Genomic DNA, 60,948 nt, shown 5'->3' with positions numbered 1-60,948 from the left:
AGTGAGGAGTAACATGCAATTGTGCATGTTTAACAAAGTTTAAACAAATGACGCACGCTAAGCACAAATATGCCTATATATGGGAGTAAAAAGAGACTAAACTGTTCACTGGCGCAAGTGCGCTAGAGGACAACTTATTTCCTTTTTACTCCTTTATGTTCACACTGCGTGAACAAGGTCCACATTTAAGCATTCTTCAATTCGTGAAATTTTTTGGCTAAAGCGCGCTATGCAGTTTACACGTCATATATGGCTAAGGATAAGGGCTAATAGAATATTAAGTGGACAATGGATGATTAACATTAACTATTTATTGCCAACGTATGAAAATTCACAAACGCAAATTTCTGTGAAACCGCTAAGATAGTGAGTAGTGTGTTTCTCGCTTCCGCACTCCTAAACTGTAAACACGAAAGGAGTTAAAAGAGAGTAAGTGTGTTCTAGTGCACTTACTTTTATAAAATGACTAGAAGTCAGCGTACTCCCTTTTTACTCCCATATAGCCGTGTTTAGAGTGCAAGTAATATCACGTCATAGCCCCCAAGAGTCGACTGAAGGTGACTAGCAGCTCTTTTCAGAGGGCAGAAGAAATTTCGTGGCAAAGTCCTGACGCCTGTCGCGCCACTGGTCGTGGACAGCACAGTAAACACACTCGCTCCAGGACAGAGACACCCGGCCTCGCGGACGGCAGTAGTTCTCGAAGAAGAGCCTCAGTTCGTAGCTGTCCGTCTCCAGGCGACGCAGCGACGGCAGGACCTCCAACACATCGTGCAGGTCCTCCGGCTGGAGACCTAACTGACGCACCGTCCATTCCGTGGCCAGGATCAGCTCTTCGAGAAGCGGGAAACAGACTCGTCCACGCTCGCGGCAGAGGTGCAGGAAGTTCTGGCAGTTGACGTCATCGCCAAAACGCAGGCTGCGGAGCCTTCCGCAGATGGCCTGGAAGAAGGCTTCGTAGGCGGGCTTAAGGAGAGCCGTAGTTAAATCGACGCGTTCGATGTTCGGGAACGCGTCGGCGTGGACTGAAATGTCGTGCTTTGACGCCTGGCAATATATCAGGCGCAGACACTTGATCTGTGGACAGAGCCTCGCCAGAGCGGAGAGCCGCAAACCGCCGCAGAATCTCAATGAAAGAGACTCTAGCCGTGGCCACGCTTTCAGTAGCAGCCGTAGTTCCGAGTCCGCGTTGGCGAAAATGGCGGGGGGAGTGAGCGTGAGGGAGAGAGTGCGGAGATTGCGGAAGGATGAGACGGCGGCCATGGAACCGAGGGACGTGACAGCCACCTGCAAAAGATCACGTGTGCCATTCAGCTTTTGTAACTGGATTCTCCTATCCATGAAACGCGGAAGCAGACTGTCATGACGTATTCTACAATAGAGGAACAAACTCGATGCAACTAGCCGACCACTTAGGGAAGCCAGGCGTTAAAAAACAACTGCAAAGGTTTTAGAAATCGACGAGCTCAAGTGGTCGAATATGTGGAACTTGGCGGTACAGCATGCGAAGTCCTTTTTAATATAGCATTTCAAATTGTGACGTAAAAGACGATTAAATTCGCGGTGGTCTTCAAGCTTCTTCTCAGCGCACTGCACCATGTAGGGGGGGGGGGAGAGCATGATGATGTCATTGACGATAGCGGTACATATGCAATGCATAAACGTTAGCATTGAAGAAACAAAACCAACGCGACTGAAGGCAAAACCCGTCGAGCGCTTTCTGGCAGCATCCTAGCGTGGCACGGCGGACTGTGTTTGACGGCAGCAGAAATTTTAAATCTCACCTTCCGTGACGTCACACCAAGCTTCTCCGCACTCCGGTGCTTTGAAGAGAAGCCTAAAATTTAATCGTCGATTACACCACCATTTTATACGCTAGCGCAAAAACACTTGGCATGCTTTACCTACAGCTTATATAAATTTCAATCCTTGAATGCCCTGGAATTCTCAAAAAGTGGTGCAGTTGCCCTTTAAAAACAAAACAAAACAAAAAAAGATTGGCGGACATAAGCCTAGCGGCTCAACAGCGCAGCAGCGTTTATTCCCCGTCGACAGGGCGCTTTGCTTATTCATTCATCAAGGTTACAACGGATATGAAACAACAGACTACGAACAGCTAATGGCAAAGCCTCGTGGATTGGTGTTGTAAATGAAAATCATTTAAATGCGTGACCCTTTAAGTGTTACACGCTTAACAGGGGTCCCCCGTGCAGCCGCCTCGCTCAGACTGAATGACACGGGAAATTTTTGCGAAATAAATCTTTCTGCCGCTTTTCGGCGTTTAGCTTTAATCAACCTGGACAGTATTCCGAAGGTAATCGTGAACAATTCTCGGATCGCTTCCCCGCAAGAAGCCCTTGTAACTGTATAGGAACAGATTACTGCAACAAAGTTCAGGAAGGTGGCTGAAAGGAATATAGAAGAGGCAAACGTCACAAGAGAATATGCATACAACGCTCAAAACTTCTACTCGTTTAATAACATGCGGCCACATTTCATCAGTGAGCACGATGGTTTCCTGAATAGGTAGGATAGCAAGTGATCACACCCAAGAAGTTAACGATTGAGGGATGACATGTACGAGAAAAGTAGGAATGCGTACAGTACTAAAACTGATCGCTTAGAAAACAGACAGCGAAATTTCGTTTTAGAACCACTTTAGGCAATCACCTTACTCGAGGTCGTTTTAAAACCATGCCAAGCGACGACAGCCGAGATCCCTACCATTTAACGTTGATTACTAAAAACAAAGTTTTCGGTCATATTTTTTCAGATCCGAAGCCGTCGCTAGACGACAACTACAGGTATAACCTTTGAAAAAAAAAAAAGATATTATTTTTCAGCCTGTCACGGGGCGCTGCGGATAGCGGGCATGGATAGAGGACAAAACGCTAGAGACTTTTGGAATAGGGTCACCCTATCGGTTAGGGGCATAGGGGACTAACCGGGCGCCAGTGCGCAGGATATGAGCGGCGCTATTGTCCTGCGCCTGCGCACTGACATTTCGCTATCCCCCTATATGCCCCTAACCGATAGGGTGACCCTATTCCAAAAGTATTTAATGACGCTGTCCAGTGTGCCTATATGCGCCTAGATTGCAAGACAGAATTAGAAAACTGCACATCTCGGCAGATGTTAAGTGGTCATATCCGCAGTGAAGTTTCCATGTTGACATCATAAGTCGAGTAAGCTGTAGGCCACCCAGTTGAAATATTCAGGGCACTTCGTTGACCTAAAGTGCGGTGAGGCGAAAGCCATAAGCGCGGTGTTGCTGCTTATGTCACTGATGTGTGGCTAAGATGTTAAGCTTCGCCTCCAAGAGTGGAACGCGACAGCGTCTTGCAACGCTGCCAGGGAGTCCACAGAACGCCATCACCCGTTCGGCTCAACGCCTTGCTCGTCGGTAAATTGGTTTTTGAGGAAAAGAAATGTGCCTGTTTCGCATATCTCGGTGGACACCTGAACCTCGCCGTAAGGGAAGGGAGGATGATGGAAGTGAACGAAGACACCGTGTTCAGTAGACGCGCCTTTGTTCATTCCAAACCATCGAGCTTGCATGGGATTGGAGCTGCCTCACCTGCTCGAGTGTAGAGAATAATTTGTGTGTGTGGGGGGGGGTATTGCAGCTGTTGCTGCCTATAGTGGATCGAATATTCGTTATAGGTAACCAGGCATTCTCGTGCACTGTCACCCCTGTCAAGCAGGCAAGTTAAGTGCACTTAAGGAGAGTGTACTTCGCTGTAAGTACACTCGTCTATAGCATGCTCGTCTCGCTCTCCGGAGGCCCTGGTTCCATTCCCCAAATCGACCAATTTCCGACTCGGTTTTATTTATCTTTCTGGTCTGACTAGAAAGGTTAATTAGGCTACTTGACTATTAATTAACTAACTAAACTCAGTCCCACTTACTTCGAGCATCACTTTACCATCCCGTTAATTGGTTGCATGGTTACTATCCAAAGTACAATCGGCCCTGTGACGTCACGACCATTTTGACCTATTGAAAAGCGTGACATTTCTGTCGACAACTCCTGCTTACAACGATGAGGCATTAAAGGCTTCCGCCTTAAAAGCACAAGGAACTCACCACCAAGTGTTCGACGCGCGGAAACATCCCCGCTGCAAGAGTGACGTCATGTGCGCCCGCCACGCTTTCCAATCCATCGGCGCAGGTCTTCAGCGAAGTGAGCAGCGTGACGTGGGTGAAGTCGGTCGTCCTTGCGCACACTGTGGGCGTCGCTAGTTGGTGCTCCTCCACGAAGGGCTCCAGGACGATGCGTGCGTCGATGCGTTGCAACTGGGAATGGAGGAATAAATCAGAGGTGACAGTGACAGAAGATAGTAAGGCCTGAAACTTATAAAAAAACTAATGGCTGGCCTAAGAAGTGTGCACTCGTTCATCCCTTGGAATCGGCAGTAAAGAGAGCGGACACAGTTCCTAGGTAATAAGGGAGCAATTACTCAACGGCATCCACCCAAGCACAGCCAATCGGCTAAAAAGAAAAGCTTTATGCTTTATGGGGAGTCTAAGGCCCTCCTCCTTACACTTCATAATAAAATCTGGCCTATGTCTTCATTATTTGACTCAGTATTCTAGACCGCACAGCATGGATAATTGATATTACCTGCCAGCGATCCACAACGCAGTTAACATGTTAATCGCTGACATCGCACAGCACATTGGTGTTCGTGCATTTCGCCTGCATTGGATGTATTTGGATGAAAGAGGTGCCCCTCCGCGGTGGCTCAGTGGTTACGGCGCTCGGCTGCTGACCCGGAAGACGCGGGTTCGATCCCGGCCGCGGCGGCTGAATTTCGATGAAGGCGAAATTCAAGAGGGTGTGCTGTGCGATGTCAGCGCAGGTTAAAGAACACCAGGTGGTTGAAATTTCGGGAGCCCTTCACTACGGAGTCTCTCATAGCCTGAGTTGCTTTGGGACGTTAAACCCCAATAAATCAAACCAAACCGGATGTTGAAAGAAACAGCAGCGAAAGCGCTGAACTTCAGGAATAATTTTTTGTTCTCTCTCTCCCCGCACTTCAGGACTTTGAACTTCCCTTCTCCATGGGGACTACAGAAACCTCTCCAGAAAAACTCCGCATTAGACATGGTTATTTCATTTCATTTATTGTTCCCTTAAAGGCCCGAAGGCATTACATAAGGGGGGGAGGCATATTGGTTTACAATGGCGATGATGGGAACATGCATAACAATAAAAAGAACAAACATACAAACAAACATAAAAGGGGTTGTAGTCATATCAGGGTTTCCCAGCAGGTGATACATCAACCAAAGAGCCATTATATTAGAGCCATTTGTGCTAAATTAGTTGTTTTTGAGGAAAGGAAATGGCGCAGTAACTGTCTCACTTCTCGGTGGACACTTCAACCGCGAAGTGAGGGAAGGAGGTGGAGTGAGAGAAGGAGAGAAGGGTGCCGTAGTGGAAGGCCCTCCTGAATAATTTCAACCACCATGGGAACCTTTAACGGGCACTGACCTCGCACAGCGCATGGGCGCCTTTTGCTTTCGCCTCTCCCAAAACGCGCCCCTCCGCGGCTCGGTTAGAATCCCGGTATTCCGGCTTGGTAGCCAAGCGCCATAACCACCGTCACCGCGGCGGGTGTCGTGCTAAAGCAAACGCTCCTTTAGGATCTGTCACTGATGGCTAAACAATTTCCCGCGTCCAGGAATCGGGTAGTGCTTAAGAACGGGGCACCTTTCAAATAATTAGAGGCTACTGCACGCTGCACATAGGGGTGTCAGGTTTCCGATGGTGCGGCAGTCAGAGACTGAAGCATGTTCTTGGCTTGTTTTGTGCGAAATCACCTCCAGCCGCGATCCCGGAATTCAGCGGCGTGTATCTGTGCAGGAGTATGAAGCATCCTGGAGTAGCAACTGTAACGGCTCACTGGGTCAGTGGACACCTCACCGCGCTTTGAGCAGGCGGTGTGGTCTATCTACAAATTGAGGCAGTTATATGCGCCTTTTCTTTTCCGAACACCAGCGGCAGGTTTTTTTAAGGCGGAAGCCTTTAATGCCTCATCGCTGTAAGCAGGAGTTGTCGACAGAAATGTCGCGCTTTTCAATTGGCCGAAATGGTCGTGACGTCACAATGCGCGAATTTCAAACGGGGCCAATTGTACTTAGTCTAGTAACCATGCAACCAGTTAAAGGGATGATATATTGATGCTCCAAGTACGTGAGACTGAGTTTTAACCAATTCGACTAATTAACCCTTCTTCTCAGACCAAATAAATAAATTAAACCGAGTAGGAAATTGGTAGAGTTGGGGTATCGAACCAGGGTCTCCGGAGTGCGAGACAAGCACGCTAACCACTCCGCCATACGAGCTCGACGGTTTGGAACGAACAAAGGCGCGTCTAGTGAATACAGTGCCTTCGTTCACTCCCATCTTCCTCCCTTCCCGTTACGAAGAAGTTCAGGTGCCCACCGGGATATGCGAGGCAGATACATTTCCTTTCCTCAAAAACCAATTTACCGACGAGTAAGGCGTAGAGCCGAATGGGCGATGGCGTTCTGTAGACTCCCTGGGAGTGTTGCAAGACGCTGTGACGTTCCACTCTTAGAAGCGAAGCATATCTTAACCACACATCAGTGACGCAAGCAGCTTTCGCCTCACCGCACTTTAGGCCAACAAAGTGCCCCCCTGAACTTTTTAGAGCGCAGCTCTTTGGCGTCCGTTCCTGGGTTTCGCGTCGTCGTCGGCGTCGGCGTTGTCATCGGCCTCGTAACCAGCTCCGCCCCCTTTTCATCCCCCCAGCGCTATCGGCGTCAGCGGCATCAGTCAGTCGCTGCTATCTCTTCCCTCCTCCCTTTATCGTGTTGTCCGCTTGCTGCGCGCGCTTCTGCCCCCATCGTTTGCCGCTGGGTGTACACGCCGCCCCCCTCCCCCCTCTTCCTGCGAGTCTCCGGTTGTCAAAGCGCCGGCTCGAACTTAATTCCTTTCTTCGCTCCTCCTCCAATGCAACCCCTGTGCGGTGGCAATCAGAGAGCCAGATCGGTGGCGGCGGATCTGTATATGTGCACCGCCCGAGCCGAAATTGCGAATACGTGTGAAAAATAAAAAAAAAAAGTCTGTGATAGCGTATACATGTGTTGCTCGATTTCTTTGCCTCAATCTATCGAAAAGGTGAAACAGCTTATTTGCTGCGCTCAAATTTTTTCTTTGGTTTATGGTTTCTGAGGAAAGAAAATGGCGCAGTAACTGTCACATCTCGGTGGACGCCCGACCCTCGCCGTAAGGAAACTGAGGAAGTGGCACTGAAAGAAGAGAGAGAGAGAGAAAGAGATGCCGTAGTGGAGGGTCTGCAATAATTTCTACCGCATGGGGATCTTTAACGGGCACTGACATCGCACAGCACGCGGGCGCCTTCTGCATTCGGGAACTCCGGCTCAGTAGACAAGCGCTCTAACCACTGTGCCACCGCGGAGCGTGTGGACACGAGGAAAGAAAAGGCGCATAACTGGCTCCCTATGTCATGGACACCTCAATCGCGCTTTGAGTTACGTGGCGGTGGTGTACAGGGGCAAAAAAAAATTCTTTCGCACAATATTTCATGCAATGCTAAACCACCCGCCTTTTTTTTCCACATGTATTTAAACGCACAGAATAAATGCATTCCACTGATAAATTGGTTGGTTGGTATTGGTTGGTATTGGGGTGTAACGTCCCAAAGCAACTCAGGCTATGAGGGAAGACGTAGTGATGGGCTCCGGAAATTTCGACCACCTGGGGTTCTTAACATGCACTGACATCGCAAACTACACGGGCCTCTAGAATTTCGCCTTGATCGAAATTCAGCCGGCGCGGCCGGGATGGAACCAGCGTCTTTCGGGCCAGCAGCCTGCGCCGTAACCACTGAGCGATCGCGGCAGGGCCGAAATTTCTGGAGCCCTTCACTACGGCGTTGCTCATAGCCTGAGTCGTTTTGGAACGCCAAACCCCATAAACCTTAAACCAAACATGTACAACCCAAGGGGCTTGCTTCAAAAACCTGTAGTGGGGCTCTCTGGGGCTCTTCGGAAGATGAAGAAGGGTGAGTTTGAGTTTGAGTTAATTAACATTTTGGTTCTCAGTACAGAAAACTCCTTTCTCAGCGTCGAGAGCTTTGGAACTTGAACCTCGCTATGAGGAAAGGTTTATAACGAAATAATGGATACAACAAAGGAATGACGACTTCACTTCGAAGCACGGTCAGCACAGGCTATAATGAAGTATTCGCCGGGCTCCTTCGACTTCGTTACAACGAGGTTAAATTGCGTAACAAAAAAATTGGTGGGGGCTTAGCTTTGGTTAAGCCTAGTAGGTTGCGAAAGCAAAAGCACAGCGCCTCCAACCGAAGGAACGCAGAGCGCCGCGTCTACAGGTCACGCGTGGCTACCGGCCGCCGCTGCGCGACGACTCAAAACGTCTTCGGCAATTTTTTTATACTTTGTTTTTGATGTTGTTGCGACTCAGAGAAAGAAAACATAATCTACAGCTGGTATGACGTCACAGCGGCAGTAGCGCCACAGGTGCGCAGCGCAGCAAACCCGCACCGTAACTGCTGCCGGGCTCCCTGAAGGAGCGAGTTGGTCGCCCATAATCTACAGCTGGTATGGCTTAACAGCGGCAGTAGCGCTAAAGGTACGCGGCGCGGCGTAACTGCAGCTGGGCTATCTTAAGGAGCGAGTTGGTCGCCCATATTCACTGCGCTAAAGGTCAAATGTAACTGCGTCCGGGTCACGCGAAAGCTTGAAAGTGCGAGTAGTATTGCTTTCGCAATAAATAATTCGCTGTGGCTTAGCTTGGTTAAGCCCGGTAATTGCGAAAGCAATATCCGTACCTACGCCATGGTTCAGCTGGTAATGTAGCTGGTGGTGGTGCTTGTGGTTAGACTTGTGGTGATGCATCGGTTATACAATCCAATGCAATGTAATGTAATCCAATGTAATCCAATCCAATGTAATGTAATCGAATCCAATCCAATGTAATCCAATCTAATCCAATCCAATACAATCCAATGTAATTCAATGTAATCCAATCCAATGCAATCCAATTCAATGTAATCCAATCCAATCCAATGTAATCCAATTCAATGTAATCCAATCTAATCCAATCCAATGCAATGTAATGCAATGTAACGCAATGTAATGCAATGTAATGCAACGTAATGTAATCTAATGCAATGTAATGTAATATAATGTAATCTAGCAGAGAGCGCAGGAGTTAGGCGCCGGTGGCAGCACTGCCGCGGCTTGCAACGGTGCGGGTCGGTCGCCCTTCCCTTCGGCGTGATGTCACAGATGACTTTCCACAGAGGTCAACTAAAGGTCAATGGCGAACCACCGCGCCCCGGCAAAGGCTGAAAGTGCAAGTAGTAAAGTTTTCGCTCGCCATGGTTCAGCTTGTAGTGTAGCTGGTGGTGGTGCTGGTGGTTAGACTTGTGGTGATGCATCGGTTATACAATCCAATGTAATGTAATGTAATCCAATCCAATCGAATGTAATCCAATCCAATGTAATCTAATCCAATCCAATATAACCCAATCCAATGCAATGTAATCCAATGGAATCCAATCCAATCAAATGTATTCCAATCCAATGTAATCCAATCTAATACAATATAATCTAATCTAATCCAATCTAATCCAATCTAATGCAATGTAATGCAATGTAATGTAATGCAATGTAACGCAATGTAATGTAATATAATGTAATCTAGCGGAGAGCGCAGGAGTTAGGCGCCGGTGGTGGCACCGCCCCGGCTTGCGACGGCGCGAGTCGGTCGCCCTTCTCTTCGGCGTGATGTCACACATGACGTCACACAGAGGTCAAACGAAGGTCAATGGTGGCACCGCCGCGCCACGGCAAAGGCTGAAAGTGCAGGTAGTAAAGCTTTCGCTTTAAAAAAATCTCTGCCTCTCCCGTAACCGAGAGTAGAGTAAGCATGAAATGTTTACGGGCCTAATGTCATCTCGGTGGACACCCGAACCGCACCGTACAGGAAGGGAGGAACGCCACCAACCGTTCAGCGCGATGCCTTGCCATTTGAACGCAAGGTTTTTTGAGGAAAGGAAATGGCGCAGTAATTCTCTGCCATCTCGGTGGACACCCAAACCGCACCGTAATGGAAGGGAGGAACGCTACCACCCGTTCGGCGCGATGCCTTGCCCTTTGAACGCAGCGCTTCTCCCCCGGGCCCCTGTGCGCCTGCGCGGCTTTGCTTCGATGCGCGAAGCCCCTAAGAGATCACGTATGACAACGAAGTGTATCGTGGCATTTATGTGCTTTTTGCACGCGTTATTAGAAATCGGAAATTATAATTCCGTGCATTATCAAACGCACAGCGACTGATATCTTGATAAACATTGAGAAGGCACTGGCAGCAGTTATTTTTTGTGACTCCTTTGGAAACCAACCGGCGCTTGCATGCCGGTCGCGTAGGAGGGCTTACAGAGTCTCGTTAAATCTCGTTAAGTCTCGTACGGTGCCGGGATGTTCTCGTTTCAGAGCCCGGATGACTGGATTTCAGTGCCCGGATGACTGGAATTCAGTGCCCGGATGAGTAGATTTCAATGCCCGGATGAGTGGATTTCAGTGCCCGGATGATGGCTCTCGGTCTCGGCGTGACGTCACCACACTGCCGACAACGGGGGCTAAAAGCATTTCATGCTTAAAAGAGCCACAACGGGTGGGCTTGAAGTGCTGCCTACGGGCTGTGCTTTTTTTACAAAGGCTGTAACATTGGTCACAAAAGTTTACGGGGGACGGATGTGTCGGAAGCAATGTATTGTGAAGCATTCACACAAGTCAGTTGCTTTAAATATGTGAAGGTGTGTGAGAATGAGTAAGCTCGATGAGCAGGCAATTTTACCAGCGGCTGTATTGCGAGACAGCGCAACAATTTTTAATGCGAGAGCAATATATGGCTATGTCGCGTCAGCAAAAAGTTTTCGCAAATTTTGTCGTCACGATTACGTCGTTCTCTGAAGAAAAGTGTGTGGAAGTGTCACTGTGATATATTATATAGTGTGTGATAAAATTTTGCCGTGCGAAAAATTTCGTTCATGAGGTGTAATTAGTTAATTAAATGCGAAAAATAGACGTCAAAATAGTCAGGGACGTCGATATAGCACATGGACGTCAGAACAGCCACGGATGTCGATATAGAATGTGGGTGTTTCGCTTTCGCATTGCTCCAATGCGGGTTGCCGCAGTGATCTTAGTTTTTTTCCCCCGAGAACACGGATCCTGTGCACTTTTGTGGCCAATAGGGCATTCACGCAAACCTTGTGTGCCCCAGTGTGCCCTAATAACTTAAGCACCACCGTGCTGAACGCAAAGGCCAAACAACCAAAGGTAACAACAGCGGTACATACCAGGGGACAAGTCCGCAAGATGGCGCTCACCGTCTCCCTCGTGAAGAGGAGGCAGCCGTCACTCTGACCCTCCACGTTTCCCACGAGCTGTCTCAGCCGGGAGTACTGCACCAGAGGCGCGAAGCGGTTCCTGAACGGCTCGTCCACCTCCAGGGCGTGCGAGCCGAGGTCGTGCAGCAGGGCGAGCACCCTGGCGTTGGGGAACATGCGCATCAGCCGGTAGACCGTGTCCCTGTTGTGCACGATGACTACCTCCTCGGCCTCCGCCAGCACCTGCCTCGCAGCGACCTCGAAGAAGTCGGACGAGTCGAAGGCCGCGCACCCGGCGAACAGGGCCGCCGAGATCTTGTTCTTCATAAGTGCGCCCTTAGCCGCAACCAGCGACTCTTTCGTGGTGACCAGGGCATGGCCGTCGTCGCTAGCATACGAGAATCCTCCCGGAAGAGGTCTCTCCCGGGGCCAGGGCGGTGACGCCAGTTTGAGGAGGATGTGGTTCTCCGCAGTTAGCAGGGCGTCTGGATCACCATATTTTTTCATTACTTCCATCTCGACGCAGCGGCTGGAACCTGGAAGCCAGACATACAAAGAAATGGTGTAAGGTTTACAGGGGCTTAACCTGCCAAGGCAACTCAGGCTATGAAGGACGCCGTAGGGAAGCGCTTAATTTCTATCAGCTCCGGTTTATCCTCGCGTAATACGCGGGTTTATAGCATTTCGCCTCCATCGAAATGCAACCGCCGCGGCCTGGTAAATAAATTGTTAAATGGGTTTTTGAGGGAAGGAAACGACGCAGTAACTGTTTCACATATCTCAGTGGACACCCGAACCGCGCCGTAACGGAAGGGAGGAAGGTGGGAGTGAAAGAAGAAAGAAAGAAAGAGGTGCCGTTGCGGAGGTCTCCGGAATAATTTCGACCACCTGAGGATCTTTAACGTGCACTGACATCACACAGCACACGGGCGCCTTTTGTTGCGTGAGCTACATTGCCCACAGTCTCGCCGTTTCGTGCGCTCTCTTGCATGACCATACTGCGCATGCGCGAGGAGCAAGTGACGCCACTACGCACAGGTGGTGTGCCTCGCCGCGCGAGCTCCCCTTCCTTTCCTTAAAATGATCGGAGTGTAAAACGTTAAAGCCAACGCCAATGAACAAAATGAACGACGACAGCCTATGGCTTCAGCGCCGCGTTTCTGGCACAACGTTGTCAATGCCAACGCAAGCAGCGCACACCTGTCACTACCGGCACTTAGCTTAAAGCACGCTTGAGGTGTCCACTATTCTGAGAGGGCAGTTATGCGCCTTCCCTCTGGTTCAGGTGTCCACCGAGATGTGGACACCTCGCCCTCACCTCACGCTACGTATATCCTGGCATAGCAGAGCTAAGCCACTGCCAATTTTTTGCGTTTCGCCTCCATGGAAACACGGCCGCCGCGGTCGGGTTCGAGCCCGGAAACTCTGGCTCGGTAGACGAGCGCCCCAACCACTGAGCTACCGCGCCGGGATCGAACCCGCGTTTTTCGAGTCAGCAGCCGCGTACCATAGCTACTGAGCCAAGAAATGGGGGGAGGGGATGCAATGTTGCTTGAACCTAGTTATACGAGCAAGAGCTCTCTTAAGCATGGTCTCCACTGTCTCAAATCAAACGTCAAGGCCAAGAACCCAATGGTCATAGTCTTGGTTTGGTTTATTGAGGTTTAACGTCCCAAAGCAACTCAGGCTATAAGGGACGCCGTAGTGAAGGGCTCCGAAAATTTCGACCACCTGGGGTTCCTTCTCACTGGTTATTTTGTCGGCGCATCCAACGTGGTCACGATGTCAAATAAACATGATTATGATTCTGAAAACAGTGGTATAAACCAGCCCAGGAGGAAGCGCTCAGAGGAGTCACGAAGGAAATGTAGCAATGTACTATATGAGAACACAGCACTGCGCTTTCAGTACAGCGGCGACATGCATGCCAATAACCAAGTTCCCTTAGCACAAAGTTCGTCTTAGGGAGAGAATGCCACAGCGCTTCAAAAAAAAAAAAAATGCAGGATTGTACTTGTCTGCTTAAGAGCGGAAATGCGAAATCCTTACCCTGTCCTCTCTTTCTCCGTCTATTTTTTTCTTTCTTGGTCATTATATTTATTACTTGTTATTTTGATTTTTTCCTTTTTCAGTTTCTTTTCATTTCTATAATTTTGTTTGCATAAAATTTGGTTTTTACTTTCTTATTCTTTTTTGCTGGTATTATTTTTATCATTTCTATTTAAATTTTGTTTTTATTTCAGTTTTTTTGCCAGGAAAAGGACCGCTCAGCCAGTTTAGCCAACGTACGGACTGTTATGTGCCTAGTGTTGGATTGGCTATGGATCTGTCTTGTCGGAAGAAACGCCACTGATGAGCTAAGAAATGCTTTCGCATTAAAAGAACAACGAGTGGTAATCGTATCACAACGTGATGTTTGGTTTGGTTTGGTTTATGGGGTTTAACGTCCCAAAGCGACTAAGGCTATGAGAGACGCCGTAGTGGAGGGCTCCGGAAATTTCGACCACCTGGGGTTCTTTAACGTGCACTGACATCGCACAGTACACGGGCCTCTAGAATTTCTCCTCCAAAGAAATGCAACTGCCGCGGCCGGGATCGAACCCGCGTCTTTCGGGTCAGCAGCCGAGCACCATACCCACTGAGCCAACGCGGCGGCACAACGTGATGGGGTGACGGGACTGCGGGAGACGGAGCCACTCACGTTGTGCACCGCTACAGCCTCTTTCGATGCTGGCTGCCAGTGGACCATTGGTTTCGGCCGGGTAGGACACCATTCAACCTAGGCACAAGCCACTCAGCGGGACAGTGAGACCACGCTGCAACAGCGCTCGCGGCTAAAAAATTCAGGGGGCACTTTGACCATGTAAAGTGCGCGAAAAGCCTTTCCACGCAACTTAGGCTGCACGGCCGCCGTAGGCACACACAAGGAGGCTATGGGGCGACTTGGACAGGCTAGTCATGACTAATTAGTCATGACCCATGACTATTTAGTTGATGGCTAACTAGTCACGACTGGTTAATGTATAACTAGTCGTTATTGGTTAATGACTAACTACTCATGAATAATTAGTTGATGACTGGATGATTGGTTAAGGACTAACTAGTCATGTATAACCACTCATCACTAGTCATGACTAACATATCGTAACAAACCAGTCATAACTAGTCCTGAATAATTAGTTGATGACTGGTTAATGACTAGTCATGGCCAATGAGTGGATCCCTAACTAGTCACAATTGGTTAATGACTAAGTAGTCATGACTTTTTAATGACTCCTTGAGTATAAGCCATTAAAGCTTTGCGGCTTAATATTCCGGATGGCGCGCTTACGCCTTGCTTATCTAGCAACGCCGCCGCGAACTTATGCTCGCGCATGGCTCTCGGGGGAAAAAACCTGCCGGTCATGCGTAATAGAATGGCATCTGGGAGCACGCGCTCGCCGCCGGATCTGAGCTACCACAGGGGCTGTGAGGCCACACTACTGAGTCGCTCGGCGGGCTGTCACGCGTTCCAGTCGGGGCGTGTCAGGCGGACAGAATGAACATGGACGCCGGGGTTGGCGCGAGCACTAACATTTAATTTACACGAGGACAGATGCGCCTGCCTCCCTTACGCGCATATAAGATGATTTATTGGGGTTTAACGTCCCAAAGTGACTCGGGCTATGAGGGACGCCGTAGTGAAGAGCTCCGGAGATTTCGACCACCTGGGGTTCTTTAACGTGGCGCATACAAGAGCAAACGCAGACACCTTAAAGCTTCGTCGACGACGCGAGTACGAGTACGAGCATTCGAGGCTACGAACGTCTTATGGAACTCCATACACAAAGCATTGAAAGAAACAGTCCCAAGCGTTCTAGCAGCATAAATGCACTTTTAGGGGCAAAGCTCTCCAGGACGCATGGCCGGGAACAAAAGCCGATAGCTCCATTATTAGGCAGTTGATAGAAGCCGAACCTGCTGACGTGGCAGACAGACTCACATGCTCCAATGTGGTGCAGTAAAAGCAGTTGTTCTTTAGCAGGCGTTACACCTATGGTCCTAGATCGCTTTTTCCTCGTCCTGGAGAGTTTTGAGTTGAGTTGAGATGCGGTAAGCAACAGGTGGAGTTTTGTCCTCGATAGTACAACTGCACTTTCATTCCAAATACACCAAGTTAAGCATTCGCTTTCGCTGCTAATTGCGTGACCTACCGTCGGAGCGTTCGGTGAACAGGAGGGATCTCGAGGACACGAGGAGGTGCCGCAAGTGCAGAAGAAGGACGCAGGAACGGTGGAAGGCCGGCCCTGCTGCCTCCCAGTGGTGTGGTGTTCTCTCAGCACAGGGCACGAGCTGTAGCGTCGACTTCCACGTGCCGTTCGAACACCTCCCACTCGACCGCTGCTGCTGATATTGAAAGAAGAAAAGGAAAGTGCACGGGCCTGTCGACTGGCTCCATCTGGGAAAATTCAGCGCAACAAGGGGACGAGTTGCAAATGAAGAAGAGACAGATGAGCGGTGACTTCGACCATTATTCGCTGTTGTTCTCTTCCTTTGTACTCGTCCCCGTATTGCGCTCAATTTTCCACGATGCATCCGCTCCAACTCGGCCACCTCAGCATAATCGTCCATCTGGGCCACAATCAGTGCTGCGTGAACACAGAGGAGAGCTGAAAGAGAAGAGGAAGGAAAGAAGGGAAGAAGCGCGACGCAGCATCTGCGTCCGCTGAAGCGACGACGACGGTTGGTTCAGGAACAGATACCCCCAATTTCTACAACATAATTCCCAGAGCGGCAGTTACTGGGCCTTTACATTACTCTCATTATGATCTATCACCTTGCCAAAGTGGTCTAGAAAGTGTGCGTATGCCTTCCACTCTGTTGATTTTACGGAGGTCGAGGGCTCCTCAAGCTGCTGGTATGAAGGTTAACCTCGCCTTCGTCGATCCGTGAGAATTGCAAATAATTAATGAATGAATGAACGAACGAACGAATGAATGAATGATAATGAGTTAGCACTATGACAGGCACGCGTCTCTGAGTATTAAAATGTTTATTAGGGTTTAACGTCCCAAAGCGACTCAGGCTATGAGGGACGCCGTAGTGGAGGGCTCCGGAAACTTCGACCACGTGGGGTTTTTTAACGTGCAATGATATCACAGTACACGGGCCTCTAGAATTTTGCCTCCATCGAAATTAGAACGCCATGGCCGGGATCTAACCCGCGTCTTTAGGGTCAGCAGCCAGGAGCTGAGCCACCGCGTCTGCCCCTATTTAAAATGCGGTCCCGCATTTGTTGAGGACAAAGGGGTTGTTAGCGACACTTATATAACCGTGCTCTTGAAGCTAGGTTTATTTATGTGGTCTGACTAGAAATTAGGCTAATTGCTTAACCGATATTATCCGAATGCAATCGATGCACTGCGCGACAATGCTGCTAACGCCGGCTTCGAAGGGCAGAAGTTGCGGACCTCCTAGTGGGGCCATCTGTCGTAGAAAGAGCAAACTGCTCGGCGCCGCTGCAGCGCGGCGCACCGACGGCGCTGCCATCTGGCGGAGCGCGGCTGAAGCAATGCCGTTCAAGTTCATCCGTGCCTACCGACCCGGGCTACGTGACGAGGCGAAAGCTACAGTAGTATTGCTAACGCAATAAAACTCAGACTACACTTAAGACTGCTCGCGCTCTGTGAAGGCGAAAGCATAAGCGTGTGATCGTGAGCGTTCGACGTCGACGCAGGTTGCGCCCTGAGAAATGAAAGTTGGACGCGTATGCGGACGTTGATTCCACAGACGCCAAATCCAGAAAGTTTGGTTGGTTTGGTTTATGGGGTTTAACGTCCCAAAGCGACTGAGGTATGAGAGCCGCCGTAGGAAAGGGCTCCGAAAATTTCGATCACCTGGGGTTTCCGAGTGAAATCCTGGGACACTCAGTTCGAATTCGTCTCACGAGACAGCTTCCAACCTAAGAAACGTGTGCAATATGGAACGAGAAACTAACGTGTGTTCTAATAGGAAGATTGGTTTTTGAGGAAAGGAAATGGAGCGGTAACTGTCTCACATCTTGGTGGACACCTCAGCGGCGCCGTAAGGGAAGGGAGGGAGGTGGGAGTGAAAGAAAGAGAGAGAGGTGCCGTAGTGGAGGGCTCCCAAATAATTTCGATAATTGAAATAGTTGGTTGATTGGTTTATTGGAGTTTAACGTCCCAAAGCGACTCGGGCTATGAGGGACGCCGTAGTGAAGGGCTCCGGAAATTTCGACCACCTAGAGCTTTTAACGTGCAATGACATCTCAGAGCACGCGGGCCTCTAAAATTTCACCTCCATCGAAATTCGCCGCCGAGGTCAAAAGATTGGAATAAATTACCACCTATCGTTTCTGAATCGAACGACTTAGTAACAGAACTGGAATGTCTTTTTTGAAGCAAAGGCTCCTGGAGTTGCGTTGTGTTCTCAATATATATCTCTTTTCTAGCGCGGCCGCATTTCGATGAGGCGAAAGGCTGAGGCCCGTGTACTGTGCGATGTGAGTACACGTTGAAGAACCCTAGGTGGTCGAAATTTTCGGACCCCTCCATTATGGCGTCCGTCATAGCCTGAGTTGATTTAGGACGTTAAACCCCATAAAACGATTTTCTTGCTATGGTACCCAGAGTTGATTTTGTGGTCTCTTTGTCCTTTTCTTGTATAGCTTCTTTACCTTTGTCTTTTTTGTTGCAATGTCTTTGTCTGCGTATCGTTAAATAAATAAATAAATAAATTTGACTTGCAACGCACTGGCACTCACCTTATCCTGGTTCATGCTGGGCACCAAACTAATGCTCCATAGTGCAGAACACCGGGATCACGGGCACATTACAGTAAAGCTATGCACCCTCTTTGGAAAAATAAGCCAGCAACGGGGTTTGCTTCTCAGCCATATTGTGGAGTCTTTACGGCACTGCCATGTCTTTACGGCAGCCATGTTTGGAGACAAAGGGCTCGTTTCCTGTGGTTCCCCTCCTGCGTTCCTGCCTGGTACATCGCGTGTTATGAAGCACAGGTGTCGAAAGAAGTGTCGACCACCGTCTGGCCATGGATCAACATGTGCTGACCTAACGCAGCCAGCTCTACTTCAACGGCATCCTCCCCTCCCTCAGGCTCAACAGGTGATAGCGACATGTACATAAGTGCGGGGGTGGGAGATCATGCGCAAAAGTGAACGCTTCAGGCCACTCCCGCCTTGCCGAGGCCGTTCGCTACCTAGTGACTTTAGGGAATGAGAGCCCTGTAAGACTGGTAAAGAGTGTGGCCTAGCCTATCCCGTTTGCTGTTGCAGTTGCATAATATGTAAATAAATCCAATCGTCTTCTCACGCTCATCGCCCAACTCCTTCACTCGACGACACTCCTGTCCTGGTGGAACGGGCGTCGATTTGACCAACGTTCCGTCGAGTCGCGACCCAGAAGAACACATCCAACACCGCGATTCCATGGAGGCGAAATGCAAGACACCTGCGTGCTGGGTCAGTGCATGTGAAGGAACCCCAGGCAGTCGAAAATAATTCGGAGATCGCCACTGAGGCGCCTCTTTCTCTCTTCCCTTTTTCTCTTCATCCTTCAGCAAGACCATACGATTTCCTCCCCTTTCTTCAAAACCAAATTTTATACGAGTACAATCTGCGTCTCTGGCAAGCGCAGCGGTGGTACAATATAACGATTCTCCAAATGATTGCACGCCATTCTTGAATTTCCTGCCTTCCACCATTGGCGCCGCGCCCTGCATTCGCTCTTGGTTATTACGGTTACTGGATGAATCCTGCGGCGTGGACTCACTTCTGTCAGTGCTGAATGGCGGGCATTTAAAAAAAACAGAATAAATTCTGGAAAGAACTGTTATATTATATTGACTCTGGTTAACTACTGGATTCGGTGACGTCAAATTAATTGGGACAAGTGCTCCTCGACGTCCCTCTCAGCGGTGTAAATTATGAGCTTCTCCTCGGACAACATTCAAAATCATAATAAATTATGTTCCTATGAACGCCTGCGACTGAAACTTGCTAGAAGGCATCTCCTTACGTTTATGAAACAAATCTTATCGTTTGTTTGCGTTGGAAATTTTGAGTCTGTAGCCCTTTATTTATAAATTAGAAATTTTATACCACGTAAAAAAAAAATTAGCCACGTACTCAGGCGTACAATTCCACTTCCGTTAAACTTCGTAGAAAGTGGACGTAGTGGACGCTCCGGTCATAATCCGGCTGCGAGAGTTATGTTGATGCCAGGCACCAAGCGGCGCTGTTGTACCAAAACTGCAACCAAGCGGTGAAACGCTTTAAGATAGCTGCAACGGCTTGGGGCGAGGTTTATGCTAGACTTTTGACTTGAGACGCATGACCGAAGTTCCGAGTGGGCTGAGCACACGTACTTGACAATTGTCAAGGTTTTGATGGTGACTAAATCAAAGGGGTAGTACTTACTTTTGTGCGCCAGATGTGCTCCTCTCGTTTTCCTAACGTCGATAACGTAAGCCAGCTGATTCGAGTCGCCTTGAAGCCAGCTTTCAGTAAACTAGAAAGTAGAACAGAAGTGCGACAGACGGCACTGAATTCGTCTGCTGCCGGGCACTTCCCGCGTTGTTTGCGCACATGTTTGCCAGACTGCCTCCGCATTTGGTTGAAAAACTTGAGAACAGATTTCTGTCTGTAAATTACTGAACAAATCAGGCGCAATCGTCACAGACCAAGTAGTCCGAACTTTCCTGGATTTTCTGGAATTAACGGGAAGCAGCTGTCGATGGCGAATACATTTTGAGGAGACGCGAGCCCTCCAGACATGCAGCGCCACCTGTTGCGTGTAGAAGGAACTGACGGCTCAGTTGGATGAATTGGCATCTTGCGCGGGTGTTTTGAAGACTACGTTGTTTATTCAAAAGGGCCTCTCGTTCCATGGCTCAGAGACATTCGCGGCATGTATACTGTCTGGAAGGTTGGTGATTCTGGCTTGAAATATTTCTTAGTCGAAATATTTCTGAATCGTAACGGACAATTTACTGTGCGAACGGTAATTTTGGCTCCCTTCAGAACCCTGCCACACGGTACACACAATGTGTAGTGGGTGCTGTGATAAGGGACCGAATTCTAGGCATCTTGTCGGAGTGGGTGTTCCTCGTTGAAAATGAGAAGGTCAGAGCGCTGTTCCCATCGCTTTAGAAGTGCACTGCGTTTGTGGACGTTCGCGTTATCAGCTTTGACGAAATAGAGGTGCCGATTATTGCCTGTTGCTCGCGGGAACCGTCACCAATAGTTCAGCGCTTTGAGCCTTCGCTGTAAACTATGAAGGACGCCAACGTGATGAGACGGTTCGCCATCCGCGGTATCTTTTTGGACGAACTTTACGCCTAGTATGTTTGAAAACCACCTATTCGGGCTCGTTCTCAAACGAATTCACTTAGCACCTGTCGACAGTTCAGCGCCCGTCCTTCTTTTGTGTTCCTTCTTTTCTTCCTTCTTTTGGCGCTGTAGATTTCGTCAGTTAGCTATGCACCAACTAGCCCAGACAAAAGTACTTATTCTATTAGAAAACAGTCACAATTCTCTTTCACGGGTGTGTTTCGAGCCCAGTGTACTCACTGGACCAAGGGCCTAAAGATTGCCACATTGTCTTGCGCCTAAGTGCTGCGTACGGGGACTGCAACATAAGCAAAGATCAGACTACTAAACGTTGGACGCTTGGGTGCATGGACTGCCAGAAGAAAGTTGTGTTTCCGGAATATTTTCGTCGGTAAAGAAATAGCATATCATTACAACTTGTTTTTGGGCGAGTTCGTGCGCAGTTATTTAATCGTTGTCTGTGTTTGCGTTATGACTTTTTACTAAAAGAAATGGCGCACCTATTCTGAACAAACAACGTACGGTGTTCATTAAGTGGTAAAATACTTCTTGTACTGAACAAGGGAGGGGAAAACCTCAGTTTGCTAGAGCCAACGTTTCGACAAGGGGACTTGTCTTCGTCTGGGCAAGACGAAGACAAGTCCCGCCCAGACGAAGACAAGTCCCCTTGTCGAAACGTTGGCTCTAGCAAACTGAGGTTTTCCCCTCCCTTGTTCATTTTGTGATCGCCAAGGACCATCTACCGCACCCTCTCTCTACCATGGACTTCTTGTAATGAAAGAAATAACTAAATTAACTTCCGACTCCTCATGTCCTTGTGCGAGATCGGATGACGCAACAGCGTATACGCCTAATAACGATGTTGGTAAACCGCGTTGAAAGTATACTAACAGCGACAACCTGTAGCTTTGACATGTTTACTGAGAAGCTTAAAGCTGGGATCCACTACGTTTCAAGGCTGACTGGTTGGTCCATCATTGCTTCTGTTCACACTTAACATGGAAACAGGTGATACCAGCTGCATTACAGTTTAAGAAAAACTTATCTTGTCGTAGCATTTGAGTGGTGCCACCGTGAATGATATGCTCTCTACTTGGCACACTTAACTATAGAAAGACGCACTCTGTTAGTCCTCAGCCGCGACGGACGACCTCGGAAGAATACCAGGTAGTGTTTTACTGTGTGCTGGAGTGCCGTAAGATGGTGTTCTATATAGACACTGCCGTGCGGCATTCCGTGAATTCATATATAAAGGGACGTTCATTGGAAAACAAAGGAGTGTGGCGTGCAGACAGAGCACAGAAAAGGGCTTTGCGAACATTTCATTGCGGCCAGGAGGATTGTCCCGCACCTGACAAAACTTGTCGATCCTCGCATTTACACTCTGGCTGTCATCTAAATGGGTGTGTTACGTAAATATGTTGAATTGGAAGTGATTCTAATTAGGCCGTTGCATGCAGGGCAGCAATACGGTGAAGCTGTAGGAGCAGATGAGGACGAATTGAGCATGATAGCATCTTGCGATGGACACCTGACTTCTGAAATTAATTGGGGCGAAATTAACTTCGATCTTACATTTCGGAACGACCCCTTTGTGGCTTTAAAATGAAGTGTCTGCACAGTCTGCACGTATTTGGAAATCCTGGATGTTGCTGTGAGAACTCGCTGCGCTGGCTAAACGTCCGTGATATACTTAGCGGCACTTTGTCACTATAGGCTGCACTGTGGCTTTGTCAACGCATCCTGCTCGTCGGAAAGAATTTCTCGGTTGAATGCTGAGGACAGGTTGTACTAACACTGTTCCTTACCCGTTACTCCGGTATTAGTTAATAGAGCATGTTAATGCTCTAGAGCCTCATGACTAACAGAAGAAATTTGCCGGTCAAGGAAACGCTGTTTCGACGAAGCAAGAAAGCTGCTTTCTCAAAGCAGAGATTTCTTTAAGTGGTACCAGAAGCGTGATTGTTAAGATGCTTAGCAAGCAACATGCAATTGTGCGCTTCCAGTCTACGTCCTGCAACGTCGTCAGTCGATAGTAGTGCGTTAATATTCAAAACCGTCTACTGTGTGCGCGTACTTAGAAGGGGGTCACGAACACAGAGTGAGGAGTAACATGCAATTGTGCATGTTTAACAAAGTTTAAACAAATGACGCACGCTAAGCACAAATATGCCTATATATGGGAGTAAAAAGAGACTAAACTGTGCACTGGCGCAAGTGCGCTAGAGGACAACTTATTTCCTTTTTACTCCTTTATGTTCACACTGCGTGAACAAGGTCCACATTTAAGCATTGTTCAAGTGATGAAATTTTTTGGCTAAAGCGCGCTATGCAGTTTGCACGTCATATATGGCTAAGGATAAGGGCTAATAGATTTCTAAGTGGACAATGGACGGTTAACATTAACTATTTATTGCGAAGGTATGAAAATTCACAAACGCTAATTTCTGTGAAACCGCTAAGATAGTGCGTAGTGTGTTGCTCGCTTCCACACTCCTAAACTGTAAACACGAAAGGAGTAAAAAGGGAGTAAATGTCCTCTAGCGCACTCCCTTTTATTAAAGGACTAGAGGGCACCTTTGCTCTCTTTTTACTCCCATATAGCCGTGTTTAGAGTGTAAGTAATATTACGTCATAGCCCTCAAGAGTCGACTGAAGGTGACTAGCAGCTCTTTTCAGAGGGCAGAATAAATTTCGTGGCAAAGTCCTGACGCCTGTCGCGCCACTGGTCGTGGACAGCACAGTAAACACACTCGCTCCAGGACAGAGACACCCGGCCTCGCGGACGGCAGTAGTTCTCGAAGAAGAGCCTCAGTTCGTAGCTGTCCGTCTCCAGGCGACGCAGCGACGGCAGGGCTTCCAACACGTCGTGCAGGTCCTCCGGCTGGAGTCCTAACTGACGCACCGTCCACTCCGTGGCCAGGATCAGCTCTTCGAGAAGCGGGAAAGAGACTCGTCCACGCTCGCGGCAGAGGTGCAGGAAGTTCTTGCAGTTGACGTCATCGCCAAAACGCAGGCTGCGGAGCCTTCCGCAGGTGGCCTGGAAGAAGGCTTCGTAGGCGGGCTTAACGAGAGCCGTAGTTAAATCGACGCGTTCGATGTTCGGGAACGCGTCGACGTGGACTGAAATGTCATGCTTTGACGCCTGGCAATATATCAGGCGCAGACACTTGATCTGTGGACAGAGCCTCGCCAGAACGGAGAGCCGCAAACCGCCGCAAAATCTCAATGAAAGAGACTCTAGCCGTGGCCATGCTTTCAGTAGTAGCTGTAGTTCCGAGTCCGCGTTGGCGAAAATGGCGGGGGGAGTGAGCGTGAGGGAGAGAGTGCGGAGATTGCGGAAGGATGAGACGGCGTCCATGGAACCGAGGGACGTGACAGCCACCTGCAAAAGATCACGTGTGCCATTCAGCTTTTGTAACTGGATTCTCCTATCCATTTAACGCGGAAGCAGACTGTCATGGCGTATTCCACAATAGAGGAACAAACTCGATGCAACTAGCCGACCACTCAGGGAAGCCAGGCGTTAAAGGGCAATTGCATAGGTTTTAGAAATCGACGAGCTCAAGGGGTTGGATGTGTACTAGCACTCAGTCCCTTGCACTGAAAGACAAAGAATTTGGTTATCTTGGACAATTTTATCGTTTTTAAAGACAGCTGCTTTTAACTTTTTACCTTATTTCTGCTGTGGCCTTTCACATCCACTGTTTCTTGTCTTTTATTTTTGTGATTCTTGGTTGTATGATTTTCACTTTTGATGCTTTTTATTGTGTTATCCTATAGTCGGATACAACTTAAGTCTGCAGTGAAGCTCCGCCCACATTCAGCCTCCGCGCACAGAATTCCACCACGACTAAAAAGTAGTCCACTAATTAAACGTATTTTGTTACCTAAGCAAGAATCTTGGCACAATAAAAAAAAATTATGAGCTTTAGAATTTCGATACGTGGATTGTTTGATATAGCCAAACATTAAAATGCTGATTTCGTTTATTGTCGCGATTGGCCAGCGGAGTAACACATGATGCCGCGGACCGTGGCCCAGTGTTAGCAACTGCTGTTTTTTTAAGCTGTATCCTACTATCGTGACGTGACTACTTCTGCTCACCTGCCTTTGAGCACTACACCTTCCCCTCTGGAATTCTCAATTCTCTCGTGGAATTCTCAAAAAGTGGTGCAGTTTCCCTTAAAAAAAAATATTGGCAGAGCTAAGCCTCCTAGCGGCTCAACAGTGCAGCAGCGTTTATTCTCCGTCGACAGGGCTCATTCCTTATTCGTTCATCAAGGATACAAAGGATATGAAACAAGAGACTACGAACAGCTATCGGGAAAGCCTCGTGGATTGGTGTTGTAAATGTTAAACATGTAAATGCACGATCCTTTGGGCGCCTCGCTCAGACTGCATGACAAGGGAAATTTTCGCGAAATAAATCTCTGTCACCTTTCGGCATTTCGCGCTAATCAATCCCGACAATATTCCGAAGGTAGTCGCGAAATATTGTAAGATCGCTTCCCCGCAAGAAGGCATTATAACTCGAGGAACAGATTACTGCAACGAAATTCAGGAACGTGTCTGGAAGGAATATAGAAGAGGCACACGTCACAAGAGAATTACGCACCGCTGAATGTTTCTGCTCGTTTAATAACATGCTGCCTCGTTTCGTCAGTGAGCAGGATCGTTTGCTGATTAGGCAGAATAGCAAGCAATCCCACCCAAGAAGATAACAATGACTGAAGGTCGACTCGCGCTACAAAACTATGAATGCGTACAGTACTAAAACTGATCGCTCAGAAAACAGACAGATAAATTTCGTTGTAGAACCGCTTTACGCAATCACCTTACTCGAGGTAATTTAAAACCATGCCAAGCAACAACGCCCGAGATCCGTATTTTACGACGACTACTCAAAAACTGAGTTTTAGGTTACATTTTTTGAGATCCGAAACTGCCGCTATATTAAAACTGCAGGTACAACCTTTTAAAAATAAAAAAACCCCCTTATTTTTCAGCCTGTCATGAGGAGCAGAACTCATGACAGCACTGCGGATAGCGGACATGGGTAGACGACAAAGTACTAGAGACTATTAGGATAGGATGATCCTATCGGTTCGGGGCATAGGGGAATAACGGGGCACCAGTGCGCAGGATAATAACAGCAGCGGCGCTATTGTTCTGCGCCTCCGCACTGGTGTTTCGCTATCGCCCTATGCCCCTAACCGACAGGGTCACCCTATTCCAAAAGTCTTTAATGTCGCCCTCCAGTGTGCCTCTATGCGCCTAGATTGCAAGATAAGACAGAATCAGAAAACTGGACATCTCGGCAGATGTTAATTGGTCATATCCGCAGCGAACTTTCTATGTTGTCGTCATAAGTTGGGTAAGCTGTAGGCCATCCAGTTTAAAAGCAGAATTAGGAACTCACCACCAAGTGTTCGACGCGCGGAAACATCCCCGCAGCAAGAGTGACGTCACGTGTGCCCGCCACGCTTTCCAACCCACCGGCGCAGGTCTTCAGCGAGGTGAGCAGCGTGACGTGGGTGAAGTCGGTCGTCCTTGCGCACACCGTGGGCGTCGCCAGTTGGTGGTCCTCCACGAAAGGCTCCAGGACGATGCGCGCGTCGATGCGTTGCAGCTGGAAGTAGAGGAAGAAATCAGAGGTGACAATTACAAGAGGAGATGGTAACGTCTGACATTTATAAAAAAAACAACTTCAGAGAATGTTTCATCATCATCATCATCAGCCTGACTGCGCCCAGTGCAGGGCAAAGGCCTCTCCCATGTCTTTCAAGTTAACCCTGTCCTTCGTCAGTTGCGGCCACCGTATTCCCGCAAATTTCTTAATCTCATCTGCCCACCTAACTTCCTGCCGCCCCCTGCTACGCTTGCCTTCTCTTGGAATCCACTCCGTTACCCTTAAGGACCAGCAGTTATCTTGCCTTCGCATTACATGCCCTTCCCAAGCCTACTTCTTCCTCTTGATTTCAACTGGGATATCATTAACCCGCGTTTTTTCTCTCACCCACTCCGCCCACTTCCGGTCTCTTAACGGTAAGCAGGCAGTGCCGCGGGACGGAGCAGATGTAAGTTGACGAAGACGACGCTCTCCAATGCACAGCACGAGAATGTGCATCATCTCTCTGTGTGTACATCTCTCTGTCGTATCACTCTATCCTCATCCCGCAAGTTGATTCAACAAAATATTTGGGTATAATATATGACCCGCATTTAGATTGGCGGCCACACATTAGAAGCATTGCGCTTAAGGGTGAGCGTGCCCTCGGCCGGTTGGTGAGGATCAGCAACAAAAAATTCGGTATGCGACGAGACACTCTACTACTTCTTTATAAGACCTACGTACGGCCAATCCTTGAATTCGGCTCCGTTCTATTTTCTGGGTGCCCAAAGTACAAGCGTGAACCCCTGTTTGTTATGGAGCGACGCGCTCTGCGCCTTTGCTTAGGTCTGCCTAAATCAGTAGCTAATGCTGTGTTGTACTTGGAGGCGCGAATACCTGATCTCAATTCCCGGTTTGAGCTTATCACTGTGCGGATATTTTTAAGTACTTTGGAGCCTGTTCCTGGATTGGCTAACCCTATATTTACAACGAACCCAACTCTCTTCTTTGGTACTCCCTGGCCTCGGTATAAGCTCCCTCAGGTGGTGTTCACCAACTCCCTGCTGTCAAATATTTCTGTATCAATGAGATCTTTAGTACATGTCAACCACAGGCGGGCTGACACGGCAGTCTTCTTTTACAACACCCTCCCAAGGAATGCTAAGAACCTGCCCGCCAATATGTTAAATGGGCTCATAGCGGAGTACCTAGACAATTTTCCTAACCATATTGCCGTCTATACAGATGCCTCCCAGCAAAATGAAAAGGCCGCTATTGGTATTTACTCAAGGGCTCTTGACTGGAGCTACTCATTTCGGGCCCCTGAATATACCCCTATTTTTGTAGCTGAGTTTCTGGCCATTGAGTTGGCCTTAATAAGGATTCCCTGCAGTATCACTCGGGTTATTATACTCTCAGACAACCGTTCTGTTTTGGCAGCGCTCGAAACCTCGAGTGATACTCCTATGAGCCGTTCCCTTCAATTTTTTATTCCTCCACATGTTACAGAAGTACGCTTTCACTTGGTCCCTGGGCACTGTGGCATTGTTTCTAATGAGAGGGCTGATTTTTTAGCAAAGTCTGCCCTTGATGGTCCTATTGTCCCTTTCGTCCCAAATACTGTTTACTTGACTCTAGCACGCTTTCAGCGATTCCAGCGTTTTCACACCTTGAGCCATGAGCCTCTCCTCGCTGCAGCGGATTTTCAACACCTGGCATTTCCTTGGAGTGTGTGGATATGCAGTTCGAGGCAATGTGAGGTGTCCATGACCCTCTTGCGCTGCAGGACACCGCGGCTTAATCTTTATTTATGCCGATCGGGGCTTTCGATATCCAACCTTTGTGAGTCTTGTGGCGAAATTGAGCCTATAGAACATTTTTTCCTCTCTGCCGGCGGCTCGCCGCTCTCCGTAGAATTTACTTGGAGATCCCCCTCGCTCGGCTTGGACTTCCTCTATCTATTCCGATTCTCTTATCCTTCGGGGCAAGCGCCAAGGGATATGCCCTGAAACCAGTGTTCGATTCTATTCACGATTGTATAATTTCATCTGGTAGATTCCTCTGCTAGAATGTGAATTCACAACGTTTCTTTCTCCGTATTTTTTGTTTTGTACAAATTCTATCTCTGCGTCCCAAAATTTTAAATTTAAATATACTCCATTCCCTGTACATGAGTGCGTTTGTATCCGCTATGCACCCTGGCCAATCCCCCGCCGTGGGTATGTGCCATTCAGCCTGAGGACATCATCATCATCACGAGAATGTGGTGCAGTTTAACACGAGGCATGTTGGCGGCCTTGGGGTCTCGCTGAGCGGCCCTTAAAGGAGATCTGTTGGAGCAGCCGCGGGTTCGACTCCCAGTGATGGATATCGATTCAATTTCTTTTTCTCTTTTTCGTGGTTTCACCTCTAAATCAGCTGAAGGTCAAAACTAAGCACCCGGCGATCGGTGCACGAAGTCCCGTAGTCAAGCTTTCGTTTCAACTAATGGTTGGCCTAAGCAGGGTGCAGTCGTTCACCCCTTGGAATCGGCAGAAACGAGAGCAGACACAGTTCAGAGGTAGCAAGGGAGCTATTCATTGGCATGTTTTTATGGTGGTGGAAACTACCGTCACGTTATAGTGCAGTATATTTCTAGGCACTATAGCCACGTACTTCAATGCGTGACTGAGGTGTACACTAACCTATACTCCGTTTCATACATCATGTGCAACGCGGTGAAGGCTACGGAAGTAGTCCGCAGAAAAAAATAAAGAGAGGTGTATCCCTCCGCGCTGTTTTGTGGCCGTGCGGTCTAACGCGTCGCTCCATCTTCCTCCCTTCCCGTTACGGCGAGGTTTAGGTGTCCACCGAGATATGACAGATATATTTCCTTTCCTCAAAAACCAATTTACCGACGAGCAAGGCGTATTTGTCCGCGTTTCAGATTGGTCCAAATTGTCGTCACGCCGCTGAGCTGGACGCCATTTTCTCAAAAGTAAAAGGGAGGCGGACAGAAAGAGTAAACACGGCGGCCAGCGGGGACAGCGAAAACGTGAAATGGAAAAAGACGACACACGCAAAATACAAAATCAGAGATCTCGACCGATTCATTCGCAATATCATCGTTTTTTGTCACGCTGATGACAAATGTATTACCCACGAAGCCTGTCGGCAATGCATTTGTTATTTTTCGCTCACCACAAGCAACGCACTATTTTCTGTCACGGATGCAGGCTGCGCAAAAAAGAGCGCTAGCTTTGACAGCGTTGCACCTGATGTATGAAACAGAGTATAGGAAGCCAGTTATGCGCCTTTCCTTCCCTCAAAATAAAGGTCTGCCCGCCGCGGTGCCTCATTGGTTACGGCGCTCTTCTACCGAGCCGGAGTAACCGGGTTCGAAACTGACCGCGTCTTATGGAGGCTAAACACAAAAGGCACCCGTGTGCTGTGCGATGTCGAAATTATTCCGGAGACCTCCACTACGGCATATCTTGCTTTCTTCTTTCACTCCCACCTTCCTTCTTTCCCTTACGGCGCGGTTCAGGTGTCCGCCGAGATATGTGAGACAAATACTGCGCCATTTTACTTTCCTCAAAAACCAATTTACCAATTTTATCATGGACACCTGAATCGCGCTTTGAGGCACGTGGCGGTGGTGTCCACTTGCAAAAAAAAAGTGCTTTCGCACAATATTTCGTGCAATACTAAACCGCCCGCCATTTTTTTCTACAGGTATTTAAACGCGCTTACAGAATAAACACATCCCGTTGATAAAGGGCACTCGTGTATGGATCATGTTCGCCGCTTTGTACCGTGTTTTGCACTACTTTTGTTTGAGAATTTTCACACGGCAGAATACAGGATTGGTCAAGCGCGGTGGCTCACTGGCTATGGCACTTTGCTGCTGACCCGAACTACACGGGTTCGATCGGCAGTCGAATTTCGATGGAGGCGACATTATAGAGGCCCGTGTCTGAGCGATGTCAGGGAATGTAAAAGAACCCCAGGTGGTCGAAATTTCCGGAGCCCTTCACTACGGCGTTGATCATAGCCTGAGTCGCTTTGGAACGTTAATCCCCCATAAACCATTAACCAAAAATGTACAACCCAAGAGGTTTGCTTCTAAAACTTGTAGTGGGGCTGTCTGGGACTCTTCGGAAGATGAAGAAGGGTGTTTTCTCAGCGTCGTGAGCTTTGGAACTTTAACCTCGCTATGACGGAATGGTTTATAACGAAATAATGGATATAACGAAGTAATGACGCTGTCCCTTCCAAGATCGGTCAACACGGGCTATACTGAAATATTCGCCGGGCTCCTTCAACTTCGCTATAACGAGGTTAAATTGTGTATAAAATGAGCCACAACGGCTGGACTAGAATCGAAACCGATGGGTTGTGTTTTGTAGCGTGAGCTACACTGGCCGAAGTTGAACAGTTTCGCGTGGCTCCTGGAGAGTCGTCCTGCGCATGCGCGAGGAGCAAGTGGCGTCACTACACACAGTTGGAGTGCCTCGCCGCGCGCGCTCACCTTCCTTTCCTTAAATGTTCGGAGTGTAAAACATTGACAACGAAAAGGTCAATGAACACAATGAACGCCGACGGCCTATGGCTTCAGCGCCGCGTTTCTGCCACAACCTTGTCAATGCCTGCAGCCCACATCTCTCTCTCTCTCTCTCATTACCCCACGCACCTATAAGCCCGATTCAGGCGTCCACTGACCCAAGGAGCCATTATGCGCACTTCCTTTCCTTAAAATCATCGGAGTGTAAAACGTCAGCGCCAACGCCAATGAACACAATGAACGTCAACGGTCTATGGCTTCAACGTCGCGTTTCTGGAACAATGTTGTCGATGCCAACGCATGCGGCGCCCACCTGTCACTACCGCCACTTAGCTTAAATCACGGTTGAGGTTTCCACTGTTCCAAGAAGGCAGTTATGCGCCTTCCCTCTTGTTCAGGTGTCCACGGAAATGTGGACACCTCGGCCTCACCTCTCGCTATGTAATTCTGGCATAGCATAGCTAAGCCACTGCCAATTTTTTTTGACAAAGGCTGTAACATTAGCCACAAAAGTTTACCGGATGCGGATGTGTAGGAAGAAATGTATTGCGAAGCATTCACACAAGTGAATCGCTTAAAATGTGTGAAGGTGTGTGAGAATGAGCAAGCTCGATCAGCAGGTAACGTTGCCAACGGCTGGGTCGCGATACAGCTCAAAATTTTTTTTCCCGAGAACACTGATCCTGAGCACTCTTGGGGTCGATAGCTATTGCGAAGCATTCACACAAGTGAATCGCTTGAAATGTATGAAGGTGTGTGAGAATGAGCAAGCTCGATCAGCAGGTAACGCTTCCAGCGGCTGGGTCGCGATACAGCTCAAATTTTTTTTTTCCCGAGAGCACTGATCGTGAGCACTTTTGTGGTTGATACCGCATTAACGTAGTCCTTGTGTGCCTCCGTGCATGCCGTAATAATTTAGGCACCACCAAGTTGAATCCGAGGTCCAAAGAACCAAAGGCGATGATGAGGAAGCATTTTTACGGCGCAAGGGAACCTGTGGCCAGACAGGGCCATGCATGCACAAGGTCTTTTCGTCTACCCAAGGTCGGTCAAATACCCATTTCTCAAGCATTGCACCACAAAAAAGCGAATGCTAGGCCAAGGGAAGGCTCGTACCCACTGTATCACCGCTGGGCACCCGGCGGCACCGGTGATCGAACCCCGCACCTCCCACATGCGAGGAGGTCGCTCAAGCCACTATAGTCGAACGCTGCGGTTAAAGCCAAATGTAACAGCAGCGGTACATACCAGGGGACAAGTCCGCAAGATGGCGCTCACCGTCTCCCTCGAGAAGAGGAGGCAGCCGTCGCTCTGACCCTCCACGTTTCCCACGAGCTGTCTCAGCCGGGAGTACTGCACCAGGGGCGCGAAGCGGTTCCTGAACGGCTCGTCCACCTGCAGGGCGTGCGAGCCGAGGTCGTGCGGCAGGGCGAGCACTCTGGCGTTGGGGAACATGCGCATCAGCCGGTAGACCGTGTCCCTGTTGTGCACGATGACTACCTCCTCGGCCTCCGCCAGCACCTGCCTCGCAGCCACCTCGAAGAAGTCGGACGAGTCGAAGGCCGCGCACCCCGCGAACAGGGCCGCCGAGATCTTGTTCTTCATAAGTGCGCCCTTAGCCGCAACCAGCGACTCTTTGCTGGTGACCAGGACATGGCCGTCGTCGCTAGCATACGAGAATCCTCCCGGAAGAGGTCTCTCCCGGGGCCAGGGCGGTGACGCCAGTTTGAGGAGGATGTGGTTCTCCGCAGTTAGCAGGGCGTCTGGATCACCATATTTTTTCATTACTTCCATCTCGACGCAGAGGCTGCAACCTGGAATCCAGTCATACAAAGAAATGGTGTACGGTTTAAGTCGGTTTAACGTGCCAAGGCAAGTCAGGCTATGAGAGACGCCGTAGTGAAGGGCTCCGGAAATTTCGACCACCTGGGGTTCTTTAACGTGCACTGACATCGCTCAGTACACGGGCCTCTCAAGTAAAATGCAGTGAAAAAAAAAACACGGTGGTGATTAAAAACAGCACGTGGCTTCGAAAGACCAATTCTCTTCTGGCAACCGCGCCGGTGTGGTGAAGTGTCCATGTCGACCTTGGTATAGCACTTGGTATAGCATATCGCCTCCATTGAACGCAACGCCGCGGCGGGTAAATAAATTGGTAAATTAGGTGTTGAGGAAAGGAAATGGCGCAGTATCTATCTCACATTCTCGGTGGACACCTGAACCGCGCCGTAAGGAGAGGGAGGAAGGGGGGGGAGAGGTTCCGGAATAATTTCGACCACCTGGGGACCCTTAACGTGCACTGACATCGCACAGCATACGGGCGCCTTTTGTAGCGTGAGCTACATTGCCCGCAGTCTCGCCGTTTCGCGTGCTCTCGTGCACGTCGTACCATACTGCGCATGCAGTATGAGAGGTGTCCTGCATACTGCGCATGAGAGGTGTCCACCTCTCCCTCACCTCAGGCTACTTATATCCTGGCATAGCAGAGATAAGCCACAGCCAATTTTCTGCGTTTCGCCTGCATCGAAACACGGCCCCCGCGGTCGGGTTCGAACCCGGGTACTCCGGCTCGGTAGACGAGCGCCTTAACCTCTAAGCTACCGCGCCGGGATGGAACCCGCGTTTTCGGGTCAGCAGCCGAATACCATAGCTACTGAGCCACCTCGGCGGCCCATACAAGGAAAAAATGGCGGGGTGCGATGTTGCTTGAACCTAGTTGTACGTGTGAAAGCTCTCTTAAGGATGGTCTCCACTGTCTCAAATCAAACGTCAAGGGTCAAGTACCCTATGCTCATAGTCATATTATCACGTGGTCGTATACTGCTACAGCTTGGGGCATACCACCACGCAGTTAAGTTCCGTTTGACCTTGTGAGGCACTGAAGGTCATTGCGCTTTGACCTAGTGAGGCACTGAAGTTAATTGTCTCATCCACATCGAAATCGGAAGTTGTACTTCCAGGAGTAAAGCTCTCGCTCTGAAATCACGATGTCAGTGCACGTTAAAGAACCCCAGATAATCGAAATTTCCAGAGCCCTTCACTACGGCTTCCCTTAGCCTGAGTTGCTTTGGGACGTTAAACACCAATAAACCAACTAAACCAACACTCCTAGTCGAAGGCACTTCACGCCGGGCAAAGCATTCTTTGGGCCGTCGTACCCGTCCGGCCCATTATTGACTCCATACCATGGTACGGCGCAGTGTCTTAGAAACGCCACAGCGGCTGCGGTCCGGAATAATTTAGACCGCACGGGGTTCTTTACGTGCAGGGAGAACGCAAATTAGGTGGATAGTATTGTTTTCCGCTTTCATTGATGTTTGTCCGCCGCTGCCCGGATTTGATCACGCGGCCACGGATTCACCACCGTAACGCCGTCAGCAATTAGGATTGTGCTTTGGAAAGAATGCGGTCTGTGATCTGCGGTGTCAGGATTACAATGCAAAGAGCCAAAGTAATATAAACGAACTACATAGAAATGGTTTGTACATAAGATCCGGACAAATTATGGTTGCCACATCTTGAGCTATATTTTACCGCATCAGCTAAACAAGGAGTACGAATTGATGGCTAGCTATTGCTAAATTTGTTGGTTTTTTTCATCTAAATGTGCTATCATATTGTGTTCCATTGCAATACCTCTGTGGGACACGTCGGCCTTGTCAAGCCTTTTCACTGGCTTTTTGTCGGCGCACCCAACATGGTCACGATGTTAAATAAACATGACTCTAATTCTGTAAACAGTGGTATAAACCAGTCCAGGAGGAAACGCTCGAAGGAGTCACAAAAGAAATGCAGCAATGTACTAGATGAGTCAAGGCGGAAAGCTGGGCAAGTTGGTGTGTCATAGTTAATTAAAAGACTAGCGCACAAAACTAGGACAAAGGCAGTTCTTTCTCCTTCTCTGTCTTTGTCCTAGTTTTATGCGCTAGTCTTTTAATTAACAATTTACTAGATGAGAACACAGCACTGCGCTTTCACTACAGCGGCGACATGTATGCCAACAACCAAGTTCCATAAGCACAAAGTTCGTCTTAGAGAGAGAATGTCGCAGCGTTTCGAAAAAAAAAAATGCAGGATTGTACTTGTCTGCTGAAGAGCGGAAATGCGAAAGCCTTACCCTGTCCTCTCTTTCTCCCTCTAATTTTTTTCTTTCTTGGTCATTATATTTTATTGCTTGTTATTTTGATTTTTCATTTTCAGTTTCTTTTTATTTCTTTTTCCGTTTTTATATGATTTTGGTTTTTATTTTCTTATTCTTTTTTTACTTGTTTTATCTTTGTTAACATTTTTTTTTGCCAAAAGAGGACTGTTCAGCCAGTTTAGCCAATGTATGGACTGTTATGTGCCTAGCGTTGGATTGGCTCTGGATCTGTCTCGTCGCACGAACGCCACTGATGAGCTAAGAAATGCTTTCGCATCAAAAGAACAACGCGTGGTAATCGTACCTCAAGGTGGTACAGTGACGGGACTGCGGGAGACGGAGCCACTCACGTTGCGTACCGCTCCAGCCTTTTTCGGTGCTGGCTGCCGGTGGACCATTGGTTCCGGCCGGGAAGGACGCCATTGAACCCAGGCAGAAGCCACTCAACGGGACAGGGCTCGTGACTAAATATTCCGGATGGCCCGCTTGCCCCTTGCTGATCTACCACCGCCATTGAGAACATATGCGCGCGCATGGCTCTCGGGGAAGAAACTTCCGGTCACGCGCAGGAGAGTTGCATTCGGGGGCTCGCGCTCGCCGCCGGATCTGTGCTGTCACGGGGGCTGTGAGGCCACACTACTGAGTCGCTCGGCGGGATGTCACGCGTTCCAGTCGGGGCGTGTCATACGGACATGAAGGAACATGGACGCCGGGGTTAGCACGAGCACTAACATTTAATTTACACGAGGACAGATCCACCTCCCTCCATTTATGCGCACACAAAAGCAAACTAATACACCTTAATGCTCTGTAGACGACGGGAGCACGAGTACGAGCATTCGAGGCTACAAATGTCACAAGGAGCGCCATGCACAAAGCATTGAAAGAAACATCCCAAGCGTTCTAGCAGCATAAATGTACTATTGGGCGCAAAACTCTCCAGGACGCATGGCCGGGAACAAAAACCGATAGCTCCATTATTAGGCAGTTGATAGAAGCCAAACCTGCCGACGTGACAGACAGACTCACATTCTCCAATGTGGTGCAGTAAAAGCAGTTGTTCTTTAGCAGGCGTTACACCTATGGTCCTATAGATCGCTTTTTCCGCGTCGTGGAGAGTTTTGAGTTGAGTAGAGATGCTGTAAGCTACAGGTTGGGTTTTGTCCCCGATAGTACAACTGCACTTTAATTCCATATACACCAAGTTAACCATTCGCTTTTCCTGCTAATTTTCCCGGTCTATCCCAATGAAATTCAATTTAAAAGTAGCTTTGCTCACGGTGAATTGCCGAAGCTGGTCGTCTGGAGTAATCTACCTGCCCCGCCGCGGTGGCTCAGTGGTTACGGCGCTCGGCTGCTGACCGGAAAGACGCGGGTTCGATCCCGGCCGCAGCGGCCGAATTTCGATGGAGGAGAAATTCAGGAGGCCCGTGTACTGTGCGATGTCAGTGCACGTTAAAGAACCCCAGGTGGTCTAAATTTCTGGAGCCCTTCACTACGGCGACCCTCATAGCATGATTCGCTTTGGGACGTTAAACTCCAACAAACCAATAAACCAACAACCTACCTTCGGAGCGTGCAGTGCACTGGAGGAGTCTCGAGGATGTGACGAGGTACCGCAAGTGCAGAAGAAGGACGCTGGAACGGTGGAAGGCCAGGTCTGCCGCCTCCCAGTGATGTGGTGTTCTCTCAGCACAGGGCACGAGCTGGAGCGTCGACTTCCACGTGCCGTTCGAACACCTCCCACTCGACCGTTGCTGCTGATATTGAAAGAAGAAAAGGAAGAGAGAGAGAGAGAGAGAACAACTTTTATTTAGAAAGCCTGCAGAGTCGGTTAGGCTCCCTCCAAGCAGGGAGGACAAGCTTTTACCGCGACGCGGCCACTACGTCAATCTCGTGCGTTGTGCTCCTTGAGGTCTTCCTCGCTACTTCCGCGGGTTCGAGAGGGCCGCCGCCCCCTTCCTGGGGGTGCCGCCCCCCTCTCCTCGGTTTTGCTCGGTCGCTGCCTCTCGAGAGCTGCCGAGACCTGCTGGACGGCCTTGAGTTGTGTCTTTTGATCACAGCTCCTCGTTGCAGCCTCTAGCTGCGGCGGGATCGTCGGCTTCTCGCTGGCTTCGCGCGGATTTACGCTACAGTCCCAAAGGATGTGAGCCGCGGTGGCTCTCTCCTTCGCGCACAGTCTGCATATGTCGCTCGCGTGCACACTCGGACACACGTGCTTAGCTAGCACCGGGGTGAGCAGGGACCCCGTCTGTAACTGTCTATATAACACTGCCTCCTTCCGGGTAAGCCCCGGGTGAGGTGGCGGCATAGTCTGTCTGTTCAGTCTGTACCATTTCACTATTTCGTTGAAGGTGGTCATCTTGTCCTTGGCACTGCGCCGCGACCAGGACTCCGAGTCGGCCGTGCTTTCAGCCGCGCGGTTGGTTAGTCCTCGCGCGGCCGAGTTGGCCGTCTCGCTGTGGTTCACGTTTCCGCGTTCCGACACGTCGCTGCCCATGTGGGCCGGAAACCACTTGATCACCACAGGACTGTTGCGTCCGATGTCTTCGGCCTTGCGCAGTATGCGCGCGGCCTCACTACATACCCTACCCTTGGCGTAGTTCTTCACTGCCGTTCTAGAGTCACACAACACTGTAGTACATCCGGGGTCGGAAACGGCCAAGGCGATGGCCACCTCCTCCGCCCGGTGCGCTTGTCGAGTCCGGACGCTCACCGCGGTCTTCGTTGCACCCGTCGATGCCCCGACAACCACCGCCGCGTATGCGTCGGTGCTCCCTTGATACTCTGCCGCGTCCACGTAGGCGGCGCCTTCTTCTCTGGCGTGGAGGTGCACGAGAGCCCTGGCCCTCGCCAACCTCTGCTCCCTGTTGTGCTCGGGGTTCACGTTCTTCGGGATCGGGAAGACCAAGGAAAGTGCACGGGCCTGACCGGAAGAAAAGGAAAGTGCACGGGCCTGTCGACTGGCTCCATCTTGGCAAATCCAGCGAGCGCAACAAGGAGACGAGTCACTAAGGAAGACGACAAAGACGAGCGCTGACTTCGAGCATTATTCGCTGTGGTCTTATTCCTTTGTACGCGTCCCCGTATTGCGCTGAATTTTCCACGATGAATCCTCTCGGCCAGCTCAGCATAATAGTCCATCTGGCCCACAATCACTGCTGCGTGAACACAGATGTTGAAAGAGACGAGGAAGGAATGCTTGGAGGAAAGGACGCGCTTCACAGCAGCTGCGTCCGTTGAAGCGACGACGACCGTTGGTTGAATAACAGATGTCCCCATTTCTAGACAATTTCCAGAGCCCAGAGTGGCAGTTACTGGGCTTTTACTTTACTTTAATTATGGTCTGTCACCGTGCGAAAGTGGTCCAGAAAGTGTGCTATGCCTTCCACTGCTGTTGCTTTTACGGGGGTTGAGGGCTCCTCAAGCTGCTGGCATGCAGCTTTTACCTTAGCTTCCTCCATCCGTGAGATTGGGAAATAATGAATGAATGAATGAATGATAATAGTTTAGTTTATAGGGGTTTAACGTCCCGAAGCAGCTCAGGCTATGAAAGACGCCGTAGTGAAGGTCTCCGGAAATTTCGACCACATGGGGTTCGTTAAGCACTATAAGACAGGCGCGCGTCTCTGAGTATTTAAAAAATTCAGGGGACACTCTGACTGTCTAAGGTGCGTAGAGGCGAAAGCATTTTTTGCACCACTTTGACTGCCTCTGTGGCACTGGTGACTTCACCACTGAATGACGTCACACATAATTAATAACTAATTACTAAGTAATGACAAATTGCTAATATATGGCGAATTATTGATTAATAACTAAATACGAATTAACTGCTAAGGTGTCCACCGAGATGACAGAGAATTACAGCGCCATTTACTTTCCTCAGAAAGCGTTGCGTTCAAAGGGCGCGCCGAACGGGTGGTGGCGTTCCGTGGACTGCCTGGCAGCGCTACAACACGCTGTCGCATTCCACTCCTGGAGGCGAAGCTTAAGCGTCATTAATTGGCAGTTAATTAATGCACCAACAAAATGTGAAGTGAACAATAGCGTAGCAGAATGCAGCACTCAGGCTTTCGCCTTTCACCACTTTAGCCGCTAAAGTTCCTCGTAATTTTTTAATTGATGAAATAGAGTTTGGGAGACACAGAGTGGCCCCGCTACATGGTCGGCGTCACTAGCCCGGGACACCGCATGACAAGGCCCCGTCTCTCGCCCGTTTCACCAGAGCCCTTTGGGACTCAAGCGAGGAGCAGTTGAGGAGGGCAGTCTCCCATGCCTCTCTGGAAGGGGTAGGGGAAGGGGGGAGGTAGGGATTTTGAGTACATGTCCACACCATGCGGAAGATATCACAGGTCTCCTCACAGTGCGGGCATCGCCCATCCGTGTTAGGATCGTAATGTTTTATGATTGCAGGACAGAGTGGAGTACCTGTCTGCAGGCGCCTAAACGTTCGCTCCTACGTCTTACTCAGCCGCTTTGCAGGGGCCGGGAAAAGGCTGTGGTTGTCGCTATAATGCGTTATTATTTCCCTGAATCGCAGCAGCGGCTGGTTAGTCTCCGAGCCAGTAGAGCTGGGATGAGGAGCCCGGCGAATAAGCGCTCGGCAGCCTTCTGTCGACAACGGTGAGGCATTAAAGGCTTTCGCCTTAAAATGTTTATGGGGGTCTGGCGTCCCAAAGCGACTCAGGCTATGAGGGACACCGCAGTGAAGGGCTCCGGAAATTTTGACCACCTGGGGCTCTTTAACGTAAACTGACATCGCACACTACACGGGCCTGTAGAATTTTGCCTCCATCGAAATTCGACCGGAGCGGCCGGGATCTAACCCGCGACTTCAAAGGACGCCAATGAGAAAGCACGGTTCGCCATCCGCAGAATCTTTCCGGGCAAACTGTACGTCTCGGATGTTTCACAGTCACCTATGCTCGCTCGTGCTCACATGAAGTCATTAAGTCGGTACTCTATCTTGTGCCCTTGAAAAATGTTTCTACGGTCTTGATTGAGTATTGTAATCGTGAAAGATGCTTATGGATGTTAGGAGGTCCAAGGATTTCAATTTCAATTAATGACCTGCCGCATTTCACACAACACTTCTCTGTTTTTATGTATGCTGACGACCCTGCTCTTCTATGTGCTCATGAATCTACAACGGAACTTATTAGCACCGCTAACCGAGAATTGGAAACTTTGTGTAGCTGGTTTATTTCAAATAAACTTGTTGTAAATGTTAATAAGACAAAATGCATAATATTTAGGGGCTCCCGAAAAATAATACATAAAAACCTGCCTTCTGTGCAATGGCTGGGAACACCTATTGCACTTGTCAATAACATCACTTATCTTGGAATAATTCTAGATGAGAACCTACACTCGAAGCCATACATTCAGGCGCTTTGTAAAAAAGTTAGCTGCAGCATGCTTTGCTCTGTACAAATTCCGAGATTATTTTGTAATGACATACTCAGAATTATTTATTTCCCAATTTTTCAAAGCCAGTTATCATATTGCATTGAATCATGGGGCCACACCTACCGATCTTATTTGGAACCACTTAGGGTCTTGCAAAAAAGGGCAATTCGATTCATTTCACATTCAGGATACAACGCCCACACTGCTCCTCTTTTTAAACAGATGGATATACTGCCACTACAATCATTACTTGAATACTGGACTGTCTTGACAATACACACATGCCTTCAAGACAATTACCCGTTACACTCATCGCTATTCTGTATCCCACCACTATGCACTCGCAACGCCACTCATAGAAACTTCCTACCTCCGAAAACGAAAAATGTCTATGGAGAAAGAAGGATGGCCCATGTTGGTATTGAGCTGTGGAACAAGCTTCCAAGTGAACTCAAACATTGCAAAACTTTTCCTGAGTCATTGAAGAAATATTATGAACAATGAGTGAAGCCAGCGTTTCTTCTTTTCGTGTATTTTTGTGTGTTTGTATGTGTTTGTAAAGGAGGCTTGGTGCTTTGAATATTGTTGCTCTATGTACCCATTTGTGTATTTCTAATTTCATGAGCTTTTATATGTATGCAATTAATTTTTCTATGCCTGCAATTTTCTTTGAAACTGAATTGCATGCATCCCAACTAGCTTTTAGCTCGGGATCAAGATGTTTTCACAAGCATGCCTTGTATGAATGTTGAGAAATAAAATTGAATCAATCAAATCAATCAATCAAAGATCGACATGGAAATGATTTATGTGACGCTTTACGAGCGGCAGCTATCGGTTATGTCTTTCTCGTAAGTAGACTTCACCTATGGTAGTTTCTACGCTTCGAGCAATGACACCCCCCTTACGCCATTGATCGAAGCCATCGGCAGCTTGTCGTGCGTAATCCTGGCACTGCTGTGCTTGAACTCCTGCGCATTTAGGGTCGCTATCACTTGCAGCTTCAAGCGTGGCGTCAGAGTTCTTTTCTTCATTGTGCCCAAGAGGAAGTTCCCTTTTTGCTGGCGGCATTCTTCGACAGAGTCGGGGCATATGGGGCAGATACGAATCAGTCGGCTTGTGTATGCTGCATAGTTTCTCACTATCCTGCCTTTCTCTAATTACTTTAGGGGCGAGCTGACATTGATAGTGACCTTAACTCGTCCGGCAAATCACATGAACAAATTCCGATATCTTGAGGAAGGTCTGGACGAAAAGAAAGCCCTTCCATGTGTGGTACAGAACTCGGCTGCATTCGGAAGATTCGAAGGCGGGGTTAGGGGCTCTGGCGAACTCTTTGAGAAACTGAAGAACGCCCACCTGCGTCGCAGAGACGATGGCCTAGTTAACGGCTCAAAGCTGGAATGCTTTCACTGTGCCAGAGCCAAAACTCGAGTTTGTGTCACAGATCTGACGCCTGAATGTTGGGAGAAGAGTCATGTACCAGGCGTGGGTGCGTTTCCGGAACCGTATCGGTTAACACTGGCGGGCTTTCCAATGCCCAAGGAATCCGGACTCACTCTACCCTGGAGAAAATTCGCGTTCGCTGCTTTTGAAACCGGACAGGTGAAAGTTGGTTTTGTACCCTGTAATCTGGGCTCGGTTGCCGCAGAGGATGAGTTTGTACTCTGGAACTTATTTACGCAGTTTGTTGTGTTGAAGTGCGCGTCTTTCATAGTTTTTGTCACGGAGATCTTTCTTGACCTACTTCTCCCCTGATGCCTAACGATTTTAGATTGCTTCTCTTAGTTCGATGGCACTGACTTTCTGTTGTCAGACATCGAACACGAGAACTGGTAGGGCGCGAGTAACACATTGGATCTAGCGGTGTGAAGGCGCTACTAATTATCATCATCCCCAGCATCATGTTTTGTTCTCATTGTAGCATTTCAAATTACAAAAGACTTTCCGGACCAACAGCCAAAGGCTAGTGAGAGGTGCGACAGAAAACATGCAATGCAGACAACAATAACATAGTAAAAGACATGACAATCGCTTGCGAGAGTGCATGAACTTGCCGCTTATGGACTATGCGTCTGTTTTTTGGAATGACACTTTTAAGTCGAACTGTGACAAAATCTGCGGAGTTCAAGTAAAGTTTTCACGCACATTTCAAAATCGGTTTTCGTGCACAACTTCCAGTTCACGTTCCAGACGTAGTAAGTCATCGCAACTCCCTTCTCTTAACTGACGCGTGTGAGTGCAGACGTAATTTTCTTGTATAATCTTGTTAATGGTCACATACTATGCCCTTTGCTCCTAGATTGAGACCATTCCAAGTTTCTGCGTTTCTACACTCCCTCTGGACACATTACAAAAGTTTGTCTTTTTTCTCACCTTGATGCATTCGAGAACTCTCTCTGCTCGTTTATATTTGATGTCCATAGCGTTCCTCTTGGAGCAGTCCTTTTTTCACATATAACTTTCCCTCGCAAACATTTTGTGTGTACTTCACCTGTGCACTTCCACCGGTATTTTTGTTTAATTTTTTCCCTCAATTGTTTCGTCGTTTCTGCTTGTTTTCATTATGTTTTTACTTTAAAACCATGTACTCGTGTCTGACTGTCTGCAACGCTTTCGCTAAATATATTTATTTGTTGTGTTTCATTGTATTTGTAGCTTTCATTTTAGAGGTTTCATATTCGTTCATATTTAGATCCGTTTATTGTTTACTGTAATTTGCCGTGTGCTGTATTTTGCTGTGAAAGGCCGTCCTTTGTTTTCATTCTCTTTGTTCGTTTTTTTTTTCTGTTTGTTATTTATGTCTGTTGCCGGTTCAAGCCGTTTTCATTTCCCCTTGTTCTCGCTGTTTTCATGCTTTCGTTTTTCTGCAATGCTTTGTGTTTGCTGTCAAGCCTTTCTCTAAAACAGAGGCCTAGTTGATAAGCCTTTGTTTTTCTATCGTATTGATTGCTACATTACTTCACTTGATTATTTTTCATTGTGGGGAAATTAATGTACGCTTTTGTGTGGGTGTATGGTGTACCAGCACCAAGACCTTAGGGTTGTTGCTGGGCATTGAAAATATTGATTGACTGAATATTTATCCAGTGTGTTGGTTATGAGAACAAAGTCATGAACAAACCAGAATTTACTAAGGTGCTATTCATCATGGATCGCGTAGTCTTCTAGCGTAGTGATTTAGCATTCATCATGGATCGCCTTCTAAATACTGTGAGACAGGAGACAAAGCGCAGGATGGAGCGAGCTTTTAATGGCACCCGCAAGTATGGCGACCAACCCTCCGAAGAAGAAGATGATCGATGATGATGGATATGTACAGATGAAGACGAAGGTCGCATGTTGTGCTTACACTTTCTCCCCTCGCGTACGAAAGCGACCGGCCCGGGCGCAGATTAGAGCACAGTAGGGCGACGGGCAAAGGGTTTGAGGCGGGAAACATGAACAATCTCGGCACCTCGGCAACGACGATCATTAACAGGATGAACAGGGGCAACGCGATAGTTCACTGGGGACGTTTGTTCGAGTACAGTATACGGACCAATATAACGGCTCAAAAATTTTTCACACAATCCCGGGGTACGCACTGGAGTCCACAGCAGTACCTCATCACCAGGGTGAAAAAATATGGCACGGTGGGAGAGATCATAGGTGTTTTTCCGGGAGGCTTGGGAGGCGTCAGTATTCAGGCGGGCAATGGCACGGCAGTAGGTAAGACGAGAAGTAAACTGTTCGTGAGAGAGTCTGGAAGAGGTTGAGGGGGCGGAGAAGAAAGACGCTTCGAGGGTGAAGGTAGGTTGACGTCCATACACAAGGAAGAAGGGGGAGAAGTTGGTGGTTCTTTGCACGGCACTATTGTATGCAAAGGTAACGAAGGGAAGCATGGTGTCCCAGTTGGTGTGGTCGGGCTGGATATAGGTGGCTAGCATATCGAACAGCGTGCGATGAAAGCGCTCTGTGAGCCCATTGGTCTGAGGGTGATAAGCTGAAGAGGTTTTGTGCACGGTTCTGGAGGCGTGAAGAACTTCGGCAAGGATGCTGGAGAGGAAGGACTTGCCGCGATCACTCCGAAGAAGAAGATGATCGATGATGATGGATATGTACAGATGAAGACGAAGGTCGCATGTTGTGCTTTGAGCGATGATGATGGATATGTACAGATGAAGACGAAGGTCGCATGTTGTGCTTACAATACTTCTTGTAAAAGCTTAATGAAAAGTCGTTGAAAGATTGCCTGCTTACCTTACAACCAACTTGGCTGCTGTTCTATTACCTGGGCGGGGCTTGGGCATGCAAGCTAATTGTGCAAAAGCGGTGCATTGTAAATGAAAATAGTATCCCTGTGTAGTGGAATGTTTTTATTTCCTAATGTCAAAAATCGCTGTGGGCAGAAGTTGTAATAATGTCAAAGAACCTATTTGGCTCTTCCCCGATTACACAATCATTACAGTACTATTACTTCACTGATGAAGACAAGAAATAAAATGAAGAAAACGTTTAAAGTATCGGGCATATTTTATTTTCATATGATTTATTGAAAGCGCGTGTACGCAGGCAAGAGTCAACGGTAATGTGGTAGTAGTGAGCTTAGCTTTTCTCCCAGTCTTAGCCACCGGGCAGCAAACTTAATAGCGTCCGTATCGCTAGATCAGTTTTTATGCCTGCTAAATATTCTTTTTGGGGGTAATGAGCAGTAACATAACTGGCGTTCCAGAGGGGGATCTTCAAATAGACCACCGGACTTTCCTCCGTGAAGCCACAGCAGCGTCTGTAATGGTTGATCACAGCCATAGAAGCTTCTAACCTTATCTCTCTTGCTATGCCGCAGTGTTTCAAGACGGTGTGAACTGCAGCGTTGCAAACTGCTCTGGAGCGGCCTATGTACTTCGTGAAACCTTCCTTGTCTAAGTCCCTGGAACGGTATGTGAATGTCCTTGTCTGGAGAGGTACGTCACTGTCGCTCCAATGAGATGAATCGATAGGGTACTCGGCGCAGTAGTACCTGCTTTTAATCACGATGCTTCCGATAGCAGCCTTGCCTTCTCGGTTTTCCACCTCTCGAACCACGGCCGAGATACTAGAATTGCCTACAGGCATGATCAATTCGTCGAAGTCTACGTGAATGAAGTATTCACTCCGAGACATGGATCTAAAGATGCAGTCGTACAGTCCCGGCATCTGACCTTCTGCATGGACCTCTGAAGTATTAACGAGCAGCTTGAATGGAACCAAGGTTATGGCGATTCCAGCAGCTTGTAGTCTACCGAGGAGGATCTTCATGTCGGGGGTCATTTCCAAGTCGTAAAAGTAAAACCGTTGTATACCGACGAGCCTGTAGTGTGCGACAAATTCCGCCAGCTTCGAGAGGCTGACGAAAGACCCAAATACCGGCCGAACACAGACAGCGCAACACTTCTCGTCCGATTTCTCCGATGGAATGTGCAGCTCAAGCCACTTCAGCGTACTGTTCACTGCCTCTCGAACCGTAACAGCTATCTGGACGTCTCCACCAGACAAGATTCTTTCATCTGGTGGGGGGCACAGAATGAAGGCGTTCTTGTAGGTGGGATTAAGCCAGGTCCAGACTTTTTGAATGCGTGCTAAGTACTGTCTTGTTCCTGTGGAGGAGCGAACAAGACATACTAGCGGTGGGTACTGGTTGGAAGAGATGTTTACATTCAGCCGGTCTCGTACGAGGCTGATGACATGAATCGCGTAGTCTTGGGTGGTGACAAGAAAGGCGGAGAAGACGTGGATGTCAGGGGTGACGGCGTGCCAGGATTCATTTTCCGTCTTTGGAGTCACTGTAGCCGAAGTGCGCAGTTGCTGCGCCAGCTTCTTGTCCCATTGGTCGAAGTGGTGCTGTGCCCGAAACTCGTTTTCGCTGGGGCAAGAGGTCCCTGCGCGAAGCAAAATCAGAAATATTTGTAAACTTTCGCGAATATATATAGCTACCCCTCTGTGCTTGGAAGATATCCCGATAAACTTTTTAAAAGTACGTAAAGATGCTTTGGGCGACGAATATGTTAAAATAATTTCAAACGTCACCAGTAAGAAAAAAATGGCTGCATTTTTATATTTCTTGCGTAAAGTGAGCGATATGATGTCACCGATTATAACCTGGATTTGGCAGTGGCTTATCTTGAATAGGATTGAATAGATTAGTCCCAACGAACGCGAACAAAATTAAGAAAGCAATACCGAAATGCGTTTTGCATTGGATGTCAGTTGCGTTCGCAGAATAGATCACTAATGTAACAAAAATTAAAGGGCGTAGTAATTATGCAAGCGTCCTCATTTTGCATCCTTTGACGATGACAGACGCCCTAAACAGCGCTGCATACTGAATCAATGCTTGCAATCCGGAGAACGTCTTAAAAAGTGCAACAAACTCTAAAGAGTTAATTCACGCAAGATGACACTTGCGTGAGAGAGGGAGAGAGAGAGAGAGAGAGAGAGACTCTTTAATGAAGAGCAGAGAATTTAGCCGGCGTTTAAAAATCGCTGGCATGCTACTCTGCGTAGGGAGGGGAATTTGGGAGATAAAGACAGAAGGAGAGCAGAGTGGAAGAGGTAAAGAAAAAACGAAGATAAAATGCGGCCATGAAATGGGTACTAAGGATGCAATGGCGAGTATTGATGTAACCTATGGAATGATGGAGTGCATAGTCCGTCAAATGGGCTGACGAAGTTCACTGCATGAAGAATGCATGAAGGTAACGTGCAAGTGAATTTAAAGCTTATCGTGCTCGCCTGTTCGGCCCAAGGCAGCCCATTACTGTGAGAAAAGCCAGCGCAGTAAGTGGAGACGTTGCCGTTGGGTGTTTTCCCTGCTCAGGAATACGCAATCAAAACTTCAGTTGGCAGTTTAAAGACACTGAAAAGACTTTCTATGGTTCATCAGGAATTACCTTTCTATATGCTTGTTATTGTTTTACCTGTCACCTTCACTGTAAGACGGAGTTGTTAAGCTTTGCGTGCGTGCAGCATTCATGCAGCCCAGTTTCATTGTTTGTCAGATGCCACACAATAGGCTTTTTCTCCAGGAAAACCAGTTCCTCCACTAAGTTTGCTGCAAAAAGAGAACTGCACAACTCTCACGTGGTGTCCAGAAATGAAACAATGTACGGTAGAGCCTTAAGCCATATTTGCACCGATGTGACCAAAATCATTGTTGTGTTACCTCGGCTGCTTAAAAGTGACATCGACCGAACTGTGGGCGTATGACTTACCAGAAAATTAATCATGTAAGGTGCATTGCACAATGTGCACTGTGTTTGAGGCCCAGTAGCATCTTCAGTGGAAAACTGCGTTTACACGACGTTTACAGTGGGAAAACTCTGACCTGTATATGTCATGCTCCTGCTGCTATATTTGCACCAGTTATTAATGAACCCAGAGCAAGTGAAGGAGTGCTATTTGTGCTACGACCGATTGACATTTCGATTAAAATAAGGACGTTTCTTTCAGGTATTAAAAATTATCTGCTAAATACGTTTCTTAATCTGGTTATGAAGTACCACACGTACAGTTCAGGTCCGGTACTGCGTTCTTCGGCCATGATTCCCTCGAAGTGATGGATGCCGTCCATGTCACCAGGCGTGTAGACACTGCTGGCCACCTCATGCGGTCGTATCCATACATTAGAGAGAGCAGCGCTGCAGCGTGGCACAGCAACACTGCCGCCACCATCAGACGGCGCCGTGATGCTGTCCGTAGCCATAATTCTTGTCGCACTGCGGTGCAGAAATTCAAATAGCTTTTTACACACAGAATGCGATGTACGCCTGTCTCTTCGATGTTTTTTCCTACCCATGAAAATCTTAGACAAACACAGACGACCTAATCAATAAGTACGGTGCCAGTAGGGATCGAGTTACAAATATGAAAATCTTTATTTTAGTATTTCAATAAAAGCGAAACACAGTCACGTCCATGTGCTGTGCAACTTCAGCACACGTTAAAGACATCAAGGTGGTCTAAATTAATCTGCAACCCTCTCGTATGGCACCTTTTATACCCCTTATGGCACTTCGGGATATTAAACCCCACAACTGACCAATTCGTTTCGTAACCTATTTTGAAATTTTATTACCTTAATCCGATAATGGCAAGAAGTGGCAAACTTCATGATTATTTTTAACAAGCACTTAGTCATACTGTCCTCGAACGCAGTTTTTATAACTGATATCAAATGCTTATTGCGCGCAATAGCTTGCATTCATGTTTGCAGGCACTGTTCAATAGAAACTCCAGGAAAATGCAAAAAATATCTCCTGCAGCTCCCGTTGACCACACATCGAATCCAAATTGTATGAACGTACCTGAAGCTCTAACGATCATGGGGTTAGAAGTTCCTTGAGGCATGAAGTTAGGAGATTTCATTGTCAGAAGTTTTCGTGTTGTATCTTTAATATTGACCTATAAGCCAAAGGAGGCGATGCTCAACGCTTACACTCGAATTCGACGCAGAAGCTCAGGTCTGCTTCCTGCAAAGAAAGGAATAAGCGATATACGCGTGTGTTTAGCTGCATTGCTAAAATGCAGCTAATATTTAGAACTTCCAATAAGCATGTAGTTAGTACCATTAGATATCTAAAACACAATTAGTTTGAATGTATCAGACAACTTGTTATCAGTTAGAGATATCAGTCGACTTTTAAATTTTCAAAATCTGCACTAAGCTGGGGTTTACCAAAGACGACAAATAAGAGATGAGGCTCAAACTAGCAACTGAGTTCGAGCAAAGTCAGCAAAGGCAACGCGACGAAGATGTGACGGAGTATATGAATGCTAAATTAAGTAGATAAAACGGACGACCGGATAAAAGCGTTGATTACTACCTTGAGCGGTGGCCGCCTCCCGGGCGCGCCCGACTAAGGCTTGTTGTGCCTGTGAGTCGTGGCAGCCGAGCAGGGTCGCCTCCCAGTCCTCCCGGGTTGGGTTGGGGATGGGGGGAATAGCTAGGGACCTCCACCTACTTCTTGTAAAGATCGCTTCCTTACGGGCTGATCCAAACATACCTCCTGTACCTTCCTAGCAAATGTTTTCACCACCACCACCTTGAGTGGACAGTTTTCATATGCTTAGTAACAAGTGTTGACTCTTTATCTATCGTTTTATATAGCCTTGCTTGATGTTCTTATATAAATTCATATTTTTTCATGTTGCATTAATTGGTTCCTGCTAACTTTGTTCCTTGTTAGAGACTATATATTATGTCTTTTCTTGTTAGCCTCTTGCTTTGCCCTGAGAATTTTATGAGATTTAGCGCATAAAAAACTGCAATAATATCTCATTTGACCTCACTTTTGAAATCCTTTGGATAATGAGACCTGAGGCATTAAAGTTTACATCACTTGCACCAAAACGCTCAAGTTTGCTAACTTTGGATTGTGCCTTTGCTAATTCCTCCCCCAAAAAGGAATTAATTTCCTGAGCTGTAAGAGCAAAATTCAGCCATTATTCCTTGAAGCTGAAAAAAACAACCCTCTAAAGTTCATCAAGGGATGAATTATGAGCTTGTCATAAATATATCTTCCGGGACAATAGGGCGGCTTTGACAGCTGCGAAGGATGTCAAAATGTTTGCGGGTAGTTTTTGCGCCTTTGTGCTTACGTATAAGGCAACGAACAAAGAAATGCGCTGCCTTTACACCGTCAGCTTATTGTGTTAGAAAGCACGGCCATTATTTTGCTAAGTACTTTATACCTCAGCGGCAAGCAGTCATGTTCACTTTATAGGCGAACAGCAGTGCTTGGCTGTAGTTTGAAAAGAAACAAAGATGTCGGTCAAAAGAGCCTTGTTTTGAAAGTGAAATCGAAAGCAAGAAGCCGAATTGGTCAGGACCAAGCAAGAAAATCATATCTTCAAGGAGATAGTATCAGGGGGAGGAAAGCGCGAGCCACTTCCGTCATACCTAATTGAAGGAACCTCCGCTGAAGCCGTAACTCCGTTCACCGTCCGTTGTGAACATAACTGAACAAGGAATTAGGGCTAGCGTCAGCAGTAAAGAAAAGATCTAACTGCAAGAAGGCTTTGAAAGGAGAAAAGGTATCTCGCCTTCTCTCTCACTCTCTATCTATTTTGAATTTGTGATACGCGTGGCCGTTGCAACCGCCGCTCATCCTTTGCGTGTTTCGCGAACTTTGTCAGTCGCGTTATCTAGTGCGCTGTCGCCTGCTTTGCCGCTCCGGTTAGAGACTCTTTGGCGTCATGTTCCTTCATGTGTTACTGCGGAAACTGTGGTGTGTTTGCTTTTGTGCTCGTGACCTTGGAAACTGCAAAGAGTGCAGCAAGACCCGCATGTATAAGACGGCAACCTCTACCTGCGCTCGCTTTCTAGGGAGCCACCGCTCATTTCGGCACTGTAAATCATGAACAATGATTTAGTCACTGGTGTTCACGAAGCAATCATCCTGTTTGGTCCGCAAAGAGTCGGCACGTTGTGGAAACCAATTATGCATCTGTATGTTAACTGAATTTTATTGGTGTCGTATATATCAGCATGGACATTGCAGGCCATTGCGTGATAGTGTTTTGTTTTCACGCGTTTCATAAATACTAAACATTTTTTGCAAATATCTACGATTGTAAGGTACACCGTACATGCATTAAGTCGCGCGCACTCAATGTGCAAATACTGCTCATTCTGTTTTGCGTGAACATGATACAGTAAAGATCGCACATCTATTGAATGAATTATGAGCGAAATGATGTACTGAAGATTTCAGATGCGCCTTTCGAGATAAGCTTAACACCTCTGGTGCATCGACACACATTATCTGTATTGGACGGAATGCTATAATGTAGACATATAGTACATAGTGTATCTCCTCGGACAGAAAGTAACCAGAAGGAGTGTCAATAAAAACATCGAAAGCGTGTTCGCTGTTCTTCGTACATTGGTCCAGAGCTGCGGTTACCATTGTTTACCAGCAGAGCAACCCAATTTTAACATGCCACAACAGCAAAGAATGCGTGTACGAAAACCCAGGTAAAGCGCGGCGCGCGGCCGCGCGCAAAGCAGGCAGAACGATATATGCGCCCACCTCTCTTAGCGGGACCGATTTTGGACCAGTCCGCGCGTGAAGCAGATGCCATGCGAACACCCTTCGTGCCCGCATGTTTCGGTCATCCGTTGTCATGGAGATCACTCGTACACGAGACGCTATTAACGTCACTGAAGGAGTAATCGGTGCTACCGTCTGTATTTCGTGACCGCTGGGAGGAGCAGCTTTTGACAACCTTCTCTGAAACAGATTCAGTCGTAAACATGCTGACGCCGGCTCTCTGTTTCACTCTTACTTGCCACCTGGAGCCCTTCCTCGACTCGTTCCCCACCGGAAGCCATTGTTTCAACTCATTCCGTCAGGAACATGATCTCGAAGCAGCGGAAAGAATCATGGATAGTCTCCATCAAGGCTTTTCTGCCTGCTTTCGAAGAATTAAGCTTAGCGCGCACTCCGTCGATAAGCGTCCCGTTTGGACATGCGGGATTAACTTTTATGCTGCCGCAGTAGCTTTTCCGATGACTGAAAATAGTTTCTGGTTGCCTCACGCTCCTTGATATCTGAAATCTGTCCCTTTTACCATGTCAGCCCTCAATGCGCACGTGACGGTGTTTTCAAAACGTACGAATGGCCCCGGCTCCACTTCTAATGACGTGGCCCTAACACTTTAGTAAATAAAGAAGTGCGTGCGCTCCTGTACCGCCTGCCAACACTGCGTCTCTTCCGCGCCAGTATCATTCGCCATTGCAGCCAATGCCCTGTCCGGCGAGACCGTTTGACCTTGTTGGCATTGACTTGTATCGGCACCTTCCCTACACCACCGCCAGCAGTCGCGAATTATTGAGGCAGTCGACCACCTAACGGGCTATGCCGAAGCCGCGGTCCGTGAAGTGGGATCTGTCATTTTGCATCATCTCGTCTGACGCCATGGCGCACCACGAGAAATTTAAGCGAGCTATGGTGACCGCTCTTGTAAGAAGCTTTTGAAGCGCTCTTCCGGTGATGTAGAATCGTACACCTCGCCACCATTGCCTACCACCTGCAAAATAATGGTCTCGCTCAGTGCACGCTAGAAGACATGATCTCTGTGCGTATTGCGCATGACCACATAAGAAGTTTAGTGTTTTTCCGTCCCTGATTTTCGCCTACAACAGGTCCACGCAGAACGCAACTAGATTTTCGCCTTTCTTCGTCATGTATGAACGCGAGCCGTTGTCGACATTTGACACCATGCTTCCATACTGCCCTGATCCTTCAGACTGTATCCCTGTTTCTCAGGCCACTGAAAGCGTGCATGGCTCGCTGCAAATATTTGTGTGTTTCGGCTCATGTTTGGGTTGCGTCGATTAGGGCTCGAAAGAGACGCCATGTGTTGCGGCTGGACATTTGTCGCGCGGCCGTGTTGCATCTATCCACCCAGTTGGAGTCGGCGAGTTTGGTCGCGTACTCTGCCGCTTCATGGGTAAGCTCGGTAATTCTAGCTTTAAGCTCTCTATTGTGTTTATGGTGTCGCCAACAGGCGGACGAGGCTGCGAAAGGCTTCACAGAGGTGAAGAAGGTAGTTATACACGTCCGTGACCGCCTCTAAGAGCTGAATCTGAGTTTGGTGCGAGATGAGGTGTGTCAGCAGCTGTTGGGACGATGCTGGGTGCCTTGCTCGGATATAGGTGTGCTATCGAGTCAAACTTTTGCCTGAATTTAGTCCATTCTGGGATACGGGCTTGCGTTGTGAGACGCTTGAATGGGCGCGTTCATAGTGAAGTGTTAAGGATGCAGTTGTCGCTAGCGAGGGTCTCCTCGGTGTTGAGCCAGTCTGCGTGTCGAATGTTGCGAGTGAAGGTTAAGTCCGGACACGTATCCCGTGTCACGAAGTTTCCTAGCCGGGTTGGTTGGACGAGGTCCGTGTGGAGGGTGAGGCCCAGCGTCGACGCAAGCTTACATCCGTACGACTCCTCCTTGCGATACCCCCGCAGCTGACTGGGAGCGTTAAAGTCGCCCACAATCAGCAGGGGACCGCGACCTGCTACTCTTAGCGCGTGGTTAAAGAGGTCCGCAAAAGTCACTCCCTTGAGTTTGGGAGAGCAGTACACATTGAGTATATGTAACGGCAGGTTCCTGTGGCGGAGTGGTAATATAGTCAACATTACATAGGAATACTCGAGCTGGAGGTCGAGATCCAGTGAGTTGGCTGTGTATGGTTCGTGTACGAGAGGACAAGACGCGGGGTCCTGCTGGAACTCCGTGTTATTTTAAATTGTGACGCCAAGGCCTGGCTTCTTTTGCGCCTTTCGCGCAAACGGGCCCCTTTTGCGGACCGCCTCCATCGTAACGCAAAAGACGGCTGTGTGCCATGAGATGTCAGTGCACGTTGTATATAGACCGCCGCTGAGGCCTTCAATGTTCCCCTCAGAACCGGAATTTGTGCACCTCTGCCCCTCGCCAAAGTTCACAACTGAAATCTCTCTTTCTCTTGACAGTGGTACCATACCCGACACTGACGGGGTACAGGTACTCGGACTCTATATCAACAAACACAGCCGGCCAGACACTACATTGGCCAAACGCCGTAAGATGGGGGACCAGGTGGGCCGCTTGGTACGCCGAGTATCCAACAAACGCGGGGGTTACGAAGTAAGGATGCCTTGAGGCTGGCAAACGCCTTCGTGACGCTTCGTTTCCACCTAAGGAAACAAGAGAAGGATGCCCTTCACAAATTTATTATGCGTGCCCTGGACCTCCCCGTCACTACTTCAAACTGCCTGCTTATGGCCATTGGGATGGCGAATACTTTCCGGGAGCTCCTGGAGGCTCAACTTACAAACCAGTACCCGCACTTGTCTCAAACGGAGTCGAGTCGCCACCTTCTTGCTCAACTCCATATCCAACACACCACTCTGATAGAAGACAGGTTTCGCATTCCAGGTCTGTGGAGACGCACCCTCCATCTGCGACCTCTTCCAGCTAACATGTCACACGAAGACCATAACGGTCGGCACCTTGCACGAGCGGAAGCGCTAGCCCGACATTTTGGCAACAAAACAGGCGTATACTACATGGACGCCTCCGGCCCTCACCACGGGGGATGGTACACGGTCGCGGTAGTTCACAACAGCAACGCAGTTAACGGCCTCACCTTCAGAGCCGGTAGTGCAACACAAGCAGAAGTCGCCATTGCTCTCGCGGCCTCACATTCCGATTCAAAATACATTATCACCGACTCGCGAGGGGCCTGTCGGAACGTCGAACAACGCTGCACTGGCTTCCTAGCCTATCGAATCTACAAAAATTGCATACGGGATACGGACCCCACAGAGCGTTACTTTACATGGGCCCCTGCTTATCAGGGGTTGGCAGGAAACGAGGCAGCAGACGCAGCCGCCCACGCGCTCTCTCACCGGGCTGTTGTCTCCTCTACACCCGATAAGGAACCCGATTTTAATCTGGTCTATACCTTCAAAGATATTACAACATAATATCAAAACAGTCATAGCCTTTACACCCCCCCCCCCATGTAAAGGCCTCAAGAAGGCAAGAAGGCGGATGAGCGGCTCCTTCTCCGGCTTCTCCCCAATATATTGCCGTACCTGGCAGCACTAAAACATTTTGACTCCTCCTTTAGCGGCAGCTGCCCGCCCTGTAGAGCGGTGTCTTCGGACACCTATCATAAGGTGTGGGCCTTCCCCTCCAACCCGGCTATTCCTCCCATCCTCAACCCAACCCGGTAGGACTGGGAGGTGATGCTGCTCGGCTGCCACGACTTACGTGCCCAACAGGCCTTAGTCGGGTGCGCCCGGGCGGCGGCCACCGCGACTGGGGTTCCAAAGTAGGAACCTCCACCTAGTGCTTGTAAGGACCGGTCCCTTACGGGTTGATCTAAGCATGCCTCGTGTCCCTTTGTTGTCCAAATAAATGTTCTCATTGCCACCACCAGGTCGCTGAATACGCTGAGAAATGCCGTCGCCTTGCCCAATCGCTCATATCGGCAAGCCAACCTCGCCAACAGGGAATCAGAGAAAGCCCAGACCTTACAGATACATTACAACCAGGGTCTTTTGTTTGTTGGTTGGTTCCCTACACTCCTCCGCACCTGTCCGTAAAGCAGACGTCCCAGGTGAACTGCATTGTCGAGGCTGTAGCGCCTTCTCCCAACCTCCAACGTAGCGGGCGCGCGACTGGCAACGCACAGCGCCTGAAGCCTTATTACGACCCGGCCATCCTATCCTCCACTCCAGTAGCCAGGATGGTTCCCTATTTCCCTGGGGGCTGATTGTAGGAATGAAGAAGACCGTACCGTGTCATCAGCAGGCAATGACGGGAAATAAGTCGAGACCCTGAGCGTGGATGTGGTAGCAGCGGACGAAAGAACAGTAGTTCTTCCCTTGCTAGCGGAACGTCTGGATAAACACTTTGTTAGGCAACAAATACCTGTGATACCATTCTGTCACTGCCTTCACATAAAAATTATTTAAGAAAAATGAGATTGGATACAAAGACTCACCATACGCCGGTATTCTAAATTCAACTGAAGTGCAGTGCGTTGGAAGCGTAAAGAGATGGAGCTTTAATCTAACTGCATGGTGACGTTTTTGTTGAGTGAGGAAGGTTAGAAAGGTTGAATGATAACGACCAATTGCTTCACAAAAAATTCATCAAAAATAAAAGTGCCCAAAATAATTCATACACAGCTTTCACAAGACAGGTTCTATGAACCCTTGTTCAGAAAAAAAAAGGATAAAGGAAGCATGCACAACATTCGTAGCTTAGACGCATTCTTTGTCCCCAAATGCTGCTCTTCTTAAAACTCTTGCAGGTGTAGTTGACTGTGCAGATTAATCCTCGCCATTATTAAAGCTATGATACAGCAATGAAAATAATGAGATGTCAAGGAACACAATGATCTCTTGCTTAGAACAAGAACAGCATGACGCACGTGTCAAGTTAGTCAAAGATAAGCTCAGACAGGCGATTTCTGCGCTATGTCATGCCGGGAAACCCGCCCGGATTCCAATTCTGCCGGCCGCTAACTTTCTCCTACGAGCGTCCCTTTTGACAAGCCCTGGTGCTGCGCCGCAAGGCACGCGCCCTAAGGCTCCCTGACAAGCCACGATGCTGCGCCGTACGGCAGCGTAGTCCTAAGGAGAAGCATCTGCAAGCAACACGCCTGGACCTGTCGCAAGAGGCCAGACAGCGAGGCGCCAGATTCCTTCTCTCCCGGACGCCACCGCGCGCGGCAAAATTTGAAGCGGTTGGCCCGCGCGATCGCTGATTGGTCCTTTCGGACTGCCGTCGAGTGCTGCCTTTGGATTGGCCAGTTCTGAGGGGCCACCGTTCCTCAGGCTATATAAGCCCCAACGCTGCAGCTTGGAAGTGTGTGACGGAGTGACCGAGTGACCGACCCACCGTGAGTCGAGTGCTGCTCACGAGTGGAGTCGGATGGTGTGACGTGCTGGTGTCTCGCTGATCGTCGCTGTGCGAGAACAGTCGCGTTGTATAGCTCTCGGCCCCCGTGCCGATGTTGAACTATATTATGCCCTGTACATAATGTATAAAGCATTTTCTTAGTCTCACCGACGCCTGACTCGGAGTCTTCGCTACCGCTAAGAGAGCTGGCAACGCTCAGTCACGAAACGGGTGGCGAGCGCAACGGGACCACCTCTATGGCACAACATTGGATGGCAGCTATGGGATCGACCGACATCAGCTACCTCGGCGCGGTGAGTGCCTGAAGTTTTCCTCAAACGCCAGACTTTCTCTAACACAGGTTATAGTAGCTTAGAGAAAGAATTGGTGTAGCATTGCGTTAACCTTGTGTGTTTCAAGCCTAGGAAGAGTGTTTTGAAAACCAAGGGATGCTGAAGGGGTAAACAAGGCAGTGTGTGAAATTCTTGCGCGTACCGAACTAGTAGCGATATAGTAGTGTACGGCAAGTAGTTTCTAAAAGGGCAAACAGCAAGAGGCAGTGTGAACGATGGAGAGTTACAAGGTTAAAGAACTTCTCCAAATTTGTGAGGAGTTGGGCATTGATTTGGGCTCAACAAAAAGAAAGAATGCGATCCTTGAGGTCATGAGGACTGACGTGACGGCTGAGGAAGCCGAAGAGGCCTGGGCTGATATCAATGAAACGCGTGAACGGGAGGAAAAGAGAAAAAAGGAACGTCGCGAGGAGGAAATGAAAGAAAAGGAGATGCGAGAGCGCCAGGCGCTTAGAGAGCACGAGGTTAAAATGAAAGAGCTGGAGCTCCGAAAAACCTCGCCAGCGCCTAGTCTTGCTTCGACGACGGTTCCCTCTAACGCTCCAAAAATACGCGACCAACTGCCGCCCTTTGTAGTCGGCGAGGATATGGCTAAATACCTCGTTAAATTTGAGCATGTGTGCGAACGGAATGGTATTGAGCGATCCCTCTGGGCACAGAATCTGTTAGCCTTGCTTCCCGGGGAGGCATCAGACGTGATAACTTGCTTATCGAAAGAGGCGTTTGAGAGCTACAGTGATGTGAAGGAGGCGCTATTGCGAAAGTACAAACTGTCGCCCGAAGCTTTCCGGCAGAGGTTCCGGTATGCACAGAAGGGCAGGGAGTCACATGTTGACTTCGCGTTTCGTCTAAAAGCCGACCTGGTTGAATGGCTGAAAGGCGAAGAGGTTTACGACGACCGTGATAAAGTCGTCGAATGCATCGCGTTAGAACAGTTCTACCGTTGCATTGATGAGGATGTCAAGCTCTGGCTGCAAGATAGGCTAAAGGAGGTTAAGCTAGACAAGGCAGCAGAATTAGCTGGAGAGTATTACCTCCGCCGCAGATTGCACAGCAGGGCAGTGCGTGTAGAAAAAGCAGATAAGAGAGACGGGTTTTCAAGGAAGCCCGACGAACGGAAGCAAATCAAGCGTCGCGAGTTTCGGAAAGACGAGTCCCTTACCAAAGAAACTGTGAAGGAAGGGCAGAATGCATCTCAGAATGCTAGCGACGGTCTCAAGCAGCGAAACGATGCGACGCGTTCTTTTGAAAAACGGAAGCCGTTAATCTGCTACAACTGCAAAAAGCAAGGGCACATCGCGGCGAACTGCCAAGAGAAAGTTGCTTTTGCAACGATACGGGAAACAAACAATAACATGCGACTGTTGGAGCCATACATGCAGGAAATTAAAGTAAACGGCAAGAAGTGCAGAGCACTTCGGGACTCGGCAGCAACTATGGACGTCGTCCACCCGTCTTTCGTCTCCTCTAGTGACTTTACAGGAGAATGCGCTTGGATACGGCAAGTGGCCGAGGATGAGAGTGTCTGCTTACCGATCGCAGCGGTCATCATTGAAGGAGAGTTTGGAAAACTTAACACAGAAGCCGCTGTGTCTGCCGCCCTTCCGGAGCACTTTCCCTACCTGTTCTCAAATAGCTCGGAGCAGATGCTGAAGGATCAGGGCAAATCATTCTTTGCCGACGTGGCGTACATGGCCCTCACGCGATCCAAAGCGCGCCAACTGTCGAGGGAACTAGACTGAGTCGGTGAACGAACAGCCGTGCGGCACGCGGAGCGATCAAGGTAACTTGAGTGGCGGGCAGACACGGGAAATGCAAAGCTCGGAGACCGGCTTGGGAGAGCGCGGTTTGGACGAGACTGAGAGTGAAACGTGCACTGCTAGCCGCGACCTAGACACGACGCCGCAGTTAGGCGACGCGGGCTCCATACTCGCTCCGGTTTCCGCCAGCTGGCAGGAGCTGGCCGCAGTTGAAAAGGAAACGCTCATTCGCGAGCAGCAGCAAGACTGCTCAATACACACCGTAAAACAGCGCGCTTACACGGGACGAAGAAAGAAGACACGCACACACACAGCGCTGAACTTACAACTGCATGGTTTATTGCATTGCTCGCAATAAATACCGGAAAGGAAAACAAAAAACAACCAAAGGAAGGCGAGGAGATATCCTCCTGTCGCATCATGTCGTCAAAGGTTATTCAAGATATTTAATCTATTTTCTTGTGAGTGCCATCGATGGAGTGCTAACGCATGACGCGCCTTTCCTGTCTATGATGAATGCTTCATATAGTTCACGTTTGTGCTGATGATTGTACCGCCTCAAAATCTGGCTTCGTCCTAGGTTAGGTGTGCAATGACAGGCAGATACGTGTTTTGCCAGCGTGCTGCCGTATCCCGTGCGGATGTTAATGGCGTGCTCTCGTAGACGGTCGTTTATGCAGCGTCCACTTTGGCCCACATAAGATGCGCCGCATGACAGCGATATCTCGTAGATTATCTCCGTGTCACACGGAGATAATCTCCGTGTCACACGGAGATAATCTACTGGAACGTCTACGCGAAGCGGGTTTCCCGGATGCCCTCATTTCAGGGATCGGCTTCAAGCTCCTGAAGGATCTCCGCCTATCTAGCCTCCCGATGAGGCCACGCAAAGAAAGAGAGAAGATGGCTGTTATGCCGTATCTGCACGGGATCAGCCAATCGTTGAAGAAGATAGTAGGGCGTGCTGCCAATCGTTGAAGAAGATAGTAGGGCGTGCTGCCAATCGTTGAAGAAGATAGTAGGGCGTGCTGGAGTGAACTTGGTCCTAACCGCACCCAGAAAGCTCAATATGCTTTGCAGAATGGTGAATGAAGATGCCCCAAAACCAGCGCGGTGCAGTAAGAAACATGAAAAAATGTTCACCACCTGTGACACGGAGATAATCTACGAGATACCGCTTTCATGCGGCGCATCTTATGTGGGCCAAAGTGGACGCTGCATAAACGACCGTCTACGAGAGCACGCCATTAACATCCGCACGGGATACGGCAGCACGCTGGCAAAACACGTATCTGCCTTTCATTGCACACCTAACCTTGGACGAAGCCAGATTTTGAGGCGGTACAATCATCAGCAGAAACGTGAACTATATGAAGCATTCATCATAGACAGGAAAGGCGCGTCATGCGTTAGCACTCCATCGATGGCACTCACAAGAAAAGAGATTAAATATCTTGAATAACCTTTGACGACATGATGCGGCAGGAGGATATCTCCTCGCCTTCCTTTGGTTGTTTTTTGTTTTCCTTTCCGGTATTTATTGCGAGCAATGCAATAAACCATGCAGTTGTAAGTTCAGCGCTGTGTATGTGCGTGTCTTCTTTCTTCGTCCCGTGTAAGCGCGCTGTTTTACGGTGTGATCATGTACCAACTGGCCCGGCAACTATCCTTACTGCTCAATAGCCGATCTGATGAAGAGCGTCAGACTGGGAGTGGAGAAAAAGAGGGTTTCATTTTACGAGAGATCTGGCTTATTGTATCGCTGCTACACCGATAAGCAGGGTCGCAAATATGAGCAGATTTTGATCCCTCGAAAATATCGCTGTCAGTTACTGGAACTCGCGCACGAAAATGCGTGGGCAGGGCATCTTGGCTTAAAAAAGACCAAGGCTAGATTGGCTCAGGAGTTTTATTGGCCGTATTGTTGGAAGGATGTCGAACAATTCGTGCGATCTT

At 48.6% G+C, this 60,948-nt stretch overlaps 3 protein-coding genes across 5 annotated transcripts; all 3 read right to left on the bottom strand.

Moving 5' to 3' along the window:
* Positions 1–473: 473 nt before the first annotated feature.
* LOC149328925 (uncharacterized) lies at positions 474–20,025 on the bottom strand. 3 transcript variants are annotated; one of them, XM_089559929.1, is made up of 5 exons: positions 19,846–20,025; positions 15,602–15,794; positions 11,379–11,944; positions 4,084–4,293; positions 474–1,284 (listed from the first exon to the last, which is right to left on the bottom strand). In XM_089559929.1, exons 3-5 carry the CDS (start codon positions 11,922–11,924, stop codon positions 562–564), a joined length of 1,479 nt encoding a protein of 492 aa, XP_089416055.1. In that variant the 5' UTR covers positions 11,925–11,944; positions 15,602–15,794; positions 19,846–20,025; the 3' UTR covers positions 474–561. The 3 variants fall into 3 exon arrangements, with proteins under 3 accessions (XP_089416055.1, XP_089416054.1, XP_089416056.1); XM_089559928.1 differs by lacking the exon at positions 19,846–20,025 and having other exon boundaries at positions 15,602–16,057; XM_089559930.1 differs by lacking the exons at positions 4,084–4,293; positions 19,846–20,025 and having other exon boundaries at positions 15,602–16,057.
* Positions 20,026–23,134: 3,109 nt separating this feature from the next.
* On the bottom strand, positions 23,135–32,708 carry LOC149328924 (uncharacterized). The gene is made up of 3 exons (XM_089559935.1): positions 32,163–32,708; positions 26,180–26,389; positions 23,135–24,142 (listed from the first exon to the last, which is right to left on the bottom strand). The coding sequence occupies exons 1-3, from the start codon at positions 32,706–32,708 to the stop codon at positions 23,420–23,422; spliced, it is 1,479 nt and encodes a 492-aa protein (XP_089416061.1). The 3' UTR covers positions 23,135–23,419.
* A 12,364-nt stretch (positions 32,709–45,072) lies between these two features.
* On the bottom strand, positions 45,073–51,820 carry LOC149328923 (uncharacterized). Its single transcript, XM_089559143.1, has 4 exons — positions 51,779–51,820; positions 48,792–48,888; positions 47,997–48,203; positions 45,073–46,367 (listed from the first exon to the last, which is right to left on the bottom strand). The coding sequence occupies exons 1-4, from the start codon at positions 51,818–51,820 to the stop codon at positions 45,073–45,075; spliced, it is 1,641 nt and encodes a 546-aa protein (XP_089415269.1).
* Between the last annotated feature and the right edge of the window lie 9,128 nt (positions 51,821–60,948).

This window comes from Amblyomma mixtum, chromosome 9 (assembly GCF_055824585.1).
Source record: "Amblyomma mixtum isolate Tamu chromosome 9, ASM5582458v1, whole genome shotgun sequence".
Taxonomy (NCBI): domain Eukaryota; kingdom Metazoa; phylum Arthropoda; class Arachnida; order Ixodida; family Ixodidae; genus Amblyomma; species Amblyomma mixtum.
This window is presented reverse-complemented; position numbering and strand designations above follow the sequence as displayed.

What these genes read in the sequence shown, in the direction of transcription:
- LOC149328923 (XM_089559143.1), bottom strand. Translation starts at nt 51,820, where the DNA reads ATGGCTTCCGGTGGGGAACGAGTCGAGGAAGGGCTCCAGGTG. An exon ending in TCGAGGAAGGGCTCCAGGTG is followed by an intron (nt 48,889 to 51,778) that starts GCAAGTAAGAGT and finishes TTTGGCTTATAG; the next exon opens with GTCAATATTAAAGATACAAC. An exon ending in CGCAGTACCGGACCTGAACT is followed by an intron (nt 46,368 to 47,996) that starts GTACGTGTGGTA and finishes TGCTTCGCGCAG; the next exon opens with GGACCTCTTGCCCCAGCGAA.
- LOC149328925 (XM_089559928.1), bottom strand. Translation starts at nt 16,019, where the DNA reads ATGGACGATTATGCTGAGGTGGCCGAGTTGGAGCGGATGCATCGTGGA. An exon ending in GTTCACCGAACGCTCCGACG is followed by an intron (nt 11,945 to 15,601) that starts GTAGGTCACGCA and finishes TCTGGCTTCCAG; the next exon opens with GTTCCAGCCGCTGCGTCGAG. An exon ending in CGCGCGTCGAACACTTGGTG is followed by an intron (nt 1,285 to 4,083) that starts GTGAGTTCCTTG and finishes GATCTTTTGCAG; the next exon opens with GTGGCTGTCACGTCCCTCGG.
- LOC149328924 (XM_089559935.1), bottom strand. Translation starts at nt 32,708, where the DNA reads ATGGAAGTAATGAAAAAATATGGTGATCCAGACGCCCTGCTAACTGCG. An exon ending in TCTTGCGGACTTGTCCCCTG is followed by an intron (nt 26,390 to 32,162) that starts GTATGTACCGCT and finishes CTCTACTTCCAG; the next exon opens with CTGCAACGCATCGACGCGCG. An exon ending in CGCGCGTCGAACACTTGGTG is followed by an intron (nt 24,143 to 26,179) that starts GTGAGTTCCTAA and finishes GATCTTTTGCAG; the next exon opens with GTGGCTGTCACGTCCCTCGG.